Source organism: Mus musculus, chromosome 9 (assembly GCF_000001635.26).
Source record: "Mus musculus strain C57BL/6J chromosome 9, GRCm38.p6 C57BL/6J".
NCBI classification, from domain to species: Eukaryota; Metazoa; Chordata; class Mammalia; order Rodentia; family Muridae; genus Mus; species Mus musculus.
This window is the reverse complement of record NC_000075.6, coordinates 92438372-92510460: the sequence shown is the minus strand read 5'-3', so window position 1 is coordinate 92510460 and position 72089 is coordinate 92438372. Positions and strand designations below refer to the sequence as shown.

General features: G+C 39.6%; 1 protein-coding gene across 2 annotated transcripts; it reads right to left on the bottom strand.

The window, feature by feature from the left end:
• Window positions 1-16947: 16947 nt before the first annotated feature.
• Plscr4 (phospholipid scramblase 4) lies at window positions 16948-53089 on the bottom strand. Of its 2 annotated transcripts, none has more exons than XM_006511130.3 (9): window positions 52536-53089; window positions 38713-38740; window positions 37449-37559; window positions 27596-27786; window positions 26598-26640; window positions 25515-25741; window positions 21706-21867; window positions 20351-20509; window positions 16948-19701 (listed from the first exon to the last, which is right to left on the bottom strand). In XM_006511130.3, exons 2-9 carry the CDS (start codon window positions 38717-38719, stop codon window positions 19654-19656), a joined length of 948 nt encoding a protein of 315 aa, XP_006511193.1. In that variant the 5' UTR covers window positions 38720-38740; window positions 52536-53089; the 3' UTR covers window positions 16948-19653. The 2 variants fall into 2 exon arrangements, with proteins under 2 accessions (XP_006511193.1, NP_848826.1); NM_178711.3 differs by having other exon boundaries at window positions 17945-19701; window positions 27596-27819; window positions 52536-53083.
• Between the last annotated feature and the right edge of the window lie 19000 nt (window positions 53090-72089).

The following is a 72089-nucleotide window of genomic DNA, read 5'->3' as shown; positions in this document are numbered from 1 at the left end:
GTGTGCTTCCTTAGGGAGAGCCCCTCTCTCACTCACAGCTTCTCTCAGTCCCCTGTAGTTCTTTTATATTTATATATATATATTCTTTTTTATTACGTATTTTCCTCAATTACATTTCCAATGCTATCCCAAAAGTCCCCCATAACCTCCCCCCCACTTCCCTACCCACCCATTCCCATTTTTTTTTTTGGCCCTGGCGTTCCCCTGTACTGGGGCATATAAAGTTTGTGTGTCCAATGGGCCTCTCTTTCCAGTGATGGCCGACTAGGCCATCTTTTGATACATATGCAGCTAGAGTCCAGAGCTCCGGGGTACGGGATCTGCAACCCTATAGGTGAAACAACATTATGAACTAACCAGTACCCCTGTAGTTCTTTGTGGAAGGCTGAGGCCTCATGGACGTTTCCCCAAGGGGAGAATATTGATACAGTGTGAGATTCCAGCCTGTAAATGGTCTAATTCCTACTCTATGCTTATATGTCACATACCAGATTAGAAATGGACAGACTGCTTTTCATGCTACACATATAAACAATAAGGATGTGGATTCTGCAAGAATTTGAAGGAAAAAACAAACTCTCTTTAGTTTAATTCATGTTTTATCCATGTCATCTAACTTCAAGATTTTTATTTGTTATCTATTGCTGCTTGGAATAAAAACCAGAGCATTTTCCCCTAATTTGTTACATTTTCTAAGACAAATTTTCCTTCATCTTCCCCCACTACAAGAGGAAAATCTGAATGAATGGTATGTATTTACTAGCAACCACACAAAACAAGGATTCTGTCTATGATATGCTTCAAACATTCATTTATTCGCATGACTATATACTTCCCATGAATTCAACTGGGAAGGAAGGAAGGAAGGAGGGAGGGAGGGGAAGGAAGGAAGAGGAGGAAGGAAGAAAGGAAAGAGAGAGCAAGCCTTTATTCTCTGCATAATAAAAAGTTAGCTGCTGTCTTTGTGAAAGTTCTGAGCTGCTATTCCTGTGTGTCCCACCATTCAGGCTGTGGAGGTTCCTGCATTTGTCTCAATGACCTTCCCTAGTTTTTCTCTGCCTGAAAATATAACCTCTTCCACCAACAGTGGCCTTTCTTCTGGTTTCTCAATGTGCCCGACTTGCTTGTACTTCTTAGAGACATTGTATATGCTGTAGACACTGTAAGCTATTATAGAAGTACATGTCCTCTTCCTTGATGCTGTACATCCATCTACCTAGGCCAGAGATTCTTCCAAGTTTTTGTTTTGTTTTTGTTCCTTATATACATGAGAATTATTAACACCCCCCAAAAGCCCTGATGTGTTTGTGTGAGCCATTTTCATATATAGTTATAATTTTAAAGTTAAACATATGCATCATATGAGCCCAGGCATGTACCTCAGAAATAGGACATTTAACATCAACCATGCCTAAGGTCTTGGGTTTGATTTTTTGGCACCACAATAAAATAAAATGTCTAATAAAATAAATTGCAGTACTTTAATAGTATGTATCAATTTAAAATAGCAATGTTAGCATTTTACTGTGAATAAAATTGTGTGATAAATAACTATGCCCTAGAAGCATTAGTACAAAGATTATCAAATGTCTTTAGTATTTAGCTTAATAAGCACCCCTGGACTTAACATCTGCATTCATGCTGTTATGATGTTTTGAGTTTTGATTGAATTACATAGAGAAAATCTTACCTCATAAAAATATGTAGCCGAGAAAAGATCATTTTTAAAGCCCCATGAGAAAAATTGTAGGTATTTTCCTATAGCCTCAGGGTGGACTTTTTACATAGCAGTTTAGGGCTCTGAGCAAGTGTGTTACAGAAAATAAACTACAGACAGCAATGCTGTTCCTATCTCCAAGTCACAGGCCATATAGTGTTACTCTTTCTTTCCTTAATTGACTGAAACAGACATAAAGAAAGATTGCTCACATTCGAGTGGAACAGACATAAAACAAACAAGAGAAGAAACAAAGGGCTTCAGAGACCAGAGAGTCAGAATTTTGAAGGGCATGGGTCCGTGGCCACAATGATGGGCATGAAGACATTGAGTGAGAAAGACTGGCAAGGGAAATTAAGAAAAATAGTAGAAAAAAAGAGGAAAAGAGAACATTTTTGAAAAAAGAGGAAAAACACATGTGATATGTTTTTGTAGTGTTGAGTCTGGACACAGATGACTGATGTCCGTCAGAAATCTATATGTATGCTTAAGTCAACATATCACTCACCTCGTTTTATGCCCCATCTACTGCAGACTTAATTTGTCTGGCTTTCCACTCTGAAGAGATTTGGACTTCAGCCCTCTTCCCTTCTGCTAAGTGAACTAACTTGTTCATGGTTTCATGGTACAGTTTCCTTGGAACTAAGTTTTGTTTTGGCTTTTGTTTCTTTGTCTGTCCAGTACAAGCAACTTGTTACGGGATTTTTGTTATTGATTTTCAGGTTATTTACCAATTTAAAAATGACTCCCAACCCCCACCCCCCTTTTTAAAAAGAGGACCAGCCCCCTCCCTTTCTCTTAAAGATTTACTTATTTGTTACATGTATGTGTGTATACTGTCACTGTCTTCAGACACACCAGAAGACAGCATCAGTTACCAATCTTACATCTGATAGAAGGCTAATATCCAGTATATACAAAGAACACAAGTTAAACTCCAAAGAATCAAATTAAATAGGGTTTATTTTAAAATGGGGTATAAGCTAAACAAAGAGTTCTCAACTGAGGAATACCAAATGGCTCAAAAGCACCTAAAGAAATGTTCAGCATCCTTAGTCATCAGGGAAATACAAATCAAAACAACCCTGAGACTCCACCTCACACCAGTCAGAATGGCTAAGACTAAAAACTCAGGTGACAGCAGATGCTGGTGAGGTTGTGGAGTAAGAGGAACACTCCTCCATTGCTGGTATGATTGCAAGCTGGTACAACCACTTTGGAAATCAGTTTGGTGGTTCCTCAGAAAACCAGACACAATACTACCTGAGGATCCACTAATGCCACTCCCGGGCTTATACCCAGAAGATGCTCTAACATATAACAAGGACACATGCTCCACTATGTTCATCACAGCCTTATTTATAATAACCAGGAACTGGAAAAAACCCAGATGTCCCTCAACAGAGGAATGGATACAGAAAATGTGGTACATTTACACAACGGAGCACTACTCAGATATTTAAAAACAATGAACTTGTGAAATTCATAGGCAAATGGATGGAACTAGAAAATATCATCCTGAATGAGATAACCCAATCACAAAAGAACCCACATGGTATGCACTCACTGATAAGTGAATATTAGCCCAGAAGCTCGGAATACCCAAGATACAATTCACAAACCACATGAAACTCAAGAAGAAGGAAGTCCAAAGTGTGGATCCTTTAATCCTTCTTAGAAGGGAGAACAAAATACACTTGAAAGGAGTTACAAAGACAAAGTATGGAGCAGAAACTGAAGGAATGACCATCCAGAGATTGCCACTCCTAAGGATCCATCCCATACACAATCACCAAACCCACAAACTTTTGTGGATGCCAACAAGTGATTCTGAAAGAAGCCTGTTATAGCTGTCTTTTGAGAGGCTCCACCAGTGCCTGACAAATACAGAGGTAGCCTCACAGCCTACCATTGAACTGAGGTAGCCTCACAGCCTACCATTGAACTGAGCACAGGGTCCCTAATGAAGGAGCTATAGAAAGGACCCAAGGAGCTGAAGGGGTTAGCAACCCCATAGGAGGAGCAACAATATGAACTAACCAGTACCCCCAGAGCTCCCAGGGACTAAATCACCAAGCAAAGAGTACACATGGTGGGATTCATGACTCCAGCTGCATATGTAGCAGAGGATGGCCTAGTCGGTCATCAATGGGAGGAGAGGCCCTTGGTCCTGTGAAGGCTCTATGCCCCAGTGTAGGGGAATGCCAGGACCAGGAAGTGGGTGTGGGTGGATTGGTGAACAGAGGGAGGTAGGATGGGGTTGGGGGCTTTTGAAGGGGGAACCAGGAAAGGGGACAACATTTGAAATGTAAATAAAGTAAATATCTAATTAAAAATGACTTCCCAGATCAGAAAGCTACATAGTCACTATTACACCTATCAATCAACCAAACAACTAAAGGCAAAGCCTTCATCCTATAAACCCTATGTATTATCTTCCAGTAACCACCATTCCCAATACAGCTGCAACTGTAGAGGACCGAAAAAAACTTGCTTGATTAACATCTTTAATTCTTTCCAGAGACTACTGTAATAGCTGCAGGTAGGCCATCTAGCAACCTTAGATTTTCTTTGGTTTTCTTCTGGAAAGAAATGTCTAAAACACCATAACAGATTCCTATTTCCCGATCCAGCATCTTTCTCTGCTAGCAACTGATTGTTCTGCAAGGGGGTTAGGGGGAAGTCAACTCGTATCTGCCTAGGTTCCTGGACCAACCTCAAAGACATTTATTGAATGCTTAGCTGCGAGCTAAGTCTCTGATTATTATCAGTTACACTATATGAACAGTGAAGACACACTGTAAACACTGAAGGCAACCTTTTCAGACTTGGTATGTTTCTTTAAAACAATAGATTTATTTACTTTATATCTCTGTGTGTGTGCATTCATGTGTATGTATGTGTAAGCCTGGGTGTGTGTGCATGTACATACATGTCTGCAAGGTGTCCTCAAAGGCCAGAGGAGGACATCTGAAACCCTGGAACAGGAGTTAGAGGTAGTTATGATCTGCCTGATGTGGGTGCAGGAAATCAAACCGGTCCTCTGCAAGAGCAGTAAGTTCTCTTAACCACTGTGCCATCTCTCTAGCCCCTTCAGAGGTTGTTATAAGCAAGTAAATAAATTATATTTCTGAAGATTTTGTGTTCTGAGAATAAGAAGAAAATGACTTTGGAGAACTGGAAGTTTTTAAATTAATTAATCTTTAATTTTTGGAGTTGCAAAGTGTTAACTTCATACCTATACAATGTACAAAGATCAACTCAGGGTGCTGAGCATTTCCACTTCCAAAGACAAGCAAATCGTAATCATAATTATTTATGAAGTATAGTGTCATATTCCAACACATATACAATATACACTGATGAGATTGGGGTAATCAGTATCTCCTTATCATTTCTCTGTGGTTGCAGACATTGAACTCCTCCTTCCTCCCTATTAAAAAGCCTACGTTACTCTAGACAGTTCTAAGCTGTGCTGTAGAATGCTACTGCTCCTTTAATGGGTTTCTGGTACGAGTTAAGCAATCTCTCATCATTTCTTCCTCCACATCTGGGTGACCACTTCTAGTATAACCCTTTCATTTTCACTCCTGGATGTTTGTTGAAAGAAAATAGCACCATCATTCAAAGAAACATGTGCACATCCAAGCTTATTGCTACATAATTCACCATGACTAAGATGTGAAGTTAGGTAACTACTCACCAATGGATGGACAGAGGAAGAAAATATGGTTTGCATCATATATCAGAATATTATGTAGCCACAAACATGCTGGAACTGTCAGCAAACTGATGCAACTGAGAACATCATGTTAAGTGAAATTAGACTCAGAAAGATATACTGCAGTTCTTTATTTCATGGGTGGAAATTTTCTTGTCATAGGGGCAAGACATGCTTTTCTGGGGTGACTACCTATGAAGAAAAGAAGAAAGCTGCCTTGAGATAGGGAAAGCCAAGTGTAGGCTTGTTCACACACACACACACACACACACACGGGTAAATGGGAAGCTAGAGCATTTGCAGAGGAATTAATTCAATTTTCTAAATCTCTAAAAGTGGGCTTGTGATAAAGGCAGGAATAGGGTAAGGAACTCAAGTCAGTCAGAGATTCTGGAACAAGCTAAGTTTTGTAGTTTGAGGAGTCGTGATTCACTTCTAATAGATGGTTTCCCAGACAACACAGCAACCAGAATGTAGGGCATTCCTCTAGCCAGTCTTGTTATAAGTAATTCTCCACCAGGAATAAATGTTTACTTTAAAATAAACACACACATGCAAATGGTCCCATTTGTAAAAGTGCTCGGGTTTAACAGTGAACATATGTGTACACCCAGACAGAGGATACGGCTGCTCTTATTTCTTTTGAGTGGCTGGGTGTGTTGTGGTTTGTTTACTTTGTGAAGACTCTAAAAACAATCCTGAGTTTGGAATGATTAAATTACCATTTAGGAGGATGTCCCAAAGTAATGAGATTTCCCTGATCTCTGAAAACAGAAATGGACTTTAATGCTGGAATTTAGAGGTTTGGTGGGGTGGGTGGTGGGTGGTAGGTGGTGGGGACATCCTCATGGAGACTGGAGGGGGGGCGAGGAGGTATTGGAAGTGGGACAGTCGGAGGGTGGACCAGAAGGGGAAATTAAATCTGGAGTGTAAAACATTAAAATAAATAAATAAATAAATAAATAAATGATAAAGAAAAGAAAAGAAAAGAAAAGAAAAGAAAAGAAAAGAAAAGAAAAGAAAGGGAAGGGAAGGGAAGGGAAGGGAAGGGAAGGGAAGGGAAGGGAAGGAAAGGAAAGGAAAGGAAAGGAAAGGAAAGGAAAGGAAAGGAAAGGAAAGGAAAGGAAAGGAAGAAAGAAAACAGAAGAACAGAAGAAAGAAAAAAACAGAAGGAAGGAAGAGAGAGAAAGAAAGAGAGAGTGAGAAAGAGCTGGTTGAGACTTAAAGAAACGTAGATCCTAACACAGTTTTTCAAATTTCCTTTACTTTGCTTCTCCGACTGGAAGGATCTTCCCTTAAGTGTTGTCTGTGACTCAGCAGTAGGTTCTGGTGACTTAATGCTTCCATTTACCCAGGATGGGAACATGACTGTTTCCTCAGTCAGTGATTCCCAGTTACGGATGGCAGCAGCCACAGGACAAACAAGCATGTGGCTTGGCGTTCATCTATTTTTTTTCCCCTCTCAGAAAATCAGTACTTACAGTTAGCCAGCTTAGCAGACATTTTTTTTTCTTAAATCTCTTAGGATATTTCTTGGCTACTGTGCTTTGACACGGTACAAAAGGCTAACTACATGTATCTTGCATACAGCGAAGCAAATGCGTCTCTACATTTTTACATCACTGTTACATCAAGGTCTAAAAATCCAGTCTGATCCATCAAAGTCTCACCATAATGCTGTCACCAAAGCTATTACGTCACTGTGGAATTCATTCTCTAGATACAGCAAGGGAGAGTAAAGAACTTCCTGCCAAAGAGGCACACGCATGATATTCACAGTTGAGTATCATTCAGTTGCAGTGTAAGCATTTGTTATCATTTTCAGTCATGTTCCGGTATTGGTTGTGTGATAGAGTTTGTACACTGGTAGTGTTAATAATCTTTTTTTTTTCAGAAGGAGATTGCATTGTTTTTATTGGAAAATGACACTGAAATCAGTAATCAGGAGATAAATGTACATGAATTAACTGTGCTCTGAAGTTCATTTCCATATGAGTAATAAGTAGCAAGAAAAAGGGACCTGAGTTCTACACACACATACACAGACACACATACACAGACACACACACAGACACACACACACACAGGCACACACACAGACACACACACAGACACACAAACATACACACACACACACACACACACACACACACAGTAGCCCACCTGCACTGTCTTGATTTAGAATCACTTGCATGATGGAAAAAAAAAGATTAGCAAAATCTCAAGCAAGTTCAGTTGGTTTAGAGGAGGAAGAATTGAAGTTGGGCTGGAAGAAATATTAATGGGGTTTGGGAGTCATTTGCCTATTTATTGAGTTGAGTGTCGGAATGAGCAGAGGAATCAGGCTTGTTTTGATATTCAGGGCTTGTGTAGAAGGTTATACCATGGATATTTTCAGTGGACATTAGCTAAGAGACTCTTCTCTGATTTCCCTTCAAACCCCATTCCTTTTCTCCTTCTTTGCAGACAACATTGATCTTCAGTGATGCGTTTGTAGGGTTCCAAGACTTCACAGATAAATTCCTAAGGAAATATGACTCGATTCTCTCCCGGTTACACTGGATTTTCACCAAAGATATTCAGGAAAGCAATACCTATTTTATTGTAACTAAGAGTAACTAAGTATCGTATATTTTCTGCAACATGCCTACATTAAAAATTGATGTATGAGGCCTGGAGAGATGGCTGAGTTAATAGTATGTACTATTCTTTCAAATGACCAGATTTTCTTTTCAGCTCCCATTTAAAGCCAGCTCTATGATCGGGTGCTTTCACACTCCAAGGATACCTATTCCCCTGTGCAAAAACCCTCCCTACATATTTATAATTGAAAATAATAAATACTTAAAAATATTGATGCTGAAATCAACATTTATGTGTGTACTTGTTAAGAGATAGGGTCTCATTATGTAGCTCAGGCTGACCTTGAACTCAGGATTCCTCCTGCCTTAACTTCCACAGAGCTGGGATTACAGGCATGGGCAAGACACTGGATTTGAAATTTGTGATTAACTTTATGTCTTATAGTCCACATAGCAATTTCGCTAAAATTCATGAAAGCAAGAGAATATATTTTATCAGTTTATATGCAAATTGGGTGCAAGTTCCCTGGAGGCTTGATGCCATGAGCAGATATTTGCACATTTGATGGCAGGATCTATTCTCCTGGGGTCTGATCTGATATGTGACCCCTGTGCAAAGGTTTTTTGAGCCCATAAGTTGAGAATGACTGCCTTGGTGATACCTCAATCGTCACATTCAGCATACACACATATAAATTAGTTTTTCAAAAGCATTAGTGTTGTCGGGTAAATCTTTTGTAGTTGTGCTTAAAGGTAGGAGTCCTCCAGTTCAGACAACATTCAAATACTTCATGTTTTCCATTCAAGTTACCACTGGGTTGTCTGATAGCTATGGGGTAGCATTACTTCATCTAAGAAGCCCTAGGCACTAGTCCTTAATTCTACTATCTTGTAGAATTCTATTTCCTGAGACCTGCTCACAGGGTAAGAATCTGTCTGTGCCAAGCATGATATAGGCAATGGAGTCCATGGGGAGGAGGATGGACTAGATCATTGGCAAAAGACCTGAGTGTTTACTTGTCTGATACTCCCTTTTAAATAGTTAGAGAACACAGCTAGGGATGTAGAAGTGATTATTTATTTATATGAAATACACTCATAGATTTTCCTGCTTTGAAATTGCGCACACGCACATGCACTCGCGCAAGTAAGTACACGCGCACAAATGAAACATACCCTTTTAAACTTTTTACATAAAAGTTATCATTTGTGTAATAGTTACCTGGAACAGATGTATTATCTTTATTGTTAAAGATCATTACAGGGGCTAGAGAGATAGCTCAGCACCCAATGGTACCTTATAATCACCTGTAATCCCAGTTCCAAGACATCTGATGGCTCGTTTGACCTTTATACATACACATGGGCACTCATATACACACACACAAAAAAAAAATCTTTTTTTTTTTTTGAATTACCACAAGTTGGAAACATGTTCACTTTCTTTTACAAAATGATGTTGTTGTTGTTTGTTTGTTTGTTTGTTTTGTTTTGGTTTTTTTCTACATACCGCTGGTCTGTCTGCATAGCCTTGAGTTGTCAACGTCATCCTCAGAACTCCCAGCATCACAGGGTTCATTATAGCAGGGGTGGGATGAATCCAAATGAAAGCCAAACCCAACGGCTTCTTTCTCAGAAAGGACAAGGTGTTCTTGGGAACTTCTTAGGCTCCACATTAAAGGCTCTGTCTACTGAATTACTGGGCAAGCTTCATGTGTGGTTTCCCACCAAGTGACTGAGTGGTGGGAAACAGACAACTGTGATGTCTGGCTTTTCTCGCTGCCTAGTGATAAACTGACTTGCAGAGCCCTGTGAAGGAAGAACATAGCAGTTGATGAGGTCGACGCTTTGTGCCCTGCCTAGGTTGGACCCCCCACAGCAGTGAGGGTGTCTCTCTCTGGGTGCTGGTGTATTTATGTACACTGACCTCAAGAGTACGGAAAAACAAATTCGAAAACTAAGAATAAACTCAAAATACCAATGTTGCGTTAAATGTTTCAAAGCTCTGGGAGAGTCTTGACTTTATGACAAGGAAGCAGGAAAAAGAAAAACAAAACCGACAAAACAAATAAACAAACAAAAATGGAGAACTGTGTTTTCTCTCCTTGTTTCTCTGAGTTTCCAGGGTACTTTGGACATATGACCTTGGTCTCTTCTGACATCAATGGGAGGAGAGGGCCTTGGTCCTGTGAAGGTTTGATGCCCCAGTGTAGGCGAATGCTAGGCCAGTGAGGCGGAAGTGGATAGGTGGGTGGGGGAGTACCCTCATAGAAGCAGGGGAATGGGGGATGGGAAGGGGGTTTGCAGAGGGGAAAACGGGAAAGGGGAAAACATTTGAAATGTAAATAAACAAAATAAAAAATAAATAATTAAAAAAATCCTTCATTGAAGATTAGAATGAAACACGAGTGGTCCTAGATGCCCTTTCTAGGTTCAAATCCTTACATCTCATAGATCAGAACAGATGGAGTCTTCTTGACTGAGAAAATAATTGTGGTTCACTAGTGAAATCCACAGGCCTGTGCTGCCCCCTACCGTTCAGTGTCATATTCCGTCTTCGGACACCACGGGTGGGAGGCTGCAAAAGGGGTAAGACTTTGTTCTTAAGTCGCTTCTCCCAAGTACCCTCCCTTTGCGTATTCCCACAGCGATCAACAGTATGAAAGACAGTACAACTTCAATCTCTTCTTACATGTTATGCAAGAATTGAAGCTCTCATTAGCCTTCATGGTTAGTGAAGAGAATTTAGACAAACTTTTTAAGAACTTGTTCAGTGAAAACGTCCTGTAATTTGACAAATGAGCTTTATCCGAGCCTCAGTAATTGGGGAGCTGGAAAATTAAATGAATCTTAAATGAATTTGGGAGGAACAAAAGCTCCGTGAAGCTGGACCTTCAATGTGAATCTTCTGCAAGGATAATTAACTTATATCATCTTTAATTGTAGTGAGGTTGGAATGGTGCAGGTCTAGAGCTCAATTATAATTTACCTTGGGCCAGTTATAATAGCCACCGAAATAGCTGTATCTTGCCCACCTCAGTAGCCAAACCTGCTGTGACCCGTAAAAGCATTTGGAACACACTAACTTAGCAGAACACCTCCTTCTGCCAACTCCAAAATTAAGAGCACAACAAAGCATGTGAAAACATGGCTCAGATCCTCTGCTTTGCTGTCGCCTGCCTCTCTGATGTCCCCACCAGTGTGGCTGGAGAAGATTAGATTTATGATGTTCTTGCTGCTGTAAAGCCCCATGAAAATGCTTCAGCACTGAACAAGGAATTCGGGGTTACTAAATCTGTGGTCACAGTCCAGAACCAACAACTTCTTGTTCCCTTTGAGATGAGAGTTATGTTTCAGCATTAACAACCTTTTCAACAGCAATACTAGAAATTTTAAGCATTTAAAGACAATCTACAATATAATCATGTGATGGCTACAAAGATGACGCTCTCTCAAATCGAAACAGAACTCACATAGTGCAATAATCTGCGGACACAGTGCAATGGTTTGATGCTTATGTTATAGAACTTTCCCTATATATCGGGAACTTCACGCTGTTTTTAAAAACAGTTTCTTTCTATGCTGCTACAATTGCAAGCTAAATAATCTTAAAATTCTCTTACTGGCAGAAGCCTAGAAAGTCTGGTTGTAGTATGAACCAAACATATTGACGGCAAAGTGCAGTTCACATCTGGAAGAGTAAGGGTTTAGTAGAGGCTAAAAGTGAGAAGCAATCTCAATGCCTGACTATGAAGAGAGGCTGCACGGGTTTCTACAGTCCGTTTTAACAAATTGAGTAAAATTTACCCTATCTCTGATTCACTATCCAGAATGAGGCTGGTGGTCAGCCTTGAGCTTACCAAGGTGTGGTTTTAGAACACAGACTCACCAACAAAACAGAAAGCCCTAGAGGTACACACTGGTACAAAGGGTGAAATTCATCCATTGCTAAGTGGCCACAAAGGCAATTATGTATGATGAATATATTGTATTATATTATACCATATCATATTATATTATAAATATTGTATTTATATGTAATATTTTATATTAATTATGTCTAATTAATAATATCTTATTGTCACTCATACTATAGAAAGGAAAAATTAAATTACTTTTGGAGAAATTAAAAACCACATATTCTCCTCATTGTTTAGGATTTCATATTTAGAAACATATGTTGTCACAGGAAGGGTGTTCATTTGGTACCCCTGGGGCACTAATAGGAAGGAAACTGAACTCTGAGGAAAGCACACCTCACACAGGCCTCCTCTGTGCCCCAAGCCCTTCCCAACTGTATTCTAGCATTTCAAACCACATGAACACATGCTGCCCCTCTGTTCTCTTTCTGTTTTTTTATATGCCATTAATGTGAAAATTGTCAAAACACTACCCAGAACAGAGCACAGTGGTTAAGGTGTAACCTTGTGTAGACAGTAAAATGTGTAAACATTTGCAGAATTCTCAACTTGGTCTTCTCCACCCTACAGCAAAAGTCTCATAGTGCCTATCAAACAGGTCTATTTTCATCAATGACATGGGTCACTATCGAATAACAAAAGCTTCCTAATGAACCATATTAAATAAGCTAGACAGTGTCTGGGCTTCATGCATTACTATGACAAATAGCCAGTCTATTTTTTTTTTTTTTTTTGGTTTTTTGAGACAGGGTTTCTCTGTGCAGTCCTGGCTGTCCTGGAACTCACTCTGTAGACCAGGCTGGCCTCGAACTCAGAAATCCACCTGCCTCTGCCTCCCAAGTGCTGGGATTAAAGGCATGAGCCACCACTGCCCGGCTCAGATTGACTTTTAAAATGGTAACTACAATGGAATCCAGTTGCACACACGTGTGGCTGCATAATTTATCCGCACTTCCAGATGCTTTCTCTGCCATGTGATACAGACAGCCTTAATAATTTGGTTGGGGCAGTAGTGTATTATATGGCACAGTCGCAGCAGTACATCCTTGTATCAGTACTTCAAAGGGCCAGTGTCTACTGCAGTTAATAGAGATGTGTGTTCTAAAGATCTATCTTAACCAAAAACCATTGTAAACAGTAGTAGTTAGGTATTGTTTTTGTGTGTGTGCTTCCATTTGCTTTTCAGTTCAGTGCCTAAATTTAGTAGATAATCAATTAAATGATTATTGATGGGATAAAAGAATGAAAGGATTGACCTATGCTTAGTGGCTACTCTAATAATACTTCACAAACATATGATATTTTTTCGTCTTTCTCAAATATTGATGGGACATTGAGCACATGCTCCTCTTAACCATGCCTGGTGATGCCGGGTACCACATTACTCACCCCCACTTTGAATGGATGTATCACTTCGCTTCTCTCGTGTATGAGATTTGCATAGAAGAGAGGCCTAGAGGCACATGGGAAATGCACTGTGAGTTATGGGAAAAGGTTCAAGGGAGATTAAGTTTCAGTGGAATGCTCTGCCATAGATGAGACGTTCCTCCCATGGCTTAAGGACCATCACAAAAGAGGGAACAGAACTAGTATGAGAGTGGAAGGTTAGGGAAAATGGAGCCAAACAGTGTCTTCTGGCATGACAGAACTACTACACTGATGAATTCACAGCAATTGTGATGGACTGTACAAGACCCATACTAGATCAAATCAGTTAACATTCTAGCCTGGAGTGGAACACCCGAGTTGTTATGGACAGTTGATCTCTGCCAGGAAAGAGATTCAATTTTCATTAAGGGTATGGCCTCTAGCAGGTCAACTATACTCTAGTGAATAGCCCCACACCAAGGATGGCATGGGCAACATAAATTGGATAATAGGTCATTTAAAGTGTAAATAAAAAGATGGATATGAAGTTGAAGTTGGGTAGGGAGGTGGAAAGCTCTGGGAGGAGAAGCATGGGTACAACAATAAATAGGAAGTGCACAGAGTGGGAGAAAATATTTTCCAGCAGTACATACAATAAAGGATTTTTTTTAAGCCAAGGAAACAAATGTCCTAATTCAAAAATTGATGAGGGAGAAACATTTTGAACTGCAATGGTGTCCTGCCTGCAGGACATGCTAGTGGTCCAATGCTTATGGGAATAACCAACAGATATCTCCTTTGACTTAAGGCACATTTCAAGAGATGGAACTTGCAGCTGACCTACCTGGGTGACCAACAACCTAAAACTAGAGAGTTCAAGGACCTAGTTCAAATCCTATTGTTCTTTTTTTATTTTAAAGTATCAATAAAATAACCCCTAATGACATTTTGCTATACTCATAGATCAGTGCCTTACCCAGCTATTATCACAGAACTGTCATCCTGCTGTGAATGGACATACATACAGAGACTCATGGCCAGATAATATGCAGAGAATGAGAGACAGTGGTACACTCAACCCTAAAGGGGATGTCTCCATCAAATTCTTCCCCTTAGGGTTCAGGGAGCCCCATGGAAGTGGAGACAGAAAGAGTGTATGAACCACAGAGATTGGAGGACACAAAGAAAACAAGGCCCTTTAAATCAATGCAATCACAGCTTAATGAATTCTCAGAGACTGAGATGGATGCACGGGACCTGCAAAGTCTGTGCTGGTCGCCTGTATAAACGTTATGGCTTTTAGTTTATTGCATTTATGAGATTTCTGAGTACGTGAATGAATGGGTTTCTGATTCTTGTGCCCTCTCTTGGGCTTTCCCCCTTCTATTTGTCTTATTTTATCATATAATACCACTTTTAGATATATTGTCTCTAATGAGAGACAGAAAGGGAGTGTATCCAGATGGGAGGGGTAGGGAGGAGGAACTGCGCAGAATAAAGGAAGGGGAAAGCATCACCAGGATATATTATGTGAGAGAAAACCCCATTTACCATAAAAGGGAAAAAAATAAATCTAAGGAGTTCTCAGAAGAAATACAAATGGACCAGAAATATGTCAAAAATGTTCAACATCCTTAGCAAATTAATGAAGTGAAAATTAAAGATTTCATCTTATCCCAGTCTAGATCAAGAAAATAACTAAGAGCAAATACTGAAGGCTGTGTGGAAAGGAGGGACCTCGTTCACTGTTGCTGGGACTGTAAAGTGGTGTAAAGCTCCATAGAAAATACTCATAAAGTGAAATGCAAATTTCCTCTATGTCCCTCCTATACTCGTCCTTATCATGTGCCCAAAGGACTGGGTATCCTGCTCTAAAGATACTTGCTCAACCATTTTCACTGTCCTCTACTTGGATTAGGTAGGAAATAGAAACAATCTACATAGTCCATCAGCTGATGAATAGATGGTGACTACCTGCCCAGTGGTGGTACCACTTAAAATGGCCTGGGACCTTCCCCATCCAATAATTAAGAAGCTTGCCAGCGAGACAATCTTACAAAGACATTTTTTCAATTGTGGTTTTCTTGTCAGCTACTCTATCTTGTATCAAGGTGACAACCAAGCCAACTAGGGCACTGTTGCCTTTGGCTGTCTTCCAGAAAAAGAAGATAAACACTGTTGCTGAACACACTATGCACTTAGGACAGACAACTTGGAGGAATTGAGGTGGAACCAACTTGGAAGCTTCCTTCTGGAGGACTAGCTTTCAAAGTATCCAAAGGTGCTATACAATCCTGGGGGAGGGGAGCAGAGGGCAGAGAACTAACCAATAGTCATACTCATCATGTGCTGGCTTGATGTTTGTGAACTTGACACAAGGCACAGTCATTTGGAAAGGAGTTTCAGTTGAGAAATTGCCTGCCAGCAAGATTGTAGAGCCTTTTCTTTTCTTTTCTTTTCTTTTCTTTTCTTTTCTTTTCTTTTCTTTTCTTTTCTTTTCTTTTGTTTTTTGTTGTTTGTTGTTTGTTTTGTTTTGTTTTGTTTTGTTTTGTTTTGTTTTGTTTTGTTTTGCTTCGAGACAGGTTTTCTCTGTATAGCCCTGGCTGTCCTGGAACTCACACTGTAGATCAGGCTGGCCTTGAACTCAGAAATCCACCTACCTCTGCCTCCCAAGTGCTGGGATTAAAGGCGTGCACCACCACACACAGCAAGCATTTTCTTAATTAATGATATGAGAAGGTTCATCTCACTTGGAGGCAGTGCCATGCCTTGGACAGTGATCTTGGATCTTGAATAAGAAAGCAGGCTGATGGGCTGGAGAGATGGCTCAGCCATTAAAGGCTAGGCTCACAACCAAAAAATATAAGAAAGAAGGCTGAGGAAGCCACAAAAAGCAAGCTAGTAAGCAGCGCTCCTCCATGGTCTCTGCTTCAGTTCATGCGTCTAAGTTCCTGTCTTGACTTCCATGGACTGTGAAGTAGAAGTCTAAGTGAAAGAAACCCAAGTGGCTTTTGATTGTGGTGCTTTGTCACAGAAATAGAAACTCTAAGACACAGCTGTAATGTATACAAACTATAACAATGACCAGAATGGTAAAATATACCCAAGGTTACAATAGTGGCACTTATATCCCTGGAGTAACCAATAGCTGTCTAATTAGATTTAAATCCTGCTTAATAGGAAGGGATTCATGCCCTAACCGATAACCCACGGATGGTGATGTTGTAGACTCTAAAGGAGGACCTGTGACAGCCATTTTCTTAAAGGAGTATAATTCCCACTTGCACCCTAAGGATTTATCTTAATATCAGAGATAAGTGTAGCTCTCGTCTCTCAAAGAAGAGTCTCAAAAATAATATTTTAATAACTTTTTAAAAGAATTTTGATCATATGACTATTGTGATCATATTTACTTCCATATCTTCCCCAAAGTCATCCCAGCCCTTGTCCTAACATCTAAATTTTATGTTTTCTTCTTTATCTGTTTTTTCTTTCAGAAGACAATATATCATAGCAGATGTCCTTTGGCTTGTGTTATCTTTTGGCCTCATCTTCTGTGATGTTCCCTGAGTCTTAGGCATAGGAACTGTGTTGTAAATGTGGAATAGGAGAGACAAGGAAATAAGAGAAGGGTGGGAAGATGGTGGAAATGATGCAAATTTATTACTCACATATGAAAATCTTAAAAAAAAAAAAAGAAAAGAAGCTCCTTTGATACAAGTGTGAAGAGAATTTTAAGCAAATAGAAACTAATACATACACTTGCCAAAGAAGCAACAAATAAAGGCTGTTCTGGAAGAAGACAACTATTCAGAGAACTGACCATGGGGAGTCCATCTTCAAATGATAGAGCTACAACACAGGGAACATCTCTGAAGACGGGTAGAAAGATTGTACAAACCACAGGAGAGCAAGGTTTGAAGTGAGATATTTTCTATCCATGGCAGGGAGCACCCTAGAGATCATAACACGGTCTTCTAAATAAACCTGTACAATGGCAAATACTAATGGACACTGCTGCCTGGAAGGGGGAAGTCTCATAGGACCTCTCCAATAGACGAAGAGCTTCTCTCAATTAATAGCCCCTAATACATTATCCAATTCTTAGTGGTTGATCATACACATAAGAACAATGCTAACTGGACTTATCAAGCTGTGTGTGAGTGTGTCCGTTGACTAAAGAAGAGCTTATGTATTTGAGGAGAGGGAAGAACAAGGAAATTGTTGGAGAGAATATGAGGTAGAAATATTAAAATATAGAACTCATATGAAATTGTCAATATAACAAAACAAGTGTAAAAACTATACAAGTACAAAATCAAAGTGGGTCTGAAGCAGGGGTGCAGGGATGTGGAAGTGGACTTAGGCAAAGTTAGTGGGAAGGGTTAAGGTGAACATGATAAAAATACACTTATAAAATTATCAAATTATTGAAAATATATTCAAAAGAAATGTTAGTTATTATTCTACTTGTAATTGTTACTGCACTTGTGTAATTGATTTATTAGTAAATCTATACAAGAATGCAAACAGCTTGCTCAGTAGATAAGAAATTCCCTAAAAATCTCTCTAGAAAGCATTCAGATTCAGTCATGAATAATTTCAGAAAATAAGATAAAATACCATCTTACTATTAGTTCTATCACATATTTATTTAAAAGTCTAAGAAACCTGAGAAAACAAGAAAACACTGATCTTTTAGAAAACAAGTTGTTTATTTTTTAGTTAAGTAGGCTGTCTTGATACAGTGAAATTCTACTGCGTTACAGAAATTGCATGACTTATGTTAAAGAATTCTGCTGTTAGAGAAGTATTAGCATCATGAACACTGAAGTATGGAGCACAGAAATATGAAGCATTCTGACTTTCACTATCAACGTGATGCAAAGTGCTAGAATGGGGTGTGGGTGGGCAAAGGACAGGCTTATACGTGAGCTCTCAGAATTCTGTTTATCTGGTTTATATGCAAAATACAAGATGTCATACAGAAATCATGTATGTCTAGTTAAAATTAGAGGTACATTTTAACATTTAAGGTAGTTTTTAGTCAAGAACTCATGATTTTTTTTAAATAAAAACTCAACAGCAGCAAGTAGATAACTGAGGAGAACAATCTTTCTCATAAAAACATTAGTATAATTAAAGCTGAAGCACCTGCTATTTCAAAAAGGCCTGTTGGCTACATCTCTTCTCTCAGGATAATTCAACCCAAGAGCACTTAATCCTTTTTAAATAAACTCTAAGAGAATATATCCATTAAAAAAAAAACCCATACAGCATCTATGTGTAGGTCGACAGCAAAGGCATGAAACTCATTAATTAAATCAGTGATTCATACATACACTGTCCTTAGTACAAGTCTGCTGGTCTTCCATAGTCCTCATTGATAATCTGGAGAAAATATGGAAGCAACAAATTTACTGTGTCTTCTTACTGATTGCATATAATGAGTTGTTTACCACGCAAAGCGTCACCAGTATTAAAGCAATGACAGGATTTACATATTCAGCTTTAATAAACTGTTGGTCACAAGGACATCCTGGTCATTAGATGGATTTCGAAAAAAAAAAATAGCAAGTGAGATACAAAAATACAATAGGTAATTCCAGACATCAGTATAAACAGTTAGATAAAAGGCAAGTGTAAATACGAGAGTCCACACTAATTCTGCTGAGTAAGCAAACACACAACATGTGTAAGATGCCAAGAACTTATTTGGCTGTAGCTCTGATCAACTTTCCCTGGTACCCTCATCCTACCTTCATATACAGGTAGCTCCACATTGCCCAGTTGAGGGTATGAAGAAATATGCATAGAAAATATAAACTGCCTATAAAGAGAATACATTTTATTTTGTAATAAAATAAAATTCCCCACTGAGAACTTTAGGAACTTGTATGCATGTTGCAGAATGATGTTCTGGTGCACACAGACACACACACACACACAAAACATTTTCTGAGCACATTAAAGCACATTATTTCTGTGCACTTTTTGGCTCCTAAAGATGAAGACTAAGAGTAGCAGTCCTCTCACCTGGAATCAAGTTTTTCCTAATGAAGAAGAAAGGGACAGGTACAGAAGATGTGTTGTGACCTGTCAAGTTGAGAACCAAGGGTTTCACTTTCCCATAGCTCACATGCCTATAGCTGTAATGCTTGTATCTGTATATGTTTATTTGGCTAATGGAGTAGAGATTTCAGAATAACCTAGTGCCTCAAGAAGCTAAATACTCAACTGAGACACATGTCAAGCCAGAGAAATATATGTGCTAATAACAGAAAGCTATACATAAGCTGAATGCAAATTACTCATTTTTTTTCAATTGATGATTTGTTTGATCCTCTATCTTGACATACGTCGCGGAGGAGGTCGTTCAAAGTACATGAAGTCCTGAAATTGGAGAAGGAATTATATTTAGATTGAGAGATGGTTGGCAGATAGATAGAAATAATTATATTAATGCATTTAATAGCCTTCGCAATTTATCATGAGAATATCCTATTCCGGTAAATAAATCTAATGAAATATTTATGAGTTCAGCTAATGTGTGAGAATGCAGGCAGATAATAAGCTTTTCATATTCAGCACCAATTAAAATGTTATCATTAACTGATGGAAAAGCTCAGGGAAGCCGAAGGAGGATGGAACACCAGTGAGCATGACTGCAGTTGGCATGCAAGAGAAAAAAAAAGGGGGCAGCTGCTTTCTAGTTACTTTATTATATTGATTTTCACAGGACAGCTGTTTTAAAGTAGTGAGAATGATAACCAATAGGAAACAAAGCCAACTGCACCCACTGTCTACCTGCCACCTTCCAGGTGTGCCCCAGCCGACTTTACACAGCTAAGAAAGGTCACCCTAGAAAGGTCATTATTTTTGTCCCTGCTACAAATGAGTAAAATCAGTCACCCAGTGCCAACCGTGGGCCTAGAAATGGCACAGACAGAAGCTGGCCAGGTTTCAAAATGAATTTTCTGCTATAGAATACTGCTTCCCATCATAAGGAATGATTCTCTCAATGCCACAGAGAAGGGCTTACAATGAGGAAGCAAGAGCCGAAAATCATTGCTTTCATCTTCACATCCAGGGCCAAAGGGAAGCGAATCTCAAAGTGGTCAGCATTTACCATCGTTGATAAAAAGCCATTCCACTTCCTTATAATACTGCCGATGTTAGACACGCCATCTAGAGAGTTGATCTGCAATGCCAAGAACAGGGCTTTATGAAAAGCATCAGGGGATGTGGCTCTGCCCCTTTCTTAGAAGCAGTTCGTGCAGTGATCCTATATAATGCAGGAACGAACATAATTTCAGACAAGAAACTTTTGTGTTAAGTGTCTTGAAACTGTTAAGTAACTGAGCTGAGATATACCTTAAAATCTTTAACCTAGTGAACTTTCCTAATCCTTAAATATCCTTTGGGGATTTCTATCAATAGGTACAGTTTGAATTGGTAATTAAATTCTTTTCTGTAGCAGAGGAAGAGAATTTGGGAATACAAAGTCACTTCCAACCAAGGGAACCTATAAGCAAAACTAAGAGGTCTGTACTATACACTGCAGACCACTCACTCAAGCCTTTGTGGGCCATTCCCACCCTATCTTAGCAGAGCATGGTTTAAAAATGGGCTCCAGCGTTAAAAAGAGAGACACTGACACTGAACTCAGTAGAAATACCCCAAACACAGCTGCCAATATTACTCACAATGAAATGATCGCACACAGCCCACACCAGGAATGTGGTTTGTTATTTTCTACAATGCTATTAACAAGTGAGCAATGTTTCATTTCACAGTGATATGAAATAAAAACTAAGGAAAGCTTTCTGTTATCATAGGAAATGGGAGAAGGAATAAGTTTAGTGTATCCCAAGCCTCACCGTTTTAAAGGAATTAGAGCAAGCTCCCTATCTCCCAAACCTCAGGGCTTCTTTTCTAACATTCCTGGGATAAATGCAAAATCAAATGACCTTGATTGAGAAAATGTTATAACATAACCCTATCGTTCATTATATCCATGCCCCTATGAATGTACTAAGGGCTACATTCCTTGGACTTTTGCATTTCAAAATACATGTATGCATTCTAGAAATCATTAGCAAGGAAAGAGATGACATACACCAAGAATAAATTGATACAGCCAGGCTGTTTATTCCCAAAAGTTTTCATGTTCTAAATGGGGATAAAATGGTTCTAAAAAGGCAACGCCACTCACATTTTGAAAAACGTCAAGTAACCATGAGGAACCACGTGCAAAGGGTTGATGCCAACTCATAAGTAATTCTTTCTTCTTAGTACCTGACTGACTCACATGAAAATCCACTGAAGAGCATGGCAGGGTCTGATGTAGAACGCAGAAGTGAGGAGAGCAGAAGCCCCATTTGGACATATATTTACCTCAAAAACAGAATCGGAGCCACAGCCGTAGGTTGCACACGGACCCCTCACTCTCATCATACTCTCTTTCTTCTCATTCTGGATGCTATAAGAGGCTCTGCACAAGTTCCAGTGTTCTGCAACAAAGCCAATGGTGACCCCAGGAGGACATTGCACTTCCAGCTGCGTACGAAACAGTGACAGTGGTTCGGATGCTTTTTGTGCACAATGCACACCAGTGTCACTCACACGCACGTACACACATATGCCGCCCCCCCCCCCCCCAATTCATGCATGCACACATCTGGATATGTTCTTAGTCATTCAAGGGCAAGGAGAATAAATGTTGGGAAGGAAAGACTTGTGTTTCCCTGGGGGCCGTTTGCAGGGTTGTCTTTCAGAAAGCACTCGAAAGAGGTGAGGTCATGTTTCACTGTGGGACAAAGAACAGGCTTAATTACCCACTCAATTGCTTGATATAATATTTCAGTTATCTAATCTCAGTGCTTCTCTCAGGACACACAGCAGTGTCTGGACAAATACACCACCTCTCCCAGCCAACCCTGAAGGACTTGAGGCAAAGAAGACCCTAAATGAATGTACTGGTACTCATGTGGCTGGCCACAATAATGACCTTTGTTTCATCTAGGACCCTCATGTTTTCTAACTCCATTAGGTGTGACCAGTTAACTTAAAAAAAAATCTTAACCAGAAAACCTAAATCTCCTACACACAACTATAACAAAACAAAAACACAAGAGAATGAAGCATTGTGAAAACTGTAAGACTGCCCCCCGCTTCCACCTTTGAGGCGAATGTGTTCCAAGGCATTAGTAGTCTCCTCAAGTACAAAGGGTTCTGAACTCAATATTTAGCATGATTTACAATAAACACATGCTCTAGCAAAGTTTAATCTATCAATTAGTCACTGTACAGAACTAACAAAAGAACAGTTCCAACACTCTGTCTTATAGTAGAAATCATGTGAATGTCCCCTTTCAACTGCCACTGCGTGCATGGCATGTACACCTTTGACACTCTGCACAAAAGAATAATTCATGTTCCAGAATTCCCCATTCAGCTTATGACTTGCTTATTTCTGGAACTTGCCGTTGGCATTTCAGACTACAGTTGTCTACAGTAGTTAAAAGCACAGAAAGTACAATTGCCGATGGGGTGGGGTGCTGTGCTGTCACAGTTAAAAACCTCTGTGTAGAGGTAGATAACTGCATTTTATTAAAGATTTTAAAATATTGTCCACTATCCTGTTATATTTAATTATCTGTACATTAAAATTTTATAAAAGATGAGACCTTCTCTCTCTCTCTCTCTCTCTCTCTCTCTCTCTCTCTCTCTCTCTCTCTCTCTTTCTCGCTCTCTTTTTAGTTTTGTTTTTGTTTTTCAAGACAAGGTTTCTCTGTATAGCCCTGGCTGTACTGGAACTCACTTTGTAGACCAAGCTGGCCTCGAACTCAGAAATCTGTCTGCTGCTGCCTCCCGAGTGCTGGGATTAAAGTCGTGAGCCCTCTTTTAATAACAAGAGTTATATAGACTAAATTCTTTCTTTAAGAAGTCCAGCGTGAAAGGGTCATTGCTGTCCTGCTTTCTTCTGCACTTTCAGAAGGCTGTTGGGAATGGATTTTATACAGCATTGGACATTGTCAGAGCCATTACACACACACACACACACACACACACACTATTCATATATATTATTCAAATGTATATAATTGTACCTGTACAAAGGATTAAATTTGATAGTTCCTTAGAACCAAAATTTCATAAATGTTTAAGCCTATGAGACTTTAAAATACTCCCCAAGGCTGCGCGTTAGTGAAGTACTAGGCTGTGGAAGTGACCATTGGATGCTTCCCTTCTCATGACTTCCTTGAGGAACAAACTGCAGAGCTTCAGAATGAAATAGTGGCTGCCAAAAAACTAGTGGTGAAAGCGAGGATGAGTGGGAAGTTTGTTAATGGAGATCATTTCCGTAGTAATGAAACTGGCGACATTGTGGGCCACAAAGCAAGCCTTAACAAATACAGAGAATTGAGACGCTTCCTTATAGTCTGTCAGACCACAACAGAATAAAACTAGAAACAGCGTGAAGGAAAACTATAGAAATGACACCAGTACTCGCACACTTTCTATGAACACTGGATCACTGAAGAAATCAAGGAGAAACTTGAAATAATAATACATTCAAGTTGAAATAACAACAAAGCTTCTCAAATAACCAGGACGCAGACGGGGCAGTTCTAAGGGAAATGTTGGAGCTGGGAAGGCCCCCGTTAAAGGTCAGCTCTCAAATAATCTAATGAGTCACTTAAAGGTTCTGGAAAGTTAACAGCAAGCCCAGTCAAAATGAGGTAGATGGTAAGTAATTATAAAGATTAGGGCAGAAAACTGATAACTTAAAAAGATACACAAGCTCAACTAAAATACTTTATTTTTGAAAAGATGAACAAGATTGAAAGATCCCTAGCCACATGAGCCAAAATAAAAAGAGGGCAAAATTTAACAAAATTACAGACAAGGGAGAGGAATTAAAACAAAGTCCAATGTAATCCAAAAGTACCTTTAGGCAATGCTATGAAAACTTTCCGAACAGCTTAATGCATATCATCTGCAAAAATTAAATCAAGAAGATATAAATAACTTAATCAGAACAGTAATAACCAACAAGATTAACTGAGCAAAGGTAGTGTGTTCCCTTGGTATCAAAACCATATAATGGCAGAACATAAAAGAAACCCACAGAACACTAGGCAGAAACCTCTCAGGAAAATACTGGAAACTGAATTCAAGAACTCATTAAGAAGATCATACTTCATGACCAGTGATTATATTTCATGATCCATTTCAAGTGGCCAAGAACCCGGGTCATGCTTATAGAAGAAAATCTACTATTACTGAGCTAACAGAACATAGCAATAAAATGACTCTCAGTGACCTATTGCTATACCCATCGCTTCACTTGACCCTCATCAGAAAAGCTTCTTGAAGCAGATGGGAAATAACACAGAGACCCACAAGTGGCCAATATACAGAGATAAGGATGTGGGTTCATTCAGCTCTAAATGGAATGTCTCCATCTACACCTACAATCTCAGGTCTTAGGATCTATGCAGAAGAGGAGGTAGAAATGTTCTAAGAACCAAGAGTGATAAATGACTCTAAGGGAACAGCATCTTCAGGACACATGGCCTCACAGAGACTGGGACACATGTACAAGTTTGTTATTGTTTTTTTCTTGATTGCTTGCTTGTTTTCTGCAACAATTCTTTTTTCTGGACCTGCGTTATGGCACACGAGAAAGACCAAACCACAACACAGCGCATGCACACTGTATGTCTAACTCTACCATCTTCAGGGTACTTCTGGATGGCATTACATCTACTTTTAAGACTTTTTTTTTTTTTTTTTTTTTTTTTTTTTTTTTGCAGAAAACTGTAGGCTGTGATTGGCTCCTGCAATCAAAAGTCCTTCCCCATTTGTCATCTGTGGAATATGTTGATACCATTGTATAACATATGATTACTGTCCTTCCCTATAAGTACCTAATTCATCAGAAAGTAACTACTGCCAAAGCAGCCTCAAGTTGTACTTGATGCTCCCACCCCAGCCCTGCCACCTATCTAGCACATAAGGAGAGGAAAACTGTTAAGGTCTGTCTTGTGATATAATTAAGCTTCCTTCCTCTCCCCTAGTTTCAGTTTCATTCTGAGCAGTAGGGCTAGAAAGCTTTCCTTCATGTTTAGGAAGAAGACCAACCATTGTGTCAAGGGCAGATCAGGAAGCAACTCTGAATCCCACCCCTGGTCTCTGACCTCTTGTCTTGCACAGGGGCAGCAGAAGCAACAGCAGGTGCATCGGAAAGGCCTCTGCATGGTCATGATCTCTCGGCCCAGGCAGTCAGTGACCCGGAGCACAAAGGGTCGTAGGTTCCGATAGGCATTCCTGGTAAAGTCATCTGTGTCTTCAGTTACGATATAGACCATCTGGTCTATGTTGTTCTTGATGTCATATCTATTATTAGTTTCAAAACGTGTCATCACTAAAAGTTAGAATGAGAAAAGGATCTTAAGTTAGAACCAGCTGAGACAGGCTTCAGACAGCCTTCGTTATTTAATGAAAGAAGATAAAGGAAGGAGAAGAAGGATGAAGAGAAGGAGGACAATGAAAACGATGAAGACGACAATGAAGACGACGACAAAGACGACGAAGGAGACAGAGGAGGAGGAGAAGTAGTAGTTGTAGTACTTGTGGTAGTAGTGGTGATAGTAGTATGATTGGAGCTGAAAGCCAAAAAGATTTTTAAAAATTTCAGGTGAAAAGGTGAAATACAACCATGTGAGCCATTAAGCATTCTCAAAATGTCAAACATTTGCTAGGTTTATGAAATTATTTTCACAGTTTTCCCACATAAAAGTAATAGATAATACAATGTTCCTGAAATATTGGAATCCAGAAAATGTTAATAATAAAACCAGTTTAACGAATCACACATCAGACTATGATTTAATCAGCTCATGAAATGGACAAAATGACTGGAGACATGGTACTTGTGAATACGAAAATAAATTCAGAATGACCAAAGCCAGCTCCTACCTTGAGCACAAGGGACCTGCAGGGAGCTGAGAACCAAGCCACCTGACTATGATCGTCTTTCCAGGGGTCCATAGATGAAAGATCATCAGTGCATGGAATAGCAATAGATAAGACTCTATATAATAATTCACTCTACTGCTTTTATGAATATAAAGTAACAGAGAATAGTCTTCTCTCTCTGAATCACTAGAAAAGGCCATCAACATAAAATGAGGGACTAGGTATGAAGTAATACAAATTTCCATCTGATTAAAATACCTCTAATCAAAACACAATGTGAATCAGGACAAAGTTATACATACGTTCCAGAGGCTCAACATGCTGAAGAACGTGTATGTTGTCCAACTGTGGGGACAGAACAAAAGCAATTAGAAGACAGAAAGACAGAATTATGTGCTTGGGGTTCAGGGGTGTTAAAGAGAGTCTGAGATGTTGAGAGGGAGCCATGGACTGAACATTCTATGATCCTCTCTCTTTGTCTAGTTTTCTCTTCTTATTTTGTTTTTCATTTTTTCTTTTTCTTTTTTCTCCTTTTTTCGAGACATGGTTTCTCTGTATATCCCTGATTGTCCTGGAACTCACTCTGTAGACCAGGCTGGACTCGAATTCAGAAACTTGCCAGTTTCTGCCTCCTAAGTGCTGGGATTGAGGGCGTGCGCCACCATTGCCCAGCTGTTTTTCTTTTCTTTTTTTTTTAAAATATTTTTTATTATTACGTATTTTCCTCAATTACATTTAGAATGCTATCCCAAAAGTCCCCCATACTCTCCCCCACCCCCACTTCCCTACCCACCCATTCCCATTTTTTGGCCCTGGCATTCCCCTGTACTTGGGCATATAAAGTTTGCGTGTCCAATGGGTCTCTCTTTGCAGTGATGGCCGACTAGGCCATCTTTTGATACATATGCAGCTAAAGACAAGAGCTACAGGGTACTGGTTAGTTCATAATGTTGTTCCACCTACAGGGTTGCAGATCTCTTTAGCTCCTTGGATACGTTCTCTAGCTCGTAAGTAAGTGGCATGGCATCAGGTTAGTGACTCTCATTCTTAGTTTTCTAATTTTTTTCAGAAAGCCATATTGAATAATTTTACAGTTATTTGTGTTGCTTCAAGAGGAATGAATGTGTCCTATGAACGCATTCTTGTATGCACTGTCTACCTGCAAATCCACCATCGCCTGCATCGCCTGCCTCTACTGTCAGTGACTTATCTCCCTGTTTGCTCTAGCCAACGTCTTGCTCCCTGTCCTTAAACCCCATGGTCATACTTCATAGAAAATATTTTGGATCTATTAGAGTACCTGAGCTAAGTATTCCAAACCAGGAGGGCAGTTGGGCACAGGAGCTGGCCCTGCCATCCACATTATGGGAGCAGGCTGATTCGTCACAGGATATTTGCCAGGTTGGTACTGGATTGGATGGGTGCCACCAGTGGGATGGTACAAGGGGATGGCACCGGGCTGCTGGGGAATGTAGTATCCCATAGGCAAGCCTGCAGAAGGAGAGGCAACTGGTCCAGCAGGGCCTGTGTTCTCAAGCAGATGAAAATATCAGTTTAGTGTATTAGAAGTTATATAATTTTTACACGAGGAAATAACCATGCAACATGTTTTTAAAGAAAGTAGACCTGCTGATCTCTGACTGTGTACCCAAATATCTACCAGGTACTAAGGGAGCTGTTGGCATATTAGTTCACCTGATACTCTGAAAACTTATGATGTCAGAGTGCCCATTTCACAGATATAGAAATACAGTTCGACACACTGAGAAACAAGACAGCCTCTCACCGTGTGAGGCTTTTCCTTTGGGAATCATAAATGCATTCCATTGGTTTTAATGCAATTAGCACGAGGTCTAACATGCAACTATTACTGTCATTTTGCAGCTTATTGCAAAGGGGCCCATAGCCATCTCTGCTGGGTTGGCTGCTCAGTCGGTTCTCTTTGTCCTTTCATCTGGTCTTCAGGCAGTTTCTCTCAGGATCAGTTTCTTACATTTTGTTTCTTCATCAGACTACTACAAGTGGAGTGGTTTCAACAACTATTCCCTTCCCTGGCTTTAAGCTGGGAACCCCAAGATCAGCTGCATATCTAGACTGTGCTCACTCACCCTCTTTGTGGCCACCCTTCATGGATAACCAGGTCATCAATCTCATGTCATCTCTCAAAAAAACCACTAAGTCCACCCCAACAGTTTCACTCTCATGACCTCGGCAAACCTCAAAGAAAAGATACTACCTCCCCAGCCTTTCTTATAGGTCCCAGCTGGTGAACATGGGGTAGGGTTATAAGATGCTCAGTCCAAAGTACTTATCCATATTTATGACCCATGCTCCACACCCCACCACAATCCAACATCTGATGAACTCTGTCTCTGTCATTATAAATCATTCAAGCTCCCAGGAACAGCACTTGCCAATGGTTTTTAAAGAGGAGTATTGAGAATAATAAAATGCTACAAAATAACTAATGTACAACGTTGTCCTCCACCAGGGCTGCTTAGGTCATGTTTGCTACAGAGGACCGGAGTACAGAAAAACAAAAACAACGGAACTAAATTTCAAAACTTGGTTGTTTAAACGTAATACTTTCAAATGTGTAAGACAAACATTTTGGGGTTGTTTCTTTAATTGTGCCACAAAGTATAGTAAGTGTTTCAAAAATAGCCTGGAGTTCTCAAAACAGAGATTCCTAGCCCAGTTTCCATTTATCAAACACAATGTCCAAGTAAAAATAACGAAGTATCTCAATTTCTTTCCTCCTCTAAATGTATAACTCAGTGGGCTTTGCTGCTGCTGCTGCTGTTGCTGCTGCTTTTTCTGCCAGCAAAGCCGAGCAATCATCCCCATTGACTAAATACAGATGATTTATCATCCATTAACAGCCACTCTTATTTCTTCTTCTCTTGTCTCTGGAAACCATGCTCTGTGGTCTGCCTAGGGTGGGCATGCCCTGTAGATGGTAGTGTACAGTGTGTAAACTGCAGATCAGGTTTCTCTCCATCTGTATGTCTTCAAATTTTATTCATGTTATAGCACATGCATTGCATTTGCAATACTTCACTCTTTTTATGGTTGATTAGCATTCTGCAATGTGGAATATATAGGATTATTTGTGTTAATTATCTCATGGACACTTGGGTTGGCTTCACTTGTAATCATAACAACACTGCTGTCATCATTCACATACACATTTCATGTACACATTTGGTATGAACATTTTTTTCTAGCAACTTAGGGAGGAAAGGGTTTATTTCATCTCACAGTCTGCCATGAAGGGGCAGTCAGGGCAGAACTCAAGGCAGGAACTGAAGTAGAGGCCATAGAGGAGGGCTGTTTACTGGCTTGATTCCCATTGCTTCGTTTTATTTTATTTTATTTTATTTTATTTTATTTTATTTTATTTTATTTTATTTTATGTCTGAGTGTTCTGCTGCACATACATCTACAGGCCAGAGAAGGGCATCAGATCCCCTTATAGATAGTTCTGAGCCACCATGTGATTGCTGGGAATTGAACTCAAGACCTCTGGAAAAGCAGCCAGTGCTCTTAACCACTGAGCCATCTCATAAGTCTATGGACATCCTGACTGGACTGGAACTCTCTCCAGACAAGGCTGGCTTTACACTTATAGAGATCCTCCTGTCTCTGCCTCCCCAGTGCTGGGATTAAAAGCATCCATTGAAGAATTAAAGGCTGGTAGCTCTTCTTGGGCTGAGCACTGAGTAATTTGCTGAAGGACACCAGCTAGTATATGTCAAATGGAGAATTCAAACACTCTGACTACTAAGATATCCCTTTTAAAGCATTTTTGAAAGTTAGCTTACAACATGCTTTTTCTAAGCTCCCTCATCCTTACTATTCCCTTGATGGTTTTCCCCTCTCTAAAGCATCTCTCATTTTGTTTCCGTGTCATATGTATTCTATTACACTATATTGGTTCTCCTTCCAATTTATCTGCTGATAGACATGTAAGCTAGACCCATTGCTGATGGACACAAAGGCTGGATCTGTTGTTGGTGGATACCTAGGTAAGTATTTTTATGGCATTCTGACTTAGAGTTCTTCTGGTCCATAACCAGGAATGATATGGCTGAGTCATATGCCAGTTCTGTTCATCTTTCTGAGAAAGCTCCACATGATTTCTATTGTGTCTGCATGAATCTACATGTTCAGTCCATCAGCCTTGAATAATGACTCCTCTTTCTCTACACATTCTCTCCAGCATTTGCTAACTTTTTTAAAAGAAATAATGGCCATTCTGACTGGGCTAAGACAATATCAATAAAATTTAATTTGCATATCCCTGAAAGTAGAAATGTTGAATAGCTTTTCAAATATTTTTCTAGGGGCTAGCCAGATGCCTAAGTGGGTAAAACCACTTGCAATACAAGTCTGAGATCCTGAGTTCAATCCTTAGAACTCAGTAAGAAGAGAGAACCAACTTCCAGAGTTGGCCCCTGACCTCCACACACTCACTGTGACCATTTGTGTTTGTGCATCTTCCCACTGGGTAATGAAATCTTCAAAGTGTTTTGGAGGGTTTGAGTTTCTTCTTCTGAACTGCCCACTCAGTTCATTAGCCATTTACAGATCAGGTTTTTGCTGATTTTTGTAGGGTTTAAAAAATTATTCTAGATATTAGTATTCTATCTGACGTGCAGTTGACAATGTTTTCTCCACTCTGTAGGCTGGCATATTATGCTGCTTTTGGCCTTTGCCGTATAGAAGCTTTTGAATTTCATGCAACCCCATTTGTCCATTCTTGGGAGTTTTCTTGTGTTATTAATGTCCTTCTTTGATATGTCTTATCTGTGCCTTTATCTTGAAGTTTTTCTACAGCAGTTTCAGAATTTCAGGTCTTACATTGACCTATGATCCAGTGTGTGTGTGTGTGTGTGTGTGTGTGTGTGTGTGTATAGGATAGGAGATACAGCTTTAATTTCTTTTGTGTATGAGTGTCCAGTTTCCCTAGCATCATTTTTTTTAAAGAGACTGTATCCATTCCATTCTCACCCAGTGTATGACTGTGACTTTGTTGAAAATTTGTTGGCTATCTCACTATGGATTTATCTCTGAATCATATATTCTACTGGTTTATGTGATGGTTAGTCTTTTTGACAAGTAGACACATTTGGGAAAAGGAAACCTTCACTGAACAATTGGCTCCATCAGACTGGCCCATGGGCATCTCTTTGGGACATTTTCTTGTTTGGTAGTTGATGTCAGATGGTCCAGCCCACTGTGAACAGTGACGTCCTTGGAACAGTGGACCTGGAACCTCATAGGTTTTGTACAAGGACAGTGGTAGCTTTGCAAGAGAGATGCAATGTGCAGTACTCCTCCAATAGCTCTGCTTCAGCTCCTGCCTTGAGCTCCTGCTCTGGCTCCTCTCGATGAAGGGATGGATTATGTCCTATAAACTGAAACAAACCCTTTCCATATCTAAGTTAGTTTTGTTCAGTGTTTGAGTTCAGCAACAGAGAGCAGTCTACATGTTTGTTTTTGTGCCAGTATCACTACATTTTTGTGACTACAGCTCTTTAATACAATTTGCGATTAGCATTTGGGTACTTCCCTTATTGTTTTTTTTTTTTTTCCTGTGTGCATTTAGAATTATATGTTCTAGTTTTACGAGGAATAAAATAGAAATTTTGTTGGGGATTGTGTGCAATCTGAAGATCATTTTCATTTTATATCTTCTTGTTTTATGAAGAATACAGTTGAAATTTTGTTGGGGATTATGTGCAATCTGGAGATCATTTTCAATAATACAACCACCTTTACAACAACAGCTGCCGATTCATGGACATGAGAGGTCTTGTGTCTTCTTTCACTTCTTTCCTAACTTCCTTCAACCTTTATGCTTAGGACTTTTATTCTTGGGTGTTTTGTTATATTGAAGCTACTGTGAAGGGAGTTTTCCTTAGCAAGCTGTAATTGGTCTAGACTGAGGCAACTGTTTTTGTTTGTTTGTTTGTTTGTTTGTTTGTTTTAATGCTGTTTCTGTATCTTGCCACTTTGCTGAAAGTGTTTATTAGGTCTAAGTGCTTCCTGTTGGAGTTCTATGGGTCCTTTAAGTATACAATCATGACATCTGCAAATAGGAGTGCTTAGAATTTTGTTCCTTTTTCTTTATAGTCTTTATTCCTTTCTCTTGTTTTACTGCTCTATCTAAGAGTTCAAGCACTGGGCTGAGCAAGAATGAAGAGAGTGGGCACCTTTGTATGTTTCAAATGAGAAACTCTCTCTCTCTTTTTTCTTATTAGGTATAATGTAAATTATAGATGGGACCTATAAAGCCATTATTATATCAGGGTATGTTTCTTCTATTTTTAGCTTTTTTTTGGAGTTTTTAATCATGAAAGGATGTTGTTAAACTGCCAGAAGCCTTTCTAGCATCTATATTTCTGCATTATATAACATTTACTATATTATTAACTACATTACATCAATATCCCTACTGTATTATAAGCAAGGAATAGGAACATTCACTAGGGGATTCTGTGGAGGGCTGTAGATCTAACAACTCTACGGCTGTCAACTATTTCAATCCTTATATTACACACACACACACACACACACACACACACACATTCCCAGTCACCAAAGCACAGTGGTCTTGTATTAACCAACACTGAGAAAAATCAGTTAGTACAAGAAAAGGTACAACCCCAGAGCTTGAAGAAGTTTCTTTGAAGGACAAATAGGGAAAAGAGCATTTTCTTCAAAACCAGTTGTGCAGGTGATCAAATTCCTGCAATTTAGACATTAGCTTTTGAAGCTAAGTGAATCTGTGACGTCCCAATCTATGATATAAGCTTGTTAATAAAGACATGAACTACAAAATCAATTCTCTAATGCTATTTCAAAATGAAGCTATGAGGTAAACATTACTTTATTTAGGGAACGTTAATCAAATCAGCCTTAGGAACCAGTTGTTTTGACTTATACACTCATTACTGCCTTCTGTATTTCAGAGCATATTAATGCTTGTAAGAAAAACCAATGGTTATTATAAAGCACTTAACTGCTGCACACAGAGAGATGCATAGTGTACTGAGGGATGGCAAGAGAGGTTCTTAACCCATGAAGATAACATGAGCTATGGCATAAATGCTACCTCATTCAACCTGGTCCTCCATGGCAAGGGATGGTCTTATGAGAACATAGACCAGAACAAGAAATGGACAAAGTAGGCTCAGCTCTACAGAAGGTAGGGCTGTGTGTGGGATGCTCACATGCAAGGCTAGAGAGCAGGAAAGGTAAGCATATAAGCAAACCTTATGCTTTGTATGTACAGCTTGAACTCTGCCATGAGGATGAAGAGTAGATGTTTTCACATTTGTAATCCTTAGCACACAACATTACATTAAGCAGGAGGTACTTGCTAGCATCCAGATGTAAGGCAAGGAAATTTAATTGTGTCAAGGAAGAAATCATTAAAACTGGCCTTAAAAAAAGTGTTGACTCATTAGTGGACTGGTTATTAAGGAATGATTCTAATGTTTTTAGTTTGTGCTCCTACATGCCTCCAAAGTGTGGAAAATAGGAGTATGAATATGGGAGTAATATGTCAAATTCGGTTCAATGATTATGTTTGAGGACATGTATCTATGCAGAGAACAAGGTGAACAGACAGTAGCGATTGAAAATCTGAAGTGTAGTGTGGTAAAGTGGATCAGGATGGGATTTATAAGTAACCAAAAGTACACAAAACTAGTTGGATTGTCAAGATCACTTTATGAGAGAGTATAAAAAAAGAAAAGTGGATGAAAGAGAGGGGAGCCAGGCAGGACTCAAGAAAATACCAAAGAACACTGAGAGAACCAGCTCTTGAGTGTAGAAGTTAGGTGTGGTTCTTCCTCCAAGTCTCATGCTCCCAGAAATAAGATCCAGACTGGGAAATATATCTACAAATACCTTGGCCCTATAGCTAAACTCTACTTTGACTAAATCACAACTAAAGATAATGCATTTATTTTAACCTACATTCTGCCTTTTGGCTAGTTATCAGGGCTCTCCTTACATCTTCCCAGGCAAACCTCTGACCTGGCTCTATCTCAGAATTCTTTCTCCTCCAAGATATCCCACCTCTTATTTCCTGACTAAGTCATTGGCCAAAGGCCTTTTTTTTTTTTTTTTTTTTTTTTTTTTTTTTTTTTTTTTTTTTCCCGAGACAGGGTTTCTCTGTGTAGCCCTGGCTGTCCTGGAACTCACTTTGTAGACCAGGCTGGCCTTGAACTCAGAAATCCACCTGTTCTGCCTCCCAAGTGTTGGGATTAAAGGCCAAAGGCTTTTTAATTGACAGGTAATGCATCCACAGAACCCACAAGATATCCTCTCTATACTTGATAAAGACTGAAAGTACATATAATTAAACGATTGATAATGGCAATTTAAAATGCTGTTAAGTTAAAACTAAATGAGAACAAAAATGAATATTTATAGAAGCAGAATGAGGGACATTTTGCGTTTAAGCTTATCATGAAGAAAGTTTGTAATTCCTGAAAGAACTCTTATGAGGGCGCCCACCTGAACTCGGAGTCAGGGATCCTTCCTCAGATTCTCAAAGCCCCATTTAAAGAACACTAATCATTATAAATGAGTTAATGAGTAAATGAGTTAATTACAATATCTTGTACCTTTCCTATAAAAGCACTTGAAGTAATAAAAGTTGATGATCAATAGCCAGAAGAAAAGTAGAACTTATGTTAAGGACTTATTCAGTATGATGGTTACATTTCTAAAATTATGTACCACTTTGTATAAATGAGTGATTTTAATTATAAGTATGTATTAACCTATGTTAAAAATGAAGAAGAAAAAAATGTGGAAATGTTATGTGTAAGAAAATGCCATATTATGTTATCTTCTGAGAAATTGCATATAATGGTTTTGACTGTTTTTTTGTAGGAAAACAAACTGAAACAAAACAATGCATGTTTAACTTTGTATGAATACAATATCTCACATTAATTTACAGAGAACTGTAGGATGAAGCTTTCTCCCAATGCCAGTGTGAGAAACTGCCTATGGGATTTTCATTTCTAATAACTTTTAATATTACCATTGTTTTTTTTTACTTCAAAAAGTCATACTATTTTGTCTTCTTAAATAGATTCCATGGAACCATGGTTTATTTATTAACTATGCTTTTAATAAACAATACAGGACATTGTTTTTGGCTGGGAAAATACATCCATGAATATAATGGAAATTAAATTCTATTTGAATTTAAATAATTTCATTAAACCAAAATTTGCAAGTATATTATTTCTGGTTTCTGTGAATTAGAAGAACACAATTCATGAGAACTGACACTTCCCTAAGTTGTTGGTCATGGAACTGCCACGGGCTCCAAAAACAAGATAAGTTATTGCCTTTGTTCCTGGTCTCCAAACTGAACTTGATGGCATATTCTTATTGTTCAGAACACAAAACATACACTTTGATATAGGCATAGACACAGAAATCAAGATGGAACTGAACTAGAGGCTTCTTGCTTGGTGGCTCTTTTCCACAGTGCTAGAAGATACTGTACAGGGTGCTGAGATGGGGAAGCCATTTACAAGTGTTCCCGGTGAGCTGCAATATTGATCTTCTAGGAAAAATGTGTCCAGTTATAAAGCAGAGGCATAATTATGATGAGGATGAAGGAGGCATGGTGCTAAAAGACATCTTGTGGACACAGCACAGCTGTTGCTTTCATGAACCCACAGCAGCTGTGGCTATCTATCCACTCATGAGACTTCACATCTGCTTTGGGACTATTAGCAGTTAATGGTTGCTGGGGAAGAGGGTATCATTTTCTTGTAGCCTATGTTCCTGCAAGCAATGATAATTAAACTCTATGGGGGAGATATACACATATAAAGGATAGAGAGAGACAGAGACAGACAGAGACAGACAGAGAGAAAGACACACAGAGAGAGACAGAGAGACAGAGACAGAGAGACAGATATAGACAGAATCATAGAGGCAGAGAGACACACAAGAAGAGACAGAGACAGGGAACAGAGAGAGACACAGAAAGAGATAGACACACACAGAGACAGAAACACGACAGAGACAGAGAGACAGACAGTCAGACAGACACAAAAGCAGAGGGACACACAGGAAGAGACGGGGCAGAGAGAGACAGAAACATATATAGAGAGAAACAGAAATACAAAGACAGGAAGGCAAAGATGTAGAAGAACAGAGACAGAGAGACAGAGAGAAAGTCATAGAGAGAGCTAAAGAAAAACAGAGAAAGGGAGAGAGATGACAGGGAGGGAGATACAGAGAGACAGTGAGAGACAGAGACTGAAGTAGGAAGGGATTTCCCAGAATGAAGGGTTTCAGCAGAAGAGATAGGGGTAACCATATACATGTGTGAAACTGTCAACTATTTCTCAAGATCTAGCTACTAGGCAGAGAACACAGTGACTTTTCACTGTTAGAGACAATTCATTAGCAGTGCATTTGGCATTGAATCCATTTTTAACTTACCTGTTTAATTTGAAAAATATCTCCTGGGACTGAGCCCAGGGCCTTCATTTCCTAGACAGAGTCTCTTATGATGTAGCTAAACCCCTAACCCGGCCTATTTTGCCTGATATATAGAAAACCAAGATGTTTGCTTAGTGAACAGAACCTGATTTGAACAGTGTCTGCTCCTCAGAAATGATGTGGCTATTTCCTAAAATGACTATAATCTCTCAAATGTACTCTAGAACTATGTGGCAACCCCTCGTCCCAAGTCTCCACCAATAGTGTTAAGACATAAAAATCCATGCCATAGTGTTGTAGTCAGCACTTCCTCTTCTCTGTCCCTCCTGCCAGTTACCCATGCATGCCTCATACCACATCTTCACAGACACTGTGCAAGACATGGGTCATTTTCCTAGTCTATTAAAGACCGCTTTATCCACACAGCTTTCTTCCAAACCCTGGTAGTGAGAGACAGCACCATGTTCTGTATCCCCATGTGTTTTCTCTTTCTGTTCACTAAAAACATAGAGAAGATTATCCCTGTGTTTACACAGGAATATGTTAAGCTGGCCCTCTATCAACACCTGGTTCAATATTTGAATCAAATGTTGACTGAGAAATTAACCTTAACTATTGCTATGGTATTCTGAAAGAGGATGATATTTGAAAATTCACATTACCTGGCGCAAAATGAGAATTGTAGTCAGGAGGAGCATCAGGCACAGCAGTTGGTGATTTTATTTGATTTTCCATTTCTTCTGTAGGTTGCTCAGGGGCTGTGGGGACCAGACCTTTAAGAAGAGAGGGACATGACCCACACAGTAAGTAATAACATGATTGCAAAATGCAGTCTTTTTTGTCTCCTATAAGCACCCGAAAATACACCCATACTTCTTATGAAGAACACCTATTAATAAATCTCATGAATGTTAGACTGAAAGTAAGTTTTGAAAGTGAAATTAAACATCACACTGCTTGTGGCTGTGTTTGAGCTCTCACGCTCATGGTTCAACGGGCTACCTGCTGACTCCCACCTACACAGTTAATCTCCTGCAGACAGAAGAGGTTCTTTCTCTTATTGTCTGAGAAAACACTGGAAATATAAAGCTGGTTTTTCACAGTCTTTTGAAATGCGATATCTACATTGAAAGCATTAAATAAATTCTCAGTAGTCACTAGACCTAATACAGCCATAAACACTTGGTTCATGTCTGCTGTGGCTCATACTCTTACTGCATTCTTCCTCAAAGCCACTTGGTCCCAGTGTCACAGAGGTTGCTGACGGGTGCTACTGAAGCCACTCCATTGTGCTATATCTTGTTCTCTCATTGAGATGAAAGGAAATCCTTAGCTGCCTCACTCTAAGAAAGGGTCTCAATTTCATAAATAAATGGCTGAATTTTATATCAGAGGAAACAAAAGACCCTAGCTGTGAGGCAGAATCGTCACCTGACTCTTTTGCCTCTAGGCCAAAGGTCACCACAACTCCTGACAGCTCCTGTCTTGTCTGGATTTGCTCTCCTTTCTTTCTTTTGCTTTACCTACTTCTGCCAAACACTAAGAAACCTTTCAGGCCTGTGTGCAAATATGAGCTGGTTTTACACCTTTTCTTACACAGCATTAATATGTTCAGGTGAACTTACATGTACATGTATCTAAAGGGTCAAATGGTATAAATGCTCAAATATATCAGAATAAAATACACCTCTTCAAAGAAAACAATCATATAACTCATATGGAAAAACAAAACGTTTTAAAACTAGTAAAACTGGGACTGGAGTGAGGGCCCAGCACTTAAGAGTGCTTATTGGTTTGGCAGAGGACCCAGATGGAGATCTCAGCACCCATACTAGGCTGCTCACAACTGCCTGTAGCTCCAGCTTCACACACGGACACTTAAATTAAAATAATAAAATAAAATTTAGGAAATTAATAAAATCTTACCTGACATTTTGATGAGTTCTAATTATTCCTGTAAAAGAAAACATGTTAATACCTTTATGTAAATATACAATACATGTATACAACAACAGAAGTAATAGAAAGGCTACAATCTCAAAGAAAATGAACATCTCATTACTGAATGAAAAATGAATCAAGACAGGAATCAAGTTGGAAATGAAAAACTCTTTTAGAATTGAAAGAAAGTGGAAACACAACATTCCCAAACCTATGGGACAATGAAGGCAGGTCTAAGAAGGTTTATAGTACCTAAATTAAAAAAAAAAAAACTGGAGAGATCACATATTAATAATTTAGTGATGTATCTAAAATCTTCACAAACAAACAAACAAGCAAACAAACAAAAACACAAAAAGAAATAATACCATAAAAGACACCTTTAATCTTAGTATTCAGGAGACAGAGGCAGACAGATGTTTGTGAATTTGAGGTCTGCCTGGTCTACAGAGCTAGTTCTAGAATGGCTAGGGCTAGAGAGAAATTCTGTCATAAAAAACAAAAAGAGTAGAAAGGAATAAACAATCAAATCCAGGGCTGAAATCAATGAAATAGAAATAAACAAAGAATAATACAAAGAATCAATGAAATAAAGATTGGGGTTTGGGGGGAAATCAACAAGACTCTCACATCCTTAGCCAAACTAATTAAAAGATGGAGAGAAGAGAAACAAATTAATAAAATTAGAGATGAAAAGGGGATGATGACAACAAACCACTGGCAAAAATCATAGAATCATAATAACACATTTTAAAAATCTGTATTCCATCAAATTGGGAAACCTAAAAATGAAATGAGTAAGTCTCTTGATATATACAACCTATCAAAGCTAAGTCAAGATGAAATAAACAACTGAAACAGATCTACAACCCCTAGTGGAATAGAAGCAGTAAATAAAATTCTCCCATCCAAGTCCAAAACCAACCAACCAACCAACAAAACACCCCACCAAGGCCAGATTGATTCAGTGCAGAATTTTACCATACTCTCAAAGAAGAACACATTACTCCAAAATATACAAAGGAACAATCCATAACTATTTTTACAAAGCTTCTACTATCTTGATATTAAAACACACAAACACCTGAAAAAAGACAGAAAATTATAGGGTGATATTCCTTATAAACACAGATGTAAAAGTCTCAATAAAATACTTGCAAACAGAATCCAAGACATCAGAAAGATTGTCCACCAAAACCAAGTTGGCTTCATCTCAGATACGCAGGGTGGTTAAACATAGGCAAACCAATAAATGCAATGCCACATATAAACAAACTAAGGTATTAAAATGCATGTGATTATCTCATTAAATGCAGAAATGGCCTCTGACAAAATTCAATGTCTCTTCATGAAAAAAGTTCTGACGATGCTATGGATACAGCGGACATTTTTCAACACAATAACAGTGATTTGCAGCAACCCCACAGCAGTATCATCCTAAAAAGAAAAAAAAAAAACAAAGCATTTCCACTAAAATCAGGACACGATAATGATGCCCGCTGTCTTCAGTATGGTTATACTTACTCAGTAGAGCACCTGAAGTCTTAGCTAGAGCAATATGACACAATTCTTCACAAATGTGAAAATGTACTCTCCAACTTCCTGTGGAAAGCACAAAGCAACCGGGATTGCTGAGAACACATTCCTGAATAAAAGAACTGTCGAAGTTCTCACTCTCCCAGATTTCAACTTCTATTCCAGAGTTATAGCAGCAGAACCAGCCTGGGACTGGCGTGAAAACAGACATACTGATCTATGGAATCTAATTCAAGACACAGACTTAATCACACGCGCTGAGATTCTGCAGTCTTTTGTACATGCCTAACAGGTGTTGTGAAGGCAGATGTAGTGAAATAATACATTCTTCAAGTACTTAAGGTTGAAAATAATTTCTGTAATGACTCCAGGAATGCAGAACTGCTTTTGCTTTAATATAACCCTAGCCTAGCTAGGTGCTAGCTTCTGGCTGACCTTTTGCAGTCTTTTCTTTTCTTCCTTCCTTCCTTCCTTCCTTCCTTCCTTCCTTCCTTCCTTCCTTCCTTCCTTCCTTCCTTCCTTCCTCCCTCCCTCCCTCCCTCCCTCCCTCCCTTCCTCCCTCCCTTCCTTTTCTTCCTTCCTTTTCTTCTCCTCTCTCTCTCTCCCTCTTTCCCCCACACTCTCTTTAGTGAGGAATAGAAAATGTTTCTCTGTAGCCCTGTTGGCCAGACACAGGCAATGTAGCCTAGCCTGTCTTTAAACTCGCAGCCATCCACCTGCCACAGACTGCAAGTGCTGAGATTTAAAACACGCACTATTACACCTTAACATCCCTTCCCTCACAGATCAGGGAATCTGTATGTATATTTTCCTAGTTACTAAACATGTCTATTCCTGCATTGTGGAAGAAGGGGATTTCCGGGGAGTATGTTTTCACACTCACCGATTGACTGGGAGAAGGTTTTCAGTTATAAACCATGATCATTTAGTTTTCATAAGCCCCTACTCTGATTGGTTGGTTTCTATATAAGACCCCACTCAGAATATCTGGGTTCCAGAAGCTCACGCTTTCTGATTGGTTGGCTTCTCTATACTCCTACTGTGATTGGTTGGCCATAGGGATGTTGAGGGTTTCCTAGAATAATGTCAACTCAGAACCAGTCAGTGTGTAGCAGTTTTTTAATAGTATGATTAATTTCTTTCCTTTAGTATATAGCTATCACGAAGTAAAAGTCACTTTTAAAAGATCCTTTGAAGAAACAGAGATGAAAAAGTAACAGTAAAACTTCCAGTATTATTCTTATAGGGTCCTTCCTCAGGAAGAATTGGGTTTCCCTTCTGTCAAGGAGTTCTGGGTGTATAAGCTGACTGTAAATGGCTAGTTTTATATGAAATTGTCACAAGCTAGAGTCCTGTGGGAATAGGGAACCTCAATTGAGAAGAGAGCCTCCCCAGGTTGACTTATGGTGTATCTGAATTGATGATGGATGAGGGAGAATCCAGTGCACTGTAAGTAGTGCTACCCCTAGTCAAGAAGAGATGAAGCCAATAAGCAGCACTCCCTTATGATCTCTGCCATGGGCTGTGATATGGAACTATGAGCTGAAATAAACCCCTTTCCCCTCCCCATCCCTGCAAAATCCATTAAACGTTAGATATAAACTAATACTAATGAAACAAAGCAGAATGTGGATACATATCACCTCACAGACTGGAGGAGCCAAGCTTCCTTTCACACCCCTCCCCCCTTCTAGCCACTAGAGCCTTTTCTCATCAACTTCGATTCTCTTTCTTTTCTTATAAAGTTTTACAATACAATTCTAGCCAAGATATTATGTAAGCACAGTAATTTCCAGTTGGTACAAGAAAGAATTCTGTCATCTTAATCCTCCCTTATTAGCTAGTAAATTGTTTCAGATGTTCTCTCAATCAGCAACAGTGAAGTGCATCCTACACTGAGACTGGCTTCTGCCTTCATCATCTCTGGAAATTAGTTCTCGAAACTGGGGCACATCTCAGGTTAGTATACCAAAGCCCAGGAAGTCCTGCTGACATCCTGGCATTCGGAGACATATGATTCACACAGGGTATCTACAGATGTCTGGACCATCACAGAGAGATGAGAGTTAGGACACAGACAATGCCAGGCTGGGCAAGGATCTGCATCCTTGTAAGGCAGCTGCAGCTGCTACTTTAAATGAAGTCTGGCAGCAACAGAACACATATTAAATGTTGCACATTCTAACCTACCTATGTTGCTGTTCTTTTCTTATGCATAACGTTTGCCAGCATATTATGTAAGCAGGATAATTCCCAGTTGCCAGAGGCAAGCATTCTGTCTTAATCCTGGAATAAACTGTGAACTGAGGGATGTGTTTCCTGTTGCGCAGCACAGCTAACCTGGCTGAGACACGGACACAGAAGATTGCTCTTTAAGTTTCGTTTGTGCAAATCATGAAATGATACAGCAGCCCACAAAACCAGAAGTTCTAACACACACATGGAGATTTGAAAGTTCAGTCACAAGACCCAAGCTGGGTCAGAAATTCACAGTGAAACACTGGACTTGTGCTGATCTCTGGGAGGGAGGGTTTTTTTTTTTTTTTTTTTTTTTGGTTGATTTTGGTTTTTTTTTCTTTTGATTCTTTGTTTCTTTGTTTCTTTGATTGCCAGGTGAGAGTCTCCAGGCAAAGGCTTAGAAACTGGTATATGCATTCTAAAACCCTGGCCTCTGGCTGTCTTTTAGTATTTCATTTTTTTAAAAGGACAAGAAGGATAGACAGTTCCTCCTGAATGTCCGCTAACTTAGCAAAGCCCTATAGGAAGTACCCAAGTCCCCTGTCTGTTTACTGACTCTAACATGCAAATTTTCTGAGCCACGATATCCTTTTTATACCTTAATCCTCACGTAAAGACACCTGGAGGTGAAAAGAAGACCGGGAAGCTACCCACTAGTGCAAGCCAGCAACACATGTGCTCACAGCACATGCCCAGGTCTATGGTGTGACACTGAGGTGACCATGAGAACCAGGCTCTATTTCAGGTTGCCCTGTTTGTCACAGAAAGAGTGAATGTGGGGCCAACTTCCAAGTACTGCTGTAAAATGAATAGTTCCATAGAGACAGTGTGAGGCCCACAGACAATCCTCAGATGCTCGGTATTATTACTGAATCACTAGGAAATTGTGTATGGATAGCAGTACTGTTTGACATGCCCTGGCACTCTGTCGCTCAACATGTACCAGCTAAACAACTGCCAGACCAACGTGGGTTCTGGGCAGACACTTTCCTCTCCCACAGAGGGAAGCTCTAGCAGATAGAATTGTAAGCATACAAAGGAGCATGCTCCCTAGTTGCAGCCCAAAACGTGATAAATGTTGGCTGACAGAATTTATCAAGCAGTATATTTTACAAAGAACAAAATGTTAGCGATATTAAAGATCTCTATCTTTCTCTTTCTCTATCTCTCTCTCTGTCTCTGTCTCTGTCTCTGTCTTTGATTCTCTCTCTCTCTCTCTCTCTCTCTCTCTCTCTCTCTCTCTCTCTCTCTCTGAGATAAGATGCCATTCAGTAGCATAGAGTAGCCTGGAACTCACAGTATAGCCTAGACAGTTCTTGAACTCATGGAGAATCTCCTGCTTAGATTTTCCAAGTGCTTGGATTATAGCCCTGAGCCACCATAGCAAGCTCATTGTATTTTCAATATCTCTGCTCTTGGAATAGAGAATCAACAAAGTGTCTTAGCATAGTCCTCACAGTTGAAGACCTTGGTGAGCGATGCTGTATTTGTGTGGGAGTCATATTACATTTGGTGAATGTGAAAAGGTTAAATAAGATATTGTGAGTCTTTTCAACTGTTCACATTTAGCCTCATATGTCATAGGACCCAAGACAGGTGAATGTGTTACTATTTTAATAGCTCTAAGGAAATTTGTAGACCTTGTCTAATGAAGGAAAATCTGTCAAGCCTTAAAAAATGCATATCTGCTAGGTCTTGCTACTGTCTAAATCAATATTTTCTTCTACCTCCACTGAAAGTGATACTAATTAAACTTTGGTTGTTATATGTGTAATTTAGTGCTAGATAACAACAAACCAGTGTGACTGTTCTTGTCGTGGGTTCTAAACTCTTGGGATGTCTCAATGACAGGGTTATTCTTGTTATACATGTTATACCCTTGGGATCACACATGAGGCTATGCAGAGGGGATGTCTCATGATGTGGACTGGTCATATCAGAAAAACATATCACATGTTCAGAGGGTTAGAATGTTCTTATCTGTCTGACCTCTAGGGAGATGGGGGAGTAGAGACTTAGTTCAACCACATAGCCAAGGGTTTTAGCAGTCAGGCCTATGGATAGAAAGCCCAATACAAAGAGCACTCAGTCTCAAGTTAGTTTCATAGCTTCCCTAGGTAAAGAGATGGATGCTTTGTGTTTAGGACACAAAAGCCACATATGCAGGTGACAGCTCTGTAAGAGGCATGGCAATGTGTGGAGGTCAGGACACAACGTTCAAAAGTCTGTTTCTTTGTCTACAGTGTGTGCTCTGGGCATTGAATCCAGCTCCTTAGGTTGTGTAGAAAGGGTTCGAAATCACTAGCCCCTCCCACATGTGTTTTTATTTGGCTAATCTTGATTTGCATTTCTTGTAGTAGAGCTTTACTCACTTGGAGAGCTCTGAGTCCTGAGTCCCGTGAGTTATTATAGAAAATGACCACACCCGAAGGGGTAGCTGGACTCATTAGGTTGTCAGAATGTTAGTGATCTGGAAACCTCAAACCTGTGTCAAATGTCTGGTGTGAGGGAATTCTTGTTGGCAACTGTGAGACTGCTGAGTCTGTCTTGACTTTGGGCAGTTAATTTAATATTGCAACTTAACTGAAATACGTACTCGCATAACTGAAAAGGTTACTGACCACTTTGGTTATAGAGGCAGGAACACAGGGGAAGAAGCTTTTAGTTTCTGGAACCCCTGGCCTCAGAATAGCCTGAAACACATGGGGTGTACTTGGTGGCTTCAAGACATGTATGCTTGTTTTGTTCTGCCTTGGGTAGGCAAGGGTGACTCTAAAGAATTCCCAATAATGTTTCCCAGAACCTAACAAAGGCCTGGAGATCCAAACAAGAGAGAAGAGTTCCCAAGTTGAGACTGAGTGCTGGGTTGTGTCCACTCAAGAGCTAGCTGAATGACAGAGAAAAGAAAGCTGCCATTGAAGTCACACACTCAGAAGCTGGCCAAGAATGGGGGGCCTCAAACCAAGTACATGCACTGCCTGGCCAAACAGTGAACTGATCGGCTTTCTCCATGGAGTTTAACAGGAATCAGGTTCTTCTAAATAATACTCAAAATGTGCAGGAAAAACCACAGAATTACAGCACAAAAAAGACTAGAAAAGGACAAGAAAACTCCTAGGGAAAAATATGAAAAGGTATTAATGCTACGATGATGGCAATGTTGACTTATCTTACAAATAATTTAGGTATAAAAAAAAATTCTCCAGGACCAAGACATGGCTCACTGGGTCAAGGAACTTGCCACACCAGGATAACATGAGTTTGCTCTCCAGAGCCCACACAGGATGGAAGAAGGGCCTGACTCCTCAAGGTTGTCCTTTAACCTCCACACGTATGCCCTGGACACGAGCACCCACACACATGCGTCATGGACACAAATACTAAAATCAAATAAAATGGAATGTTTTTTAAAAATATCCCAAATACTGAACGTCTCAGCAAAGTAATGAAAGATATAAAAAGTAGATATGTTTTAGCACTGAGCAAATACAATAACAGAAATCTAAACATCACTGGATGAAATCAATAGACAAATGTAGACTGTGTAAAGAGCTACTACGTTAATAGCAAATCAATGAAAATTATCCAGTCATACAGAGAAGCTATAGAAAACCAAAGAGATGAATTATAGAAAAATAAAGGAACACAGACAAGCATGCAACTCAATGGGAATGAATTCTCAGCATGGGTGAGGTCCTGGGTTTGAACCCCACCACATATTCTGTCAATTTTGCTTTTGTTCATTTTTTAAGGTCATACTATAATGTCCTTACTATAGAAAACGAAAACACACACACACACACACACACACACAGAGTTTAGATCAACCAAGTAACATAAGGATTCCTAGAAGGACCCACCACTAAAGGTGACTTGGTAAGAAGCAGAAATAAGAACAGAATTATAGCAAGACAATGAGTCAGCATTGCAGGACGTTCCCACAGGGAGAAACTAAGAACATAGAACTTCTCTGATAAACTACAAAATTCTTTTACAAAAGGAATGAATGTTCAGCTTTCACAAATCTCCCAGAAGTAAGAGTGAATGTATCCTAATTAGCTTTGTCAGGTCAGGGTGGCCTTGATATAACCAGACTAAGACACTATGAAAACAGAGCTATGTTAACATTGCTTAAGAACTTGACCTCAGAAGCTAACAAAACACTACAGAACAAAATCAAGCCATATCAATATATATACACTGTATACAAGCAGGAATTATCTCAATAACAATATAGGATTTTACTTACTTTAATGTATTTCTTTAAAAATTTTTTTCTAAAACCTTTATTAGCGTATTTTTATAACCAATAATATAATTCCATATAGAAATCAACCAATATAGCAAAACTTCACTTAATCTCAATAGGCACGCAATAAAAACATCAGAGGGATCCAATTTCCTTTTTTGGTTAAAAATATAAAGCCAAACTTGATAACCTAGAAAGAGAATGGGATTTCTTTAATCTAGCCAAGACCCCCAAGAAGCATTCCATAGCTAGCAAAAGAAGAAGCAAGAAAAACTGCTTTCTCTAAGACCAAAAGCACAGCTCCATTCCAAGTTATCATGGAGTTTCCTGCTAGGACAGCTATGTTAGAAAAACAAATGAGGCAAGCAGATTAAAAATTAAAATGTGACATTTCTACATTTCCTCTGTATAACAGTTTCTCGGAAAGTCACTATGAACTCTAGAAAAATGAGAAAGCTGTGCAAAATGTGATCAGACAGAAGACCACTAAGCTAGAGAAAGAGAGAGGGAGGAGATGGGGAGGGTCAAGTGAGTACAGCAGGAAAGCTAAGGGAACAACCAAGGAGACCATACTAATGGGTCGTTCTCTAAAGCCTTTCTTCTCTTCTCTTTTCTCTTCTTCTCTTCTCTTCTCTTCTCTTCTCTTCTCTCCTCTCCTCTCCTCTCCTCTCCTCTCCTCTCCTCTCCTCTCCTCTCCTCTCCTCTCCTCTCCTCTCCTCTCCTCTCCTCTCCTCCCCTCCCCTCCCCTCCCCTCCCCTCCCCTCCCCTCCCCTCCCCTCCCCTCCCCTCCCCTCCCCTCCCCTCCCCTCCCCTCCCCTTCTCTTCTCTTCTCTTCTCTTTTTTTTCTTTATTTTTTCTTCTGTTTTTCAAGGCAGGGTTTCTTTGTATATCCCCTGGGTGTCTTGGAACTCACCCTGTATACCAAGCTGGCCTTGAACTGAGAAATCTACCTGCCTCTGCCTCCGAAGTGCTGGGATTAAAGGTGTGCACCACCACCGCCCGGCTAAAGCCTCTTTCTTGAACCTAAGTAATTTTTCTGTTTTAAGTCCAGAGATTAATTAATAGTTTTGCTTTAAGTGGAGTTTTTATTCTCTGTAAACAAATGCAGATTAAAAGCAAGCATCAGCAACTCTAAACTACACGCTACAGTAGCATGCTGGTTGGGAGAGCACCTCACAGTGGAACATCATAAACTAATAATCTAGGGAAATATAGATACAAATGTTCTTGCCAGAAACATGTAATGTTTCCAGTAACTCAATATTATTACACTATAGTTTGTTAAAATACAAAAAGGAGAAAGTTTGTAAAAAAAAAAAAAAAACCTCACAACACTTTCTTCCTTAAATTTCCTGTAATAGGCATATTATAATCTGAACATTAAAAAAAAGATCACCTGGAAATAAAAGTTGTTATGAAGTACTCCTTCATAGTGAATTCATATGGAAAGAGCCCTTGGAAGTCTGCCAGATATCAAACTTGGATGTATATATTTTTGTGTATATAGCTTCAGCTAGCTTCTTGGCATCTGTGATGTGAAGCATTGATTTGTATTATGGGATTCTTCAGGCCCAGAGAACCAGTAGTGGAGAGGCTGACTGTGAAGGGTCACTAAAAGACCCCAATAGCCACCTCTCATAGTTCTGAGCCGGAAGAGGTGGTGGTACAAAGGCTGACATTAAAAGAGTACCAGAAGCAGGCAGTGTAGATGGGGATTTTTCATTGTCAAGATAAGGGGGACGGTAAAAAATGTCATGCAGATAAATCCATTAGACCTATATGCAAACATATATTTGTAAAACTTCTTTGCATAAACTCAACCCTCCAAGAAAACAGAGAAGCCACTTTTCAATGAATGAATGAACCTATTACAAAACGAAAATCAAAACTGGCTGTTGCATTTAGAACCTAAACTATTGCTTATTTTAGTCATACCATGAATCCTTCCAAAGAAAAACTGTGCAGTAGACTATTTCCTTAAGATCTTGTGGGTTGCAGGCAGACTACATTCCAAAATACAGGATGAATTAAAACGGAAGCAGAGTGAGCAGCAAACCCAGAGACAATTAACATCATACCTGTCCGAATTGTTTAAAAAGATGATTTGCTCTTTTTATTTTAGCTATCTAAAAGGAAATGTTTTTATTATACAGTGTACAAAAATATTCTGGCTACATTTATATAGATCATCACCAAGCCTAGTGCATTATCAAGAATGTTGTCAAGTCAGGACTGTGCCATCTTCTCGCTAGATAAACAGAAGGCCTGCGCCTAACTTTAGATAAGCTTGAAAAGATATACTTATTAAAAAGAATTTTTAAAACATCCACTGTCTGAAAGTGGAAAGTGAATATGTACTCAAGCAGTTAAGCAGTTACATAAAAAGAATTATATAACCCCATCTGTCTATTGTACTTTTTGAATCACAGCTATGTATACTTCTGTGTAGTTTTTGTGTATGTAATATTGTGTGTGTGTGTGTGTGTGTGTGTGTGTGTGTGTGTGCATGTGTGTGTGTGCCTTTTTAGTACAGAGTGGAGCCTTCCATATCTTATCTTAATAAAATCTCTATTCTCATTTAATATTTGAATATATTCAACTGACTGGCTTGGCTGTTTAATGGCGAAATTTTAAATTATTCCATAATTTATGATATCACAAACAATTTGGAAACACTTTATGTAGATAAGTCTGTATATCAACATTTTAAGTAAAGCTAGCAGGTATGACATTTGTGCAGTTTAAACATTGTTAAATAGCTATCCAAAGAACGCAAATCAGTTCACACTGGACAAAAACATGGACAATCCAGTGGGTCCTCGCTCACAGTGTTTGCTATTGTCCATCTTGCAGGAAAAGAAAATTTGGCTTGATTTCTTGAATGTCTTGTAATGGATGAGGGTGAGCAGCTGTAATTTCATCTGGAAGACATTGACATCTCCGCTGCTGGAAATGTCCCATTTGTCATCTGCTCTTTTTCTGTTTATTAGTTTTCTTTTCTTAGTCATTTATATGAAGAGCATTAAAAGTTTATTTTATGTTAAGATTTATTCCCAAAGATTTGCTTTTCTTATTCAATGGTTTAATTTTTGTTTTTCTCAATAGATGTTTTTCTTTGTGAAGAATAATATATCTATGTATTTAATCCAAAAGAATATGTATTATTAAAGTGGGTTTTAGCATAATGTTGGTGAAATATAGGAGTATGAATTTGCCCATATTTTCCGCTTTTAGCAAAGTTAATGAATATGACAGCGCAGAAAATTTTGTGCTTTTGTCTCTATAATAAACACCATAACCATGGATATCCATGAAGGATAAGATGGAGTTTTTCCGGGAGTACATCCCCAAAGGATCTTTAAAAGAGGAAAATAAAAGAAGATGAAAATCTTCAGGAAAGATAATACATTTTTTCTATAGGAACGGATATCTACTCTATCTGTAAAGGAAATATATACATGGAAAACAAACCATGGATACTCTGTAACTTCACTATTTCTGTTATAACATTTTCCTTATAAATATGCACACGGAAATATGCAAGAATATATAAACACTCAAAGTAACAATAATTCATTCTGTCTTCCGAATGTCTCAAAGGCTGCAGCATACATACATACATACATATGTACATACATACGTACATGCTGTAACTGTGTGCATACCCTGTGGTGTGCCTGTAGTTACTGTTAGTATTTTACCTAGCACTTTACCATACTCACATGTTAGAACATTTACTCTTTCCTAAAGTTTAGGAGTAGGTATCTTCTATCTCCTGATGCATCAAATTAAACAACTAAATCCTAGCAGATGATTTCCAAACAGTTTCAAAGCCTGCTCCATTACAGAGAATGCTACCATGAGCATCTTTAAGGAAGACTTTGACAGATTTTAATTTTTTCTTGGGCACGTATTTTTACAGAACGAATTGCAAAAGAAAAATAATGAATACAACTATTCTCAGCTCTCTCTTTATGATATGTTTCGCCAACTCATATTTCTCCTTGAAGTTTGCACGTGTACATTGCTCTTGCTGTGTCAGCAACAACAAAATGATTAGATATTCAACATCAGGTCTAGTAAAAGTTAGCATGGTATTTTAATTGCCTAACTTTTTTTGCTCATCTGACTGCTACTGACAATCACCTGTTCCAGCTGTGGTTGAATTACCTTTCTTTTTTCTAACAACCCCTCATTCATGTCTGATTTTTATGTACTTATGCTCACAAATAAGTTCTTAATGGGCCCAGGTTTTGCAGATGTTTCCCATTTCTCATGTTCACAAACCTTTGGGTTTTATGCATCTGGATTCAAATTATCCATCCTGACTACATTTTATGTTAACACACTTTATATTAACTATAATAACAGTTTTATTATTAGTTTACCCAAATAAATGCCGAGTGCTCCAATTATAATCAATTTAAATGTTATTTGCCAGTCCCCTTTTACTGACTTAAAATGTATGTTTATTAAATACCCATTTTTATTTTATCCTTAAATCTCTTTCTTCAGTTTTATTGTAATGTCTGGGATCATTCTACTGTCTGTTCATTCTTTAGAATACCCCCTTTTTTTTTTAATATAAAACAAGCTGCCATGTATTTCATTTAAATTGCAGTGTGGCAATTCTTTCAAATAGTCTAGCTAAAGAGCCAGTTTAAAACTATGAATGAGTTACGATTCTGTTTAATTATGTATTATTTAAGGGACATGATATTTTCACCTAAGAAAATAAATTTTATTGGGGTCTCATGTGTAGCATAATTTTAATACTTGGAGTTTCATATTCATATTTTTATCCACAATTCATAGTTTAAATAAATTTGTCATTTTTCTGTTATTTATACTAAAGTGTGTTTTCACTGTACTTTCCTGTAGTTGAGCCTCAAAAGACTTACAAAGTGTGATGCAACTGGAATGCTTATTAACTTTGTTATTGTCCCTAGGCACTTAAATTATGCATAATGTGCCATCTTTGTGTCCTCTGTTCTGGTGATGTCATTGGGCCATACAATGTGACAGTGTGGCTACTTTAAGGGTTACATAATGCCTTGCTTCCTTATTTCCCATAACAAGGAGCTGGAAGGTGGAGGTTGTGTGTTTACTTCTGCAGTAACATCTGTATCCCAGAAGTATCTTGGAAATCAACCTTACTGCATAATGTCTTCATAATATACTTCTGTTACTCTTGCTGGCTCCACTTAAACTACTATAGACAAAATAAAAGCGCAAACATACTGCGGTTCTTAAAAGTGGGTACATCCACACAATATAAGATATAAAATTCTAAGTCCTAAAAGGCTAATATTGTACTCTGTAAAGTAATGGGGGGGGGGGACACAAACAAACAAACAAACAAAAACTTGTCTCTATCTTTTAGCCCCTGCCAGTAAAACCTTGCAAAGTTATCTGAAAACATCTATGCCCAAGGCCCTAGGAGAGACCCACAGAGCTGCAAGGAGGGGACAGGCTCCACTGGTGCAAGAGGGAAAAGTGTGGAGAGGGTCTCCTGGGAAGGGCCTGCACCCTCGAGAGTTCATGTCACCAGGGCCGAATGATGCTCCCATAGAGCCTTCACCCAGCACCCCATTGTCCTATCAAGAGCCGGGGGAAACCAAGCGGACCCCAACACAAGAAACCCCACCCCGCTCCACAAAGCGAAAGTTGCGCAACCACCTGCGGCTGAGCTGCCCCGCCTCCTCCACTGTCACGGAGCCCGCGCCCTCCATCCCGCATCCCCCTAATCTCCCAGGGTCCCCCGCTCCCCGCTGGCCCCTCTCACCGCCCGCAGCTGCAGGCGTCGCCGGCTGAGCTCGCTGTCCTGCCTGGGGGAAGGCGAGAGGCGCCGAGGAGCTGGGACGATCCACGCGGGGCAGCCGGGGGAGCCTTCCCGGGAGGGCTTCCTGCAGGGTGGGGCGCCGGCGTCCTGAACCCTAGCCAAACGCAGGGTAAACAAGTTGTGGGCGCCAGCGAAGCCCGCGGGGTTGAGCTCCGAACCGCTCCTCTGCTGGTGGCGGGAAGCAGCTGGTCTACCAGCCTCACTGCTCGGCTCTCATTCCCATCCCTGGAGGAGACCAGTTTGATCTGGGAGGGAGAGGGACTAGGACTGGGGTGCTGGTGGGGGTAGAAGCAGGCTCAAGATTTCTGACTCTCTAAAGAGGACTTTGGTTACTTGGTTAATTGCTGCTGTCAGGCACACATAGTTTTATCAAATTAAAGTGGTTCGGTCCGGTACAGTTAGCTGAAGGAAGTGGACGAACCAAATGTCCTTTGACCTCACTCAGAACCACAACTGGGCACAGCCTGACCTGAAGAAGCTGCCGAGAACTTGGCCTTGCAGGCTGCGCTCTGGGAGGAGTTTACATGGGGGTGGAGTTCTGGAATTTTCCATTTTCCCTCGCACATGATTTGTCAGAATAGATTTAACAATTAATAATGTTCTGGTCGGTAATATCTGCCAAGAATACTTCTCAAATGAAGAAATACAGCCTTTTATTGAAAGCATGAAACAAACAAACTGACATCAAAGTCTTAGCGAGATGTAATGGTTTGAGTTTGTTAGAGGGACCAAGAAATTGAGCTTGTGAGTGTGAATATCTAGATTGGCCTCATGAGAGATACCAAAAGCATTCAAGATCAAAACATGTCTGTGGAAAGAGAGGCCCATTGGTCTTGCAAATTTTATATGCCTCAGTACAGGGGAACGGCAGGGCCAAGAAGTGGGAGTGGGTGGGGGGATATATGGGGGACTTTTGGGATAGCATTGGAAATGTAAATGAAGAAAATACCTAATTAAAATAAAATTTTAAAAAATCATGTCTGTGAAGCATTGCTTGGAAGACAAATCAAATATATGAGAGCAACCACATAGGCACTCAGGAGCTATGAGCCAACCACATAGGCACTCAGGAGCCATGAGCCACCGCAGAATTCATGGGCTTTTGCATTTCCAGAGCAGGTGTCCAGCCTGAATTCCTGAGGGTTTGGGGGTGGGGGCTGATACACACTTTCTTTATGAATCCCTACTGCAACGTGCCTCTGTCTCTTTGACACTCTTGGGGAGGGAGAGGTGTTTTGTGTTGTGTTTACAACAGTCTTAATGTCAGTAATGGAGCAGTTCAGTAAAATTAAAGTTTCCCCAGGTTCCATTTCCTCAATCCTGTGTTTTTACTGTAATGTTCACAAACGCACAAGCTGTAAAACTATACAGAATATGGCATTTGGGTCAGCCATCAGTTACTTGGGTTTTGACAAAACTTAGATTAAAAAAAAAAAGGCAGCATTTATAGTGTCCCATGTGTGTGATTTCTTTCTTTCTTTGTTTGTTTGGTTTTTTTTTTTTTTTTTTTTTTTTTTTTCGAGACAGGGTTTCTCTGTGTAGCTTTGGCTGTCCTGGAACTCACTCTGTAGACCAGGCTGGCCTGGAACTTAGAAATCTGCCTGCCTCTGCCTCCCGAGTGCTGGCATAAAAGGTATATGCCACCACTGCCCCGTGTGATTTCTTGACTTAACTGGTTTTGCTTGCTTGCTTGCTTGCTTGCTTGCTTGCTTGCTTGCTTGCTTGCTTGCTTGCTTGTATCTGTATTTTTCCGTTCTCTTGAGCCTCTAAGTCTGCTTTTCTTTTCTGGCACAACCTTTGAGATGATTCCACAGCCTTTCTAAAATCTTAGCATATTTTATGCTGTATATTATGTTGACTTTTAAAACAGATACTTACACACACAAAGTAAAGGGTTACATTGTGACATCTTCTTACATATGTGTCAATATACTTGGTTGTTATCCAAGCTTCTTCCCACTACACTTTCCCATTCCTTTTCCCCATTCCCCATACCCTCTGCCTTCTCTCTTCTTGTGGTCCCCTTTGTCCTCAAGAGCCACCCCACTCTCAGCCCCTTCCTGGTTTCATGTTCTATTCCATTTATATTCTATTCACCTCTCTTTCTATGAGTTTCTTTTCTTGTTGCTATGATAAAGTATTCTGGCAAATGCTAGTTAAAGGAGAAAAGACTTATTCTGGTTCACAGTTCAAGGCTACAATCCTTTACAGATATACCCTAGGATTTTCTCCTACATAATTCTAAATTCTAATAAAATAATGGCACTAAACTATCACATGGGCCCCCTTACTCCTCCCAAGATACACTGGAGCAGGGAGGGCAGTAAGAGGGAGGGAGAAAGGAGAGGTAGGGAGGAAGGATGGATAGATGGAGGAAGGGATGGAGGGAGTGGGAGAGGAAGAGAAGATGAGGACAAGGAGGGAGGAAGAGTTAGAGCTACACCTAAGCCTAAAATTTCACATGTCGTAAGGTCTATATGTACTCATCTGTGAATATAAGATAAATATTTAGAATGTAAATAGATATTCTTCTATTATAGCAAAGCGGTAGTTGTCGATTTGCTTTCAAGATCCCTGACTTCACTAGCTATAGGGAGTTGGCTAGGTTACCAGTATCAGGTTCCCTGTTGTTGAGTAGACCTTACAACCAACAGAGATGATGGTTATCAACAAAGGGTGTGTACCACTGTTGTAACCTTAGTGTTATCTTCCTAGTCTGGCCATTGTTGTGGTTCAGAGGAATCATAACTGGGTAGGACTATTGGTTGCTTCCTTGGGAGAGAGTCCATGACATCTGGTACTATGTTAACTAGTCCTCAGAAAAGAGGCTTTCAGGTTAGAATCCGCTCAGACCTTCCTTCTTTCCTGACCAAACTTCACAGTATCTTCAACAATTTGGGACTTGGTGTGATATTTCTCCTTTGTAATCTAGCTTACTTCGTTTAATAGAATGATACTCAGTTTCATCCTTTTTCCTACAAATCTCCTAATTTAGTTTTTGTGACTGAATAAAATCTCATGGTGCATATGTATCATATTTTTGGTATCCATTTATCTTTTGGTGAATGTCTAAGCTCTGATTTTATTTTTTTATTTCTATCTATTGTAGAAATTGAAGCAATACTACAAATGTGCAAGTAACTCTGTAGTTAACAGGTATAATTTTATGGGTGTATAACTAGGAGTGGTGTAGCTGGGTCATATGGTAGTTTAGCTTTTGGGGGGAGCTACCATAATGATTTTCATAGTCGTTACGAAACATTTACAAAATGGCCAACCCTACATAGGGCGTCTCACGTCGTCACATTTTTACCAACATGGATTTATTGGTGTTTGGCATTCTGACTAGGGCAAGTGGAAAATTTAAATTCATTTTAATTTGCATTTCCCTGATGGCTAAAGATGTTGAACATTTCTTCAAATTCTCATTGGACATTTACAGTTCTGTTATTCAATACCCCATTTATTGATAAGATTATTTTTAGTCTGCAGTTATTTTATATCATTTAAATTCTAGCCCTTGGTCTGATATATAGTTGGCAAGTATTATTCTCTGTCTGTAGGCTGTGCATGATTGCTTCTTTGGCTATTCAGAGGCCTCTAGAATCACATAATCCTTTTTGTCAAATCAGAGGCTTGTTTCCTGTGACGCTCACCTTTTTTAAAGGAAGTCTGCACCTGTATTTGACATTAGGTCACAACTTATCTATATGTTATTCTATCCATCTTAAGGTAAAGCCTTACATTAAGGCCTTTAACTTGTTTTGAATTGATTTTTGTACAGGTGAGATGCAGGGATCTAGTTATCCAAGCACCATTTACTAAGAAGCCCCTCCCTCCATCTAAGTTTCTAGCAATTTTGTAAAGAAAAAAAAAAGTGACAGTAACTCTTTGCCCTTGCTTGTGGGTTGTTCCATCTACCCTGTGTCTGTTTGGTGATGCTGCTGTGCTATTTTTATTATTGTAATTCTGACAGAATTTGAGATCAGCTATTATGGTACTCCAGCGGAGATCTTTCTGCTCAGAATTGCTCTGGTCATTGGAGTCTTTTGTGTTTCCAGTATGAATTTGGAATTTTTTTGTTGTTGTCCTGTGAAAAACTCATTGAAATTTGGGAGGGGATTATGTTGACTCTGTAGTCTTATTTCTATAACATAGACATTTTCACAATATTAATTCTGCCAGTGAGACATCATTCTATTTTCTGGTGTATTCTTCAACTTCTTTCTCTTGGACTTTAAAGTTTTGTTAGCAAGGTTTTTCGCTCCCTTGTTTCTTGTATTTTAAAAATATTTTTAAACTACTATGAGTGAGCTTTTCCCCTTATTTTTACAAAGAGACCTGACTTACAGGTATTGACTTTGTAATCTACTACTCTGCCAAAGCAGTTTTCCAAGTCTAATAAGACTGTTCTAGATCTTGGTCCGGGACCCGCCGAACTTAGGAAATTAGTCTGAACAGGTGAGAGGGTGCGCCAGAGAACCTGACAGCCTCTGGAACAGGCAGAAGCACAGAGGGGCTGAGGCAGCACCCTGTGTGGGCCGGGGACAGCCGGCCACCTTCCGGACCGGAGGACAGGTGCCCGCCCGGCTGGGGAGGCGACCTAAGCCACAGCAGCAGCGGTCGCCATCTTGGTCCGAGACCCGCCGAACTTAGGAAATTAGTCTGAACAGGTGAGAGGGTGCGCCAGAGAACCTGACAGCTTCTGGAACAGGCAAAAGCACAGAGGCGCTGAGGCAGCACCCTGTGTGGGCCGGGGACAGCCGGCCACCTTCCGGACCGGAGGACAGGTGCCCGCCCGGCTGGGGAGGTGACCTAAGCCACAGCAGCAGCGGTCACCATCTTGGTCCGAGACCCGCCGAACTTAGGAAATTAGTCTGAACAGGTGAGAGGGTGCGCCAGAGAACCTGACAGCTTCTGGAACAGGCAGAAGCACAGAGGCGCTGAGGCAGCACCCTTTGTGGGCCGGGGACAGCCAGCCACCGTCCGGACCGGAGGACAGGTGCCCGCCCGGCTGGGGAGGCGGCCTAAGCCACAGCAGCAGCGGTCGCCATCTTGGTCCGAGACCCGCCGAACTTAGGAAATTAGTCTGAACAGGTGAGAGGGTGCGCCAGAGAACCTGACAGCTTCTGGAACAGGCAGAAGCACAGAGGCGCTGAGGCAGCACCCTGTGTGGGCCGGGGACAGCCGGCCACCTTCCGGACCGGAGGACAGGTGCCCGCCCGGCTGGGGAGGCGGCCTAAGCCACAGCAGCAGCGGTCGCCATCTTGGTCCGGGACCCGCCGAACTTAGGAAATTAGTCTGAACAGGTGAGAGGGTGCGCCAGAGAACCTGACAGCTTCTGGAACAGGCAGAAGCACAGAGGCGCTGAGGCAGCACCCTGTGTGGGCCGGGGACAGCCGGCCACCTTCCGGACCGGAGGACAGGTGCCCACCCGGCTGGGGAGGCGGCCTAAGCCACAGCAGCAGCGGTCGCCATCTTGGTCCCGGGACTCCAAGGAACTTAGGAATTTAGTCTGCTTAGGTGAGAGTCTGTACCACCTGGGAACTGCCAAAGCAACACACTGTCTGAGAAAGGTCCTGTTTTGGGCCTTCTTCTTCGGCCAGGAGGAGGTCCAAATACAAGATATCTGCGCACCTTCCCTGTAAGAGAGCTTGCCAGCAGAGAGTGCTCTGAGCACTGAAACTCAGAGGAGAGAATCTGTCTCCCAGGTCTGCTGATAGACGGTAACAGAATCACCAGAAGAACAATCTCTAAACAGAGTCAACTATAACTACTAACTCCAGAGATTACCAGATGGCGAAAGGTAAATGGAGGAATCTTACTAACAGGAACCAAGACCACTCACCATCACCAGAACCCAGCACACCCACTTCGCCCAGTCCAGGGAACCCCAACACACCTGAGAACCTAGACCTAGATTTAAAAGCATATCTCATGATGATGGTAGAGGACATCAAGAAGGACTTTAATAAATCACTTAAAGAAATACAGGAGAACACTGCTAAAGAGTTACAAGTCCTTAAAGAAAAACAGGAAAACACAATCAAACAGGTAGAAGTCCTTACAGAAAAAGAGGAAAAAACATACAAACAGGTGATGGAAATGAACAAAACCATACTAGACCTAAAAAGGGAAGTAGACACAATAAAGAAAACTCAAAGCGAGGCAACACTAGAGATAGAAACCCTAGGAAAGAAATCTGGAACCATAGATTTGAGCATCAGCAACAGAATACAAGAGATGGAAGAGAGAATCTCAGGTGCAGAAGATTCCATAGAGAACATCGGCACAACAATCAAAGAAAATGGAAAATGCAAAAAGATCCTAACTCAAAATATCCAGGAAATCCAGGACACAATAAGAAGACCAAATGTACGGATAATAGGAGTGGATGAGAATGAAGATTTTCAACTCAAAGGTCCAGCAAACATCTTCAACAAAATTATTGAAGAAAACTTCCCAAATCTAAAGAATGAGATGCATATGAACATACAAGAAGCCTACAGAACTCCAAATAGACTGGACCAGAAAAGAAATTCCTCCCGACACATAATAATCAGAACATCAAATGCACTAAATAAAGATAGAATACTAAAAGCAGTAAGGGAAAAAGGTCAAGTAACATATAAAGGCAAGCCTATCAGAATTACACCAGATTTTTCACCAGAGACTATGAAAGCCAGAAGAGCCTGGACAGATGTTATACAGACACTAAGAGAACACAAACTGCAGCCCAGGCTACTATACCCAGCCAAACTCTCAATTATCATAGAGGGAGAAACCAAAGTATTCCACGACAAAACCAAATTCACGCATTATCTCTCCACGAATCCAGCCCTTCAAAGGATAATAACAGAAAAAAACCAATACAAGAACGGGAACAACGCCCTAGAAAAAACAAGAAGGTAATCCCTCAACAAACCTAAAAGAAGACAGCCACAAGAACAGAATGCCACCTTTAACAACTAAAATAACAGGAAGCAACAATTACTTTTCCTTAATATCTCTTAACATCAATGGTCTCAACTCGCCAATAAAAAGACATAGACTAACAAACTGGCTACACAAACAAGACCCAACATTTTGCTGCTTACAGGAAACTCATCTCAGAGAAAAAGATAGACACTACCTCAGAATGAAAGGCTGGAAAACAATTTTCCAAGCAAATGGTATGAAGAAACAAGCAGGAGTAGCCATCCTAATATCTGATAAGATTGACTTCCAACCCAAAGTCATCAAAAAAGACAAGGAGGGACACTTCATTCTCATCAAAGGTAAAATCCTCCAAGAGGAACTATCAATTCTGAATATCTATGCTCCAAATACAAGAGCAGCCACATTCACTAAAGAAACTTTAGTAAAGCTCAAAGCACACATTGCGCCTCACACAATAATAGTGGGAGACTTCAACACACCACTTTTACCAATGGACAGATCATGGAAACAGAAACTAAACAGGGACACACTGAAACTAACAGAAGTGATGAAACAAATGGATCTGACAGATATCTACAGAACATTTTATCCTAAAACAAAAGGATATACCTTCTTCTCAGCACCTCATGGTACCTTCTCCAAAATTGACCACATAATAGGTCACAAATCAGGCCTCAACAGATTCAAAAATATTGAAATTGTCCCATGTATCCTATCAGATCACCATGCACTAAGGCTGATCTTCAATAACAAAATAAATAACAGAAAGCCAACATTCACATGGAAACTGAACAACACTCTTCTCAATGATACCTTGGTCAAGGAAGGAATAAAGAAAGAAATTAAAGACTTTTTAGAGTTTAATGAAAATGAAGCCACAACGTACCCAAACCTTTGGGACACAATGAAAGCATTTCTAAGAGGGAAACTCATAGCTATGAGTGCCTTCAAGAAAAAACGGGAGAGAGCACATACTAGCAGCTTGACAACACATCTAAAAGCTCTAGAAAAAAAGGAAGCAAATTCACCCAAGAGGAGTAGACGGCAGGAAATAATCAAACTCAGGGGTGAAATCAACCAAGTGGAAACAAGAAGAACTATTCAAAGAATTAACCAAACGAGGAGTTGGTTCTTTGAGAAAATCAACAAGATAGATAAACCCTTAGCTAGACTCACTAAAGGGCACAGGGACAAAATCCTAATTAACAAAATCAGAAATGAAAAGGGAGACATAACAACAGATCCTGAAGAAATCCAAAACACCATCAGATCCTTCTACAAAAGGCTATACTCAACAAAACTGGAAAACCTGGACGAAATGGACAAATTTCTGGACAGATACCAGGTACCAAAGTTGAATCAGGATCAAGTTGACCTTCTAAACAGTCCCATATCCCCTAAAGAAATAGAAGCAGTTATTAATAGTCTCCCAGCCAAAAAAAGCCCAGGACCAGACGGGTTTAGTGCAGAGTTCTATCAGACCTTCAAAGAAGATCTAACTCCAGTTCTGCACAAACTTTTTCACAAGATAGAAGTAGAAGGTATTCTACCCAACTCATTTTATGAAGCCACTATTACTCTGATACCTAAACCACAGAAAGATCCAACAAAGATAGAGAACTTCAGACCAATTTCTCTTATGAACATCGATGCAAAAATTCTTAATAAAATTCTCGCTAACCGAATCCAAGAACACATTAAAGCAATCATCCATCCTGACCAAGTAGGTTTTATTCCAGGGATGCAGGGATGGTTTAATATACGAAAATCCATCAATGTAATCCATTATATAAACAAACTCAAAGACAAAAACCACATGATCATCTCGTTAGATGCAGAAAAAGCATTTGACAAGATCCAACACCCATTCATGATAAAAGTTCTAGAAAGATCAGGAATTCAAGGCCAATACCTAAACATGATAAAAGCAATCTACAGCAAACCAGTAGCCAACATCAAAGTAAATGGAGAGAAGCTGGAAGCAATCCCACTAAAATCAGGGACTAGACAAGGCTGCCCACTTTCTCCCTACCTTTTCAACATAGTACTTGAAGTATTAGCCAGAGCAATTCGACAACAAAAGGAGATCAAGGGGATACAAATTGGAAAAGAGGAAGTCAAAATATCACTTTTTGCAGATGATATGATAGTATATATAAGTGACCCTAAAAATTCCAACAGAGAACTCCTAAACCTGATAAACAGCTTCGGTGAAGTAGCTGGATATAAAATTAACTCAAACAAGTCAATGGCCTTTCTCTACACAAAGAATAAACAGGCTGAGAAAGAAATTAGGGAAACAACACCCTTCTCAATAGCCACAAATAATATAAAATATCTCGGCGTGACTCTAACGAAGGAAGTGAAAGATCTGTATGATAAAAACTTCAAGTCCCTGAAGAAAGAAATTAAAGAAGATCTCAGAAGATGGAAAGATCTCCCATGCTCATGGATTGGCAGGACCAACATTGTAAAAATGGCTATCTTGCCAAAAGCAATCTACAGATTCAATGCAATCCCCATTAAAATTCCAACTCAATTCTTCAACGAATTAGAAGGAGCAATTTGCAAATTCATCTGGAATAACAAAAAACCGAGGATAGCAAAAACTCTTCTCAAGGATAAAAGAACCTCTGGTGGAATCACCATGCCTGACCTAAAGCTTTACTACAGAGCAATTGTGATAAAAACTGCATGGTACTGGTATAGAGACAGACAAGTGGACCAATGGAATAGAATTGAAGACCCAGAAATGAACCCACACACCTATGGTCACTTGATCTTCGACAAGGGAGCCAAAACCATCCAGTGGAAGAAAGACAGCATTTTCAACAATTGGTGCTGGCACAACTGGTTGTTATCATGTAGAAGAATGCGAATCGATCCATACTTATCTCCTTGTACTAAGGTCAAATCTAAGTGGATCAAGGAACTTCACATAAAACCAGAGACCCTGAAACTTATAGAGGAGAAAGTGGGGAAAAGCCTTGAAGATATGGGCACAGGGGAAAAATTCCTGAACAGAACAGCAATGGCTTGTGCTGTAAGATCGAGAATTGACAAATGGGACCTAATGAAACTCCAAAGTTTCTGCAAGGCAAAAGACACTGTCAATAAGACAAAAAGACCACCAACAGACTGGGAAAGGATCTTTACCTATCCTAAATCAGATAGGGGACTAATATCCAACATATATAAAGAACTCAAGAAGGTGGACCTCAGAAAATCAAATAACCCCCTTAAAAAATGGGGCTCAGAACTGAACAAAGAATTCTCACCTGAGGAATACCGAATGGCAGAGAAGCACCTGAAAAAATGTTCAACATCCTTAATCATCAGGGAAATGCAAATCAAAACAACCCTGAGATTCCACCTCACACCAGTGAGAATGGCTAAGATCAAAAATTCAGGTGACAGCAGATGCTGGCGAGGATGTGGAGAAAGAGGAACACTCCTCCATTGTTGGTGGGATTGCAGGCTTGTACAACCACTCTGGAAATCAGTCTGGCGGTTCCTCAGAAAATTGGACATAGTACTACCGGAGGATCCAGCAATACCTCTCCTGGGCATATATCCAGAAGAAGCCCCAACTGGTAAGAAGGACACATGCTCCACTATGTTCATAGCAGCCTTATTTATAATAGCCAGAAACTGGAAAGAACCCAGATGCCCCTCAACAGAGGAATGGATACAGAAAATGTGGTACATCTACACAATGGAGTACTACTCAGCTATTAAAAAGAATGAATTTATGAAATTCCTAGCCAAATGGATGGACCTGGAGAGCATCATCCTGAGTGAGGTAACACAATCACAAAGGAACTCACACAATATGTACTCACTGATAAGTGGATACTAGCCCAAAACCTAGGATACCCACGATATAAGATACAATTTCCTAAACACATGAAACTCAAGAAAAATGAAGACTGAAGTGTGGACACTATGCCCCTCCTTAGAAGTGGGAACAAAACACCCATGGAAGGAGTTACAGAAACAAACTATGGAGCTGAGATGAAAGGATGGACCATGTAGAGACTGCCATATCCAGGGATCCACCCCATAATCAGCTTCCAAATGCTGACACCATTGCATACACTAGCAAGATTTTACTGAAAGGACCCAGATGTAGCTGTCTCTTGTGAGACTATGCCGGGGCCTAGCAAACACAGAAGTGGATGCTCACAGTCAGCTAATGGATGGATCACAGGGCTCCCAATGGAGGAGCTAGAGAAAGTACCCAAGGAGCTAAAGGGATCTTCAACCCTATAGGTGGAACAACATTATGAACTAACCAGTACCCCTGAGCTCTTGACTCTAGCTGCATATGTATCAAAAGATGGCCTAGTCGGCCATCACTGGAAAGAGAGGCCCATTGGACACGCAGACTTTGTGTGCCCCGGTACAGGGGAACGCCAGGGCCAAAGGGGGGGAGTGGGTGGGTAGGGGAGTGGGGGTGGGTGGGTAAGGGGGACTTTTGGTATAGCATTGGAAATGTAAATGAGCTAAATACCTAATAAAAAATGGAAAAAAAAAAAAGACTGTTCTATTTTAATTTCTATTGCTTTGATGAAATTGCCTCGTGAAAAGCAACTTAAAGAAGAGGTTATTAGACTTACAATCCCAGTTATATTGTCAATTAATGTAGGGAAATCCAGGCAGGAAGCATCACATCACAGTCAAGAGCAAGAAGAGATTAGAGGCATGGATGCTTGCTTGTTTGTTCTCAACCTTCTCCTCTCCCTCTCTTATTCAGGACCTTAGGAACAGGTACTACTCAAAATGAGCCAAGTCTTCATAGATCAATTAAGAATCAACAGATATAGATTTGCCCAAGGCCTACTTGTTTTGGAAAATTCTTATTAAGGCTATTTTCCAAATAATTCTTAGTTTGCCTTGACCGTTAAATCTAATCATCATAAAGTGTTTTATATTGTAAAACATTTGTGTCTTTTAGGCATAAGGGCATTTCATCCACAAAAAGGATAGTTTGACTCTTTCCTTTTCTATTTCATCCTGTTTGTTTCTTCCTCTTGTCTTATTGATGAATAAGGTGTAGGCACTATACTGACTAAGAATAATAAGAGAGAGACTTTTTAATCTTTCTCCTATTTAGTATAATGTTGGTCCTTGGTTTTTCATATAGAGCCTTTATTACTTTGAGCCATCCTCTAACTTTTCCACGGTGTTTTAGCATGAAAGGAGGTTGAAGTTTGTCAAAGAGCTTTTCTACATCTATTGAGATTATCTTCATTTCTGTCCTCGAGTCTTTTTGTGTGTAGGATACAGGAATTGACTTGAGATGATGTATCAATCCTACTATGAGATGAAGACATCTAATTCATGGTTCTTGGTGTTCTTAATATGCTCCTGAATTTGGTTTGCAGGTATATGTTTGAAAATACTTGTGTCAATGTTCATGAGAGCAGTTGATCATTTTTTTCCTATTCTACATTCTAAACCACTTTTCTTGCCAGGGTAATGCTGGCTTCTTAAAATGAATTCATGTAAACATATTTTTCTTTAATTACTCAACTTTTTTTAACTTCCATTTATATGTTGGATCTCATAGCCATGGTTCTAGTATTAACATTTCAATATTTACCTTTGTGCATCTAGTCATCCTAAAGGTGTGATTTGTTTTTTGTATTCATACTGTCTGTGGTTTTTTGAGCTTCATAAATAGCTTGGAGTTATTCATCTAATTTTGAAAGCTATTAACTATTAAATTTTTCTTTAACCTAGTCCTTCGAACATTTTCTTTCTTTTCCTGATGTCAATTTAATTAAATGTGTTTAGACTCACTGACTGCCTAACAAGTCTCTGTTTACATTTTTCTCCGTTAAATTACATAAACTTTAATATGCTGGGAAGCCTATGGCAAATCCTGAATTTATATAGTGTCAAATTTCCTTTTTGAAACTTTCATGACTCTGGATGAAATTTCATAACCACTAATTAGCTAGAACCATGTTTTTTTTAATTCTTGAAGGTCATTTTACCATTTATTTTCTGCTATATTCCAATATTGTTTTCTCTGTTTCTGTGGGCTGACACTGATCTTTGGCAAGGAGTCATAAGTTTCTCTTTTTTAAGATGCACTGAAAAATTTTATTGTCTACAAGATACTGTGGGTAATAAAAAATTTGACTTCTCTGTTATGCCTCTGAAAAGAGTTAGTCATCAGGTGGTCATGGGCTGATCATTAACTTCTGGGCACCTTTGTGCATACTTTGGTAAGGCAGGTCTACTATGTGCCTGAAGACACCAAACTCCTTCATCTTTATAATTTCTCAAATCCCCAAATCTGTCTCCCTTGCAAGAAACATGACTTCAAATCTCAATCCTGTTCTTTCATCTGTTGCCTTCTATTTCCTGTGTGGATCATAGTCTCTAAAATGGGCTGCTAAACTTTCTTTGTCCCTCCAAACCTCACCATGCAAGAGGCTGAGAGTAAATTCTTGTTCCCTAGCCTTGGCACTATTGGGCAGTAATAGAACTTGCAGAGAGTGAGGCCTAGTGGGAAAAGAGTGGTTGCAGCTATGCCCTTGATGGTCCTTCTCTTTTCTATTTTGTTCATGGACAATTTCAAAAGAATAGGTGAAAGGGTACAAGCTGGTGGATAATGATGAGACCAGTGAGATTCTCTAGACTTCTAGAGAGGACATGGCTACTGATATAACTCACAGCAGCTGTGGTTACCTGTACCAGAATTGTACAATCTCAAGACAGTCTAAATTCCAACATGAGTTATAGAAGGTCTCTGGAGTACCACCCTTGGCACACTAGCTACTTACGATAGGTGGTTGTTAAGGTAATAAGAGTCACTATTTTTGGAACATGGCTGGTGGTAGGTTATTGTACTTGCTAGTTTTGTGTCAACTTGACACAGCTGGAGTTATCACAGAAAAAGGAGCTTCTGTTGAGGAAATGCCTCCATGAGATCCAACTGTAAGGCATTTTCTCAATTAATGATCAAGGGGGAAAGGCCCCTTGTGGGTGGGACCATCTCTGGGCTGGTAATCTTGCTTCTATAAGAGAGTAGGCTGAGCAAGCCGGGGGAGGCAAGCCAGTAAAGAACATCCCTCTATGGCCTCTGCATCAGCTCCTGTTTCCTGACCTGCTTGACTTCCAGTCCTTATTTCCTTGGTGATGAACAGCAGTATGGAAGTGTAAACCGAATAAACCCTTTCCTCCCCAACTTGCTTCTTGGTCATGATGTTGAAAGTAGCACGCATGACCAGTACATACACAGGGCTGGTGAAATGGGTCAGTGGTTAAAAATTACTTTTGGTGAAATCTGATGATGAGTTTAATCCCCACAATCATGTAAGGAAGAAGAGAACAGACTCCAGAAAGTTGTTTTTTAACCTCCATATGTGTATTGTGGTACATGCCACATATGCATCTGTACATATACATTCACATGCTAGTAAATAAGATAATAGAAAATGTGTGCAGTATGCATTATATGTAGCATCTACACTTACACACTCACATGCTATAAAATAAAAGATTAAAACAGATATACAATAGTTTTATTCATATGAACATAAAATTTTAAGCATAAATCACTCTTATAAATACAGGGTATATTGTAGAGCATATTTCTCTGAGAGAAACAGCCACCATCTTCAGTGGATCAGCTGTGCCTGGCTGTGGAAGATCATCACTATGAGGCTGTTTACCATTGACACCCTCTCACTTGAAGGAGGAGTTGGAAAGGATCCCTAAACTCTCCTGAGGTTCCACATACTCCTCCCAGACATTTGGTCTGTAACACAGTTTTTGCAAGCTGTTCACCGCTCTCAGGAGATACTGGAAAAAATAGCCAAGGGAGGTTAACTGGGTTCCATCTATGTTGCTATGAGGAGACCATCATCCACCTGGGGTAAGACTTTGCAGTGTGATCTCCCTCACCCATGCCCTATAAGTAAGTCCAATAAAATCATTTCTTCGTATGGTGGAATCATACCCTGATTTGCCCCTGTGATCTTATGAGGAAAGAATAGATAAGGATTCTCACAACAGACTATCTGGGATGCAGCAGTGGTGAAGTATGGCAAGGAATAAGGACAGCGTGGCTTGAGAGAGTAAAGTAATGTGGCCACACTTGCAATGGGACCAAGATCTGAAGCAGAGTAATTCCTAAATCTATACTCTTTTCATAAGCTTTCCTTGAGCCATAACTATGATATACTAATTTAATGAGAGTGACTACTTGAGTTCATATACTATAGCATCATTTATGTAAGCACAGACCCACATACATAGTAACTACATACTCATACAAACTTTTTCATTCTTCAAGATGCCCTTCTTCTCTTTTCCCCTTCTTACTCTCTTCTTTTCTCTTTGCCTTTCTCATGTACTTCTCTACTCCTAAATATAGTAGGATTGGTTATGAAAGATAGAGCTTATGTGTGATTTAATTCCTTATTAAATGGATATGCTTTCTTAATTATATAAAAGAGGCTTTGGGCTCCTGACAATTAGTTTAGATAGGGTGGACCACACTTATTGGAGACAACAATAGCTCTACTGGGAAGAATATCCTGCTAGGTTCCACCAAGTGTTTCCTGGTTCCTCCACTAACCTGGAAGATGTTTGTGTGAAGCCACACAGAAATGAAGGCATTTAATGGCCCTGAATTGCTAACAACACGAAGGAATGAGGCAAAGTAAGAATGCCCACTTAACATAGGGCATCTTGCTTAGAAAAGAAGGTGCTATCACAGAAGCCACCAAGCCATCAAACTATGAATTTTTCAAGCTAAAAATATACTAAGAGAATAACTGTTCTTTGTAGTTAAAATTTGATTCATTGCCTTAATAATAAATATGACTTAGAGTATAATGGAATAATTTTATTATAGTTTAGAGAAAACAGACATATGGGGATTTAAAAACCAATTTTTTTGATCTTAAAAGAGTTTTTGAACAATTATGCATTATTGGTTTAATAATGTCAGTCCTTCAATTTCAAAGAAACTCTTCATCTATTAAAGGGAAAATGACTACAGAGGACAATTTCTTCATTGCTGACACTTGAAGGATTAAAACAGTCTTGGTACACTAAGCAATTGGGAAGTGACGGGTGTCTGCAGGGAACACTGTAGGAATGCTCCACTGATGAGACTCTAAAAGGAAAGGCCCAAGGAAACCTCTTCCCACTCAGTATGGAGCTGTGGGTGAATTTTGGTGGCCTCCATGCCTATTACCTAAATCACATGTGCTATAGCTCCGTCTATGCTGTGTATACTGATAGTGACATTTAGTTTCACTTTGCTCGTCATGGGCAAGGCTAGGACCACTGTAGGCTAAAAGGATGATTTAATAATTTCCTCAAAACTCTCGATATGTAAAACCCTCCTCTCTTTCCTTTACCTCTGTTGACCATTAATTATGAGTATTTGGGGGACATGCAATCATATCCCTAGAGAAACAGCTATAGTCACACAGAGTAAGCCTATAACATTTGTGGAGAACAATGAGTCCTGCTTACCTAACTGTTCTGGGGAAGCTGTGTCTGATGAACAGAGACTTAAAAATGTTTCTTGGGAAGATGCTATCAGGAACTGAGGGTGCATATCAGGAAAGGTTGCTCGGTACAGTGCGTGCATCTCTGTCTGCAATTTAAAAATTATTATGACAGAAAGGTGGTATTTGGTGGGGGGGGGGTGACTTAAAATTGTTATCTCAAAGATAGAAAGGGGTGGACTTATACCCACAAATGGTTAACCTGTCTCTCACCTTGCATAAGTGTATAACTGCATTTGCTGCCAGCTAGTTATGTGCTCATGTCCACAGGACCTACCTGGCTGGACATTTATTTTTGGCTTGTTGTTGAGACTGTGTTTTGTAGTGCAAAATCAGGTTGGGGGGGTGTGGTTCACCCAGTGGGAGGGGGAAGGAGGATGGGAAGCTATTGGGAAACATATGGGGCTTCTCTAATGCTGATATTATGATTAAATAAAAAAATAATAACAGTGTTTGTTCAAGAGAGCAGACTGGTGATTGTATCAATAAAAATGGCTTGAGCTATTCAGGGTCACTTGCTTGGATTGGGTGATTGAGGGGAGCTGGGAGGAGTAGAGAGAAAGGAAAGCTGGGAGGAGTAGAGAGAAAGGAAGCTGTCTGTATTCAAGACACATTTTTAAGGAAAAACGTTTCTATTTCATTTTAAAAAGAGAGATAGAAATAGTTATTTTTTTTAAAAAAAGGCTTTCTGAATATATACAGACATTCATTCCCTCTGTTAGTCTTTTCTTGATCATACAATAGGAAAACAGCTTACATAGCATTATATTGTACTCAGTATTATATGTAATACAGAAATTATTTTAGAATATATGAGTGTGTACAATTATATGCAAGCATTTTTGCTCCCGTGTGTAACCATCTTGAACATTCCTAGGTTTTTGTGCCAGTGACTGGTCTCTGGATCTAATCTACTGTGGTATTGTGATAGACAGATGTATTCTGTATTTAAGAATCTGTACCAAAAAAAAAAAAAAAAAAAAAAAAGAAAGAAAGAAAAGTCGTTAGTCTCTTTTTCTATTATTATTTATCTCCTTCCTCTATTTCCTTCAGAAGAGAAATACTCTGATGTTGCTGTTAATTTCCTTTTGACTCATTTGACTAAAAAGAAGCATGGGATGGCTTGGAGTGATATATGTTGTTTGGCTTTTTGTAACTTGATTATCATTGCTGTGGTTTGACCCTACAGTTCTCAGGTTGGGATCCTCTACATCAACCCAGATGGTGATCCTGCCTGACTTTAGCCTGCCTGCACCACACCCAAGACCCAGGCCTTTTCCCAAATCCTCACTCTTTGCCAAGGTGTAGTCTGGTAAACTCTGATCTCTGGGTCACCTGGACTATCCCCTATTTTCAGTCCTACCCTGGTAGTACATCCTGTGTGCTGGCTCAGTATGATTCATTCCTCCTGCTTATTTTCTAACATTCAGGAATGGACCTAATTGCTCAACCTATACACAGGCCCAGTGCAATTTGTTCTACCTTCACAGTTCCTAAACTCCAGGCTTGGCCCCAGTTGCATTATCTGTGTGCTGAATCTGTACCATACTGAATCTGCTAGTCTAGCTTGGGACTGAGATATGAGAACAGATCCAGCACGAGTTCCTGGAATCTTGCCTGCCTATACCTTCTCCAACTCCTGCTACACAACCTGTTCAATATCCTAGGGCTCTGATATAGTATTAGCATGCCAGGTAGCACAGCCTAAACACTAACTTAAGCACATCCACCCATTTGTCTCATTTGAATATTCTCTGGTTTGTTACTAAGTGAGATGACTCCTGAGTCCTCCAATCCCAAATCTACATTGAGAATCTGAATGTTTGACCAACCAACTCCTCATACCTGATCTGAAATCAGCCAAGCTCAGAAAACAACAAAAACAAAACCAATTTCCCACCCAACAGAGGCATCTAAGAATCATACATTAGACACAAAACCCTGAAAGAAGTCCACATGGAGAAGGCCCATCCAAGAACTTACCAACCTCCTGACAGTATGTCTCCGCCCACAGCTACCAATTCTATAGAAATGTTTTTCAATGAGAATTACATTGGTAGAACTTGAGATATAGAACTTAAAAGAACAGTTATAAATGTCATCTAAGAATTCACTGTATTAAAGGAACTAATAAAACTGCTCCATTTATGTTTTTTTAATCAGTAATAGTTACTGATTGAACAAATATAAGGTTATATTGACAAATTAATAGTTTATTAAGCCAAAGTAGGTAAACTTAAGTTTTATCAAGAAAAAAAAATAATAAGTTTAACTGTGACAACTGTCATAAAGTAGAGTTTGGTGACTCCTGTATTAATTCAAGAGGGTTGTTATAACAGTGAGCTCAAAGCCTGATTTACACTGAGCTACTTTTTTCTACTGCATAATATAATGTCCACTATAACATGGAAAGTCATAATTTAAGGATGAAAAGTTAGCATTCATGAGAATAAAACATGTTTAATCAAAAATTATGGTTATTGCCCACTATACTCAACATGGCACTGTCACCAAATAGAGCTGCTGAAGAAGTTGGTCCAAAGTTAATCTACATTAGTTGAGATCCACTGCCCCTGTACAGAGGTCCCCCTGGCTATACACTCTACAATGATAAGAGTGGTTTTGGAATATGTTCCTGGGTCCTCACTGCAGACAGAACTGTGGAATGTGAAACTGCTGTAAAGAAGGACACTAAAGCAAGAAGCTATCTACAAATGTTTTAATTCAAACAGTGCTACACTGAAAATAATTAGCCCAGAAAAATAAAAACTTAGGAAGAAATCAAGTGAGCCACTTGCCATGAGATATAGAAGCAAGTTTGAATCTCAATGTGTTAAATAAGTAATAGAATCTCCAGAGAGAAAGCAAACAATTTCTTTTTGGTATATAACTTTCTAATATTCAGAAGGTTTAATGGGCTTCCACATAGCTTCACTGAGTTGCTATGAAGTTGACTGTACATATGCATTGCTCCTATTCACTGTACAACAGTTTAACGTGATCATGGAAGTTAGACTTT

Excerpts from the sequence above, each read along its gene's own strand:
- Plscr4 (NM_178711.3), bottom strand. Across the intron at positions 26,641-27,595 it reads GTTTGGAATACTTAGCTCAG|TTGGACAACATACACGTTCT; the intron begins GTACTCTAATAG and ends CTGTCCCCACAG. Across the intron at positions 21,868-25,514 it reads GCCCCTGTGCAAGACAAGAG|CTGGAAGTGCAATGTCCTCC; the intron begins GTCAGAGACCAG and ends TTTCGTACGCAG.